Raw genomic sequence first — 72,089 nt, 5'->3', positions numbered from 1 at the left:
CAAATTCAAAAGCCCAGAGAGGGCATAAAATCAAGGCACTCTCAGCATCTCTTCCCGCCCCCCGCCCCCCAGAACCTCAAACCATGTGGTCCTGTCCACTATCAATAAAACTTCTTTCCAAGTAACTTCCATGAATCCAGTGTCTTTTTCCCCACTTAGAACTGAATCCAAATGGACATTTCTTGCAACACAACTTAAACTATTAACTGTACCCAAATCAGCAAACATGGAGTATCAGTGATGACTGAAGAAAGGACCACATGAGTTCATTGGGAAAATTACAAGTGACAGAGAGTTGCTAATTTTCTTGAATGAACTAATGAAGTTTCATATAGAGTTATTTTGGTTGTTAAAAGGAAAGCAATAATTAAGTCTACCCACCCGAGGGGGAAAAAACTCATTACAAATCATTTCTATTCTACTTTAGTTCCTAGTTAACAAGCAATAAATATTTTATCCATTTAAGAGTAGGGGAAAGAAAGTACTTAGCACTAAAAGAAAGTTATAAAGATCAGGGAGTTTTGCTGAATTGTAAGCATACAATAGGATACTTTTCAAAGACAGAGATTTTCAGTTTTTTATAACCAGTGAAAAGGTGCCACCTTTCTTTCTTCTTCTTCTAAACTTGGCTATTAAAAACATTCCACAGGAAAGGTATATGACAATGCAGAAATTGTCTAAAGTCTTTATTAGAAATGAGAAAGCTGTCTTCCTTTAGGAAGGCTTACTGATGGCCTGTGGGATAAAAAGATGGAAGTCCTCACCTTCTTGTTTTGGATGGTGTATTCCATGCACTGATTGCTCTTGAATGCACAATAAGTTGGATGTTGAACTCCTGTTGAGTCACAAATCTAAGAAGAATGAAATGAAACAGAAGTGGGAAACATGAGAGGAACAAACAACTAAGTGCTAAAAAATGTTCTTTCGTGAATGCCCACCTTGTTTGGGAAGTCTCTCCATGAAAGAAAGAATATTCTGACTGCAGCCAAAGAGCCACACGATAATCATCACAGCCATGAGCAGCAAGCGGCCACACCAGTACTCTGCCCGCATGCCACCGTAACTTTCAAATCCATAAAATTCTTGCAGGTTTGGTGAACTCTAATGATAAGAATGGGAAAATAGAGGATTGGCTACTTGGAAATATAGCTATAGTAAAAGAGGCAAGATTCTCCAATATCTTGTCAACCTAACCGTTAATTTACCTCGAGGCTCATAGCCCATGCTGAGCCAGAATCCCAGGGTTAATGTAGTTTGTGAAGATGCCTTCACTACAGTGGGTGCGTTTCAGATTAGAGGCCCCTTGACACTGCTCTGTTTTTAGAGAGCAGAATGCACATTCAGCACATAGATCTGCATGATGCCGGCCAAGGTTATCGCACACCTAGTAACCAGGGAACAAAATCAAAACAAAGCTCAAATTCTAGCAATAATCTTTAGGCCTTACTTCCCTAAATATGTGGCAAATCATTGTTGGGATGAATTAGTCGGGAAACTGTCCCCAAATACCTGTATATTCTAACAACATAAATGTTGTGGCATAAGGCTTATAGTGGACCCTGGAAATGTCTGCCAAGTGCTGAATTCTACTGGAGGGGAGATACCTTATGTAATCAGCAGCGAATCTTACCAAATCCTCAGAGCCAAAGGTTTTTCTTTCTATTTCTTTCCAGGCCCTGCTAATAGCTGAGGATATGCAAATGTCCTGAAGAACTGCATAGCAGAGAATCACCAGAGCTTCATCCTTGTCAATAGCTAAAAGACTGGTATAGCAAAAGAGAAAGAAGCAAGATAATGGAGGAATAATAGAAAGACTCTTTTAATTTTATTGCTCTCTCCCCACCTGCCATCCTACTGGGCAACTGTAATGCCTACTGTTTCAGAGAATAATGCCTGTTTGATGTGTGGCTAGGAGTAAAACTGGGTCTTAAGACAAAAGTGCATTCACTAAAGTGGCACCTTATTCTCCCATCCCCACTCTCACTTATCACTAAATTGTTCTTATTTGAGAAAGCTTGTAGGACTAACAAATCTGGGGTACAAACATCCAAGACTACCCATAGATGACACCAGAGAATGCTGCAGCCTGCTTCTAAAGTTGTTGAAATTCATTTTTTCTCATTAATCTACACTCAGTAACCCATAATGACAAAGTGAAAACAGAATTTTAGAAATGTCTGTAAATTAATTAAAAAGAAAAGCTGAAATACCACATTGGCCTAAGTATTCAGACCCTTTGCAACAACACCTGCAATTTAGCTCAGGTGCCTCCCATTTCTCTTGATCACTGCTGCCATGTTTCTACACCTTGACTGGAGATGACCTGTGATAAATTAAATTGATTGGACATGATTTGGAAAGGCACAGATCTCTCTACAGAAGGCCTCATAGCTGACAGTGCATACTGTAGCAGAGCAAAAGACATGAGGTCAAAGGAATTCCCTGTAGAGCCCAGAAACAGGCATCTGTGCAAGGCACAGATCTCGGGAAAGCTACAATAAAATTTCTGCTGAAGGATACTAAGAGCACAGCGGCCTCCATAATTCTCAAATGGAAGAGGTTTGACACAATCAGGACTCTTCCAAAAACTGGTTGCCTGGTCAAACTGAGCAATTGGGGGAGAAGCGTCTTAGTAAGAGAGAGGACAAGAACCCAATGGTCACTCTGACTGAGCTCCTGTGTGGAGATGGGACAGAATTCCAGAAGGACAACCATCACTGCAGCCCTCCACTGATTTGAGCTTTATGGCAGAGTGGCTAGATGTAAGCTTCTCCTCAGTGTAAAACACACGAAAGTCTGCTTGGAGTTTGCAAAAAAGTACCTGAAGGATTCTCAGGTGAGGAATAAGATTATCTGGTCTGATTAAACCAAGATTGAACTGTTTTGTCTCAGTACTAAACATTATGTCTGGAGGAAACCAGGCACCTCTCATCATCTGACCAATATCACCCCAACAGTGAAACGTGAAGCGAAGGTGGTGGTAGCATCATATTATGGGGGTGTTTTTCAGCAGCAGGGACACGGAGACTGGTCAGGATTGAGGGAAAGCTGAATAGAGCAAAGTACAGGAATACCCTTAATTAAAACCTGTCCCTCAGTGCTCAGGACCTCAGACTGAGCCCAAAGGTTCACTTCCCAACATGACAATGATCCTAAGCACACAGCCAAGACAACACAGGACTGGCTTAGGGACATCTCTGTGAATGTCCTAGAGTAGCTCAGCAAAGCTGTAACTGAACCCTATTGAACATCTCTGGAGGGACCTGAAAGTAGCTGTCCACCGATGGTTTGCCATCCAACCTGACTGAGCTTGAGAGGATTTGCAAGAAAGAATGGCAGAAAATCCTCCAATCTAGGTGTCCAAAGTTTGTCGCATCATACCCCAAAAGACTCGAGGCTGTAAATGCTGCCAAAGTTGCTTCAGCAAAGTATATTGAGTGAAGGGTCTGAATACTTATGCCAATGTGACATTTCAGTTTTTTTTAACTTTTTAATAAATTATAGACATTTTTAAATTCTGTTTTCACTTTGTCATTATGGGGCAATTGAGTGTAGATTAATGAGAAAAAAATGAATTTTACAACTGTAGAATCAGGCTGCAGCATAACAAATTGATAAAAGTGAAGAGGGCCTGAATACTTTCTGATTGCACGGTAAATAGTTACCCAAAAGGACTTCATCCAGTGTCCACCAGAACAATGGATTTTTTTTTTCTTTCCTCACCGCCATTGGTGCTCCCTTGTTTTCCCCGGTGGGTATCCAATCTTTAGAATAACTAGTGTGTGTGGAGGGGGATTGTAAAAATGGAATTATCTTTGTAATGCTGCTCAAATATAATCTAGAGAAACTCAATAACAAAGTCACAATTATCAATGGATCAATAATCATTTTTTTTTCATTTTCATTCACAGAAATGTAATAAATGAATATATATAAGTAAATAAATTTATTTCTGCTGCATTTCGGGCAAAGGTCTAAGAAGAAATGGTTATAGTGAATTCATGCTACATTGAAGCAAGGACAATAAGTTACATGATTTAGGTTATGCCTCTACCTCAAACTCAAAACATTTATCCAGATGTAAAGAAGACCTTATAGATACCATTGTCAAGATGCCATGATTTCTTGCTCTATGCCTTCACCAGCACTCCAGTGTTATTGATACTTCATGCATGGGATACAGTCAAATCCTATATGACAGAACACTGAGAGGGCCCTGATCATTGGCTAAAAGAGCCAAATGCCCATTCAAGTGTAAACATTGAAAAACATTGAGAAATTTATATAATTGTTTTTGTCAAACTACTAAATGTAGTCTTTGACTTAGACCCATTTGCTTAGAGACCATTCAAGTTACCATGGCACTGAAGAGAGTGACTTCCACTATTCCTCACACTTACGACCCCCATAGCATCCCCATGATCACATGATCAAAATTTAGGTGCTTGATAACCGGCATCTATTTACAATGGTTGCTGCATCCCTTGGTCATGTGATTGCCATTTGTTGACCTCCCAGCCAGTAACAGGAGTTTCTGTGGCTGAATACTTTCCTGGAGAATGCCTGCCCTCCTGGGTTCTTGCGCATCCCACATTTTAAATTCAGTGTTGTTTGTGGTATCAATATACTTTCATCCATGATGACAGGTTTGCCTTAACCAAGGGGTGTCAAACCGGCGGGCCGCGGGCCGGATGCATCACGCACAGGCCACGCCCCATCCCAGCTCTACGAAGGGGAAAAACATCATGAAACGTCAAAGTGAGGTGGTGAGTTTGACACCTGTGCCGTAACCTATTGCCCTTCTAAAGTTGGCTTGAGGTGTTATCATCAAGTTCATGGCAAGATCCAAATTAAATGCACTGTCTTGGCCATGCTTATATACTAGCATTTAATTTTTTTGGGAGGGATTAAATAAGAGTTGTAGTAGTATTGTAGAATTAAGAATGGAGTGAATTGGATGAATAAAATATGTAGCAGCATTATGGATATACCCAATAAACTGTGAACTGCATAGAACTCTTGACGGTTATGGTAGTTGCAACACTATTTGCTTTGCAATGTAGTTCTTCACACCTCATACACAGCAATGTCAAATCTTCATGACACTGCAACACCCACATTTCTTACTTATATTATCCTCCCTGTGTCTAGAAAGGCTTTGATATGTAGGTCAGTTCTCCTTCAGTATGTTGATTAACTCAAAGATAAGATAATGAATTCAGACTTTCCTACATCTAGAAAAAGGAAGAGTTGCATAGTTACAATAACTTGAAAAAGTAATTTACAGTCATCTGTGCCTTTGATAAGTTAATGCCCACGTGTTATGATTTCTCTTTCAACAAGAGAGGCCCTCCTGATTCCACAAGATAACCTTTGTTATTATTTTGATTATTTTGAGACATGAATGGTTCCTGGCTTTGCTTGCTATGACCCTGGGGTAGCATTGTACATTTTGTTATCTAATACAGGAACAGGCTTTGACCAACTGTTTTGGGTCAATTCTTTCAGGTGAGATTTTTCCCTACTATATCTTATGAAGAGGAGCTGTAAAAAGGACCCACTGGCAATGAGTGATAATGCTGGGTACACAGAACCTTTTTCCATTCCAAGGTCCTCTTCATACCACAGAAGTGATTTTCGGCACATTATGGCTGTCATTCCTTAATCCAAAGTTGACAAACCTTAGGTAGCCAGTGGTCACACTTAGTCTTTAGCTAGCACAACACGTGGACAGATCTAAAGTTACTCCATTCTTTCAAATCTGTCAAGTTTATTTTATGGCTTCAAATTATAGCTTTACCATAAAATTGCATAGTTGGGAGTCAGGGTTTTGAAGGTCATAAAAAGGCCATAAAAAGGTGCTTTGCGTGGACCTGGTGCATCAGGTCACTCTCCTCAAAACATACTTTTTTCAGAGTGAATAATAACTAAGCATTTCTTCTTTTTGTAACTACTCCTTACCTGTTTGTCTAGATCAGGGTCACTCTTCTAAAGTACTTCCCATAGCTTCCCATCATATTTGAATCAACACAAAATAATGCCAGAGTAAACTTTGCTGTTCAGATTGCTAATCTGTGTTCTGCCTGTAGGCATATGTTCTGTGAGTCAGTGTCACATGGTGTTTTCCTAATTTGCAACTGCCATTGTTATGGCCAAAGTGATGACCTTTCTCACTTGGATTTGCTGCTGTCCCCCTTGACAATTGGAGCATTGCAGTGGGAATAATGCCAGTCCGACTTTGGGTATATACCAGTGGTAGTTCCTACCGGTTCGGACCGGTTCGGTTGAACCAGTAGTGGTTTGGCAGCCTGGGTCACTGGAACCAGCAGCAACCCAGGCCTGCCACACCCCCAAACCGTGTGGTACAGTGCCACCATCTTGATTTTTGGTTCTGCGCATGCGCAGAACAATTTCATTGCACAAATTTAATTTGTTTTCATTTTTTATGTTCTGCGCATGTGCATACCTGTTTATGAGGAAATGCGCAGGTGCGCACGAGCAAAGCCAGTTCACCCGCGAAAAATATTTGAGCACACCAAACCAGCAATAATGCAGGGAACAACTCAACCTTGGTCTATGCCTAGACTTCACTAACATGGTCTGTCTCCCCATTCTCCCACATCCCATGTACCAAAATAGTGTTTTTTTAAAATTATATATATATATATATAGTAGATTTTCACAGGTGTAGGTATGCTGTCTTTTTGTATTCGGGTCTTTTCCCGTGTAAGATTGAGATTGTCTTGGCAACGTTTCGGCGAGGTCTCACTCGCCATCCTCAGGCTGGTCTTTTCGGCTTAAAGTATGGTCGAAGCTGCCGTCTTTCTATAAATCTTGGTGGGTGGGTGTGGAGTGCTGGCGTTGTTTCAGTAAGTGGATTGATTGGCTGCGTGTCCGTTGTTGTTTTGTGTTGTAACGGCCTGGGTGGCGCGTGGGACTCATTTGTTGACCAGGGCTGGCAGACATCTGGAAACCAGCCCTAGTCAACAAACGAGCCCCACCCACCACCCAGGCCATTACAACACAAACAACAACAGACACACAGCCAGCACCAATCAGCACCAATCTACTAATCATGATACAGCCACACAGCCAATCAATCCACTTACTGAAACAATGCCAGCACTCCACACCCACCACAAGATTTATAGAAGACGGCAGCTCCGACCACGCTTTAAGCCAAAAACACTAGCCTGAGGATGGTGAGTGAGACCTCGTCGAAACGTTGCCAAGACCATCTCAATCTTACATGGGAAAAGACCCGAATACAGCAAGACCAGCATATATACGAACTGACTAGCTCTTCTCTCACTTTGGAGAGAAGAGCAAATACAAGGAAACTGGCAATTAAGCAACCAAAGCTCAATTCCATATCTGATTATTCTTTCTATAAAGGCACTTTATAAAAATAGTGGAGCTATATCATATTAAGCCAAAGATACATTTCAGCATATTGATAAAGCAGATTAGCACAAGCTTGTCATTTCTCCTTCAAATGAAATAGCAGAGCTATATACATATATTTGTTTCCAAGCTGGATTTGGCCATTACCTTCCTGAGATGTCTTTTTCACTATTCAGACCTAGATTTTTGTCTGTCATCTCTTTCATACTCTTTTCCTTCAGGTTATTTTCCAATGACAATGCTTCACCAATCAGATGGTGGATGTCTTCAAAGAGATGTTGGTTTGTGGCCTCTTCTGTGACTTCAGCATTTTTGAGAAATAAGGTGAACGTCTCAGGAGGAAAGGTGCTCATGTCGGCATGTAAACCAGTTGACCATTCAGGTAGCTTTGGGGCTTCCGGATTACTGTGTGAAACATGGAATTTTTTCTTCAGCATGGGCTCTTGTCCTGAGACTGCAAAGGAGTATTTCAAGATGGAGTCAATATTGGAGCGGAGGCGGTCTTCAAGAGTTAGTGGAGAAACCTCAGTAGGGGCTAAGGCATGATTCTCACTTGGGGCTGTAGGGAGAAAGTCAGACTCTTCAAGGACTGGCAGCTTAGGACACAGGATCCGCTAACCAGGGAAAAAAAGGGTGGGGGAGAATTGGGGAAATGTAACTTTAGTATACAACAGAATCTCATTTACACTCCTTCCCAGGATACAGATGTCTCCACTCCTACAATATAGTCTAGTTTGATATTCTCTCCAATAAGGATGCCTAATTACATTATTTGTTGCTATTTCTCTTCACACACTATCATTGACCTAAAGGTCATTTCCCTTGTTGTTTCCAGCACCTGTCATTGGAAGTAGGCTTCCCACACCTCATTGGCCGAAAGGAAGGTGGCACACAAGGACAAAGGTACTGTATATAACTTTGTACTTTTCTACAAAGATCTAAGCATTCCCTTGTTATGTAAAGCAACCTATTCCTGTCATTAGGCTTCTTGAATTCCACATAGCCTTAAAGAATATGAACAGCATATCTGTTCTTTCCTTAGCACAGAGGTCTTCAAACTTGGCAACTTTAAGACTCAAGATCTGCTGGCTTGAGAATTCTGGGAGTTGAAGTTCACAAGTCTTAAAGTTGCCAAGTTTGGGACTCCTGCATTAGCAGATGAACAAAGCCAGAAGAATTAGGAATGGGAAAGAGCTCTGAACTACATTAAAAATAGAAGAAAGAATGAGGAAGAGCTGATCTCCATTTCCTTCAAAGAGATAAGCCAAAAATCTCTACTTGATTGATATACTCTCTCCATCATCTTCACTCACAATTCATCAAATGGAATGCAATTGAGAAATTGTTGTGATTTAAACCCACTTGAGGTTTTCAGAATTCAGGTGAATCCATATAGCTGGATTGTGCAACTTTAAGAGAATCAAAGCATGACTGTAGAATACCATGTGATTGAAAAGGGACCTAGGCAAGAAAAAGAGCTGAGTAGTAGTGGGGCAAATACAAAATTTCACGTAAAATTTAATTTAAGAATAAATAAATTGACATTAATTAATATAATGGGTTTAATAAGCCCATTGTTTTCAATAACTTTCTCCCTCTTAGTTAGAAGAGGTACATAGATATTTCCAATACAGGGACTTTGGTCTTGGTTAATAACATGATGCTTGACCATTTTCAGATATGCTTCTATTTCTTTCAATTAATCCTGTATTACTGGACGTAGCTATCTGCCCTGGAAAACAAACTCAATAAGAAGCCTCCTCATCTGTCTCTAGAGCTTGGCAACGTCTGTCTTTAAGATGAACCACATAAACTATGTCCTTCCTACAAATCTGGCTAGTGGCAAATGTGACACCTCAGATGTAATTCCTAACACTCCTAGTAATTATCTTTCTGCCAGGATGAATGGAGCAGAATGGGATAACCAGGGCTATACTAAACCAATAATCAATAAATACAAAAGCCTTTAAACCCCTTTTAAAGACCTCAGGGCTTCATAGTGAGAAAGACAGCTGGTTCTTGAAAGCCCAGAACTTGGAGATTGTCACCCTGCAGACATAGAGAGGCAGATATATCGTAATTGGAGGAACATAAGAGACAAATAAAATTGTAAAGAAAAGTAGTTAAATACTGGGAAATTGTGATCAGGGAGCTCTGAATATTAGTACTAATAGTTTTCATAATCCCAAGAAAGCTATTTTTACCATAGATGCCATGATTACAATGAAAGCATTGAAGCTATGCTGATACTTGAATCTATACTTCATCTTAGTGTCATTTTCAAGAACACAAGACACCTTTCCATTCCCCTAGATAGTTTTTGCTCTCTCAAACCCTTCACCTTCCGTTTCTTATCAGATTTGCAAATAATAAGACTAACGAAGTTTGAACCCCCAGTTTCTGAATATTCTTAGCTAACCACAAAGAGTCACAGAAGTTGGAAGAACACTGACTCATAACTGTCAAGAAATGTGTTCTTTTTCTTTTTCTCTTTTTTTTTCTTTTTCTTTTTCTTTTTTTTTCCTTCTCTTTTCTTTTTAGCGCAATTTTTAGTAACTGAATAGATTAATGAATAGAGAAATGCACCAAAGTGAGAAGTAGAGGAAAAGAAGAGGGAGAAGTAAGGAGGGAGGAAGAGGGGAATGTAAGGAGGATGAGAGGGGAAGGAGGGTGAGGAAGGCGAGAAAGGAAGATAGGAGGGGAAAGGGAAGTAGGAGGGGTGATTGTTGGAGGGAGAAAGGAAAGTTGGAGGGGTGAGAAGAAGGGGTGTATGAAAGCGACAGATTGGGTTTATGATGAGTTGTGTTTAGGTTGGGTTTTTTTTTATTATTATATTATTATTATTGCAAATATTCAGTATATAAGTGAATGTACAAAATTGAAAATGAAAATGAATAAAACATTTGAAATAATAAAAAAAAGAAATGTGGGAGGTGTGACTATTTAATTTGCCATGAGTTAAGACAGTTAGAAAAAATAAATAGGACATTCAAGGGGTTTGACTCCATACAGGATATGGGTAAAGAAACAAGTAGAAGGAGAAACTGTTGAGTGGAGAAGTGTAATCCACTCTAAGGGTTTTAAAAAGAGAGAAGACACTGCTAAGGGGACTGGAGAAGATCCACTTAGTTCATTTCCTGGTGCCTCTGATTTCCCTCCTGCCAACCTATTTCCTACTTCATTTAACTATCACTGAATAGATAAGTCATAGATGAGATGTTTATTTCCAATTGAACTAATTCAGAAAGAATTTAAGGGTCTTTCTTTTTGCTGTTTCCCATTCCATCTTCCTTTTCCATCCTTTTCCTTGTCTTTTCTCTTCTGTAGCTACATATGATAATCAATTGCTGAGCTTCAAGCAGAGACAGCAGTAGATATCTTTATGGAAATGAGTTGAATTTTTAATAGAGAAGCGAATGATTAATTCTGGTCTGGTTCTGAATATTTACAACAGCATAATCTGGATGTATGAGGGAGGCTATGGTTATGCTGAAAGAAAGCAGCGAGAGAGTGGAAGAATGAGAAATAGAATAAATAAAAGTCAGGGGTACCTTCAGGATTGATCTAATGGAAGTATCTCTGTGATATCTCTGGTTATATTTGGTAAGGGCTGCCTGGGGAGGGCAACTAATGGTCCCATGTTCCTAGTGTGGGAATTCTTCAAAAGGGAATTCTTAGATACTGAGTTAAACACTTAGAACCTCAAAGTATTGAGTATGTTTCCTTAAGGCAGAGGTCTTCAAACTTGGCAACTTTAAGACTTGTGGACTTCAACTCCCAGAATTCTCCAACAGCTCTGCCTTAAGGAGTATGGCTCCAGAAAGAGAGTTTAGGTGGTTCTCGAAGGAGGCAAGTGCTTTGACATTGACCCACCCCATAATGTCAGGTAGTATTGCAAAGTCCTGTGTTATCTCCAAAGTACAACACAGACCTACTAAACACTATGTGAGTGGACAATAAGTGGATATCCTAGATTGGGCATAGACTTTAAATTGGGCTCTGGCTGGATTACTGGGGAGAGCCCTGAGGTGTAATAAGACATGAGCATAGAGGGGGGAAATATCTGAATGGTACTATTCTAAACTTAGATTAGAAGATGGAGAGAGGAATCAAACACCTGCCAGGAGACAATTGCAATAATCCTATTGTGAAACAATGAAGGCATACACTAATCAAGCCACAATCTTTCCACCAGAAATGCCTAGATTCTACAAATACTCATCATATTAAATTTACTGCCTGATGTGAGTCAAAAGACTAGTATAAACTCAGCTATGAGGCAGTCCTCAAGGACTTTGTTTAAAAAGGAAGCAATGGGACAGAGCAGAACCTGGAGCACAAAGCGAGATCCAACAAGGATCTGAAGAACAAAAGACAAATATGGACTCTTGAACAAAAGAATTTGAAAGTCTACTTGTTGTTAAAGAAGAGTTCACCAGGCAGAGGGACAGAAAAGAGGCAAAATAATAAGATAAAGAAAGGAGGGAATGGGCAGTAATATTAAGATTGTTGAATCTCTTTCCCCAAACAGGGATATATTTTACATGCAAATGGAGACGTTTCAAAATCATAAATTCATTACTATATTACATACATGCACACATCTATTACCTATTAGTATTTAGTTTCTTTTGACAGCATAGCATGCCCTTGAGTCAGGATGTCCAAATATTTCAAGTTTGGCTGATGAAACTTCAAGATGTTATGTTCCTCATGCATATATTTTAACAACTTATTTGTTTGACAGCAATATTTATAAACAAGAATATAGTTCTTTTTTAAAAAAAAAACCCTGGTCTTTGCATTTGTTATTTATTGAATCCACCAATACAATCTACAAACAACTAACTAAACTAACTGCTAGTGGCCTAATGGATTCCCGCCCCTAGACTTAATCTACACTAACAATGATAAATCAAGCTTTCCGATGTTTTCTTATAAATATTTGAATTTCAACTCTGATTCTCAATTTCTCAGCAGTGGTCCTTCGAATTAGGTAATTACTGTATGTAAGTTGGTTCAAACTGGTAGGATATACCCAGTTTGGAAAGGCGATTTAAGACCTAAAATAGGCTTAAAAGATTTTAAATAAAATAAATAAATCCTAGATGGAGAATTCTGGCCTATCACTTTGTATGAATGCCTTATGTAAAATGGCCCTGTCTCCTCAAAACAGAAAGTTGCCCCCCCCAAAAAAACGTCATCATTGCTTCTTTTTTCAAGGTAAGAAACATCTTCTAGAGCAGGGGTAGTCAACCTTTTTATACCTACCGCCCACTTTTGTATCTCTGTTAGTAGTAAAAAGTTCTAACCGCCCACCAGTTCCACAGTAATGGTGATTTATAAAGTAGGGAAATCAATTACATTTTAAAAAGGAAAGTGCTTCAGTATCGGACAAAACCTGTACTGCCCACCATGAAAGTTGGAACGCCCACTAGTGGGCAGTAGGGACCAGGTTGACTACCACTGTTCTAGAGCATAGTTAGAGAGTCTTGGGCTTTTTGAAGAAGAGGAAGGAAGAGGAGGAGGAGGAGGAGAAATTATTGGTCTTAGCCTAGTTCCACACTGAAGGCTGTTTACGAAAAGCTTTGTGTAGCAACCCTTATGGATAAATTCTGCTAAGCACACTTTTCATCCCAGTTTGTTTTAGACATTTTTTTTGCTTGTCTTTGTGACTATTTGCCACTTGCATTTTAGTTGATGCCCTCTGAGTGCTTACTTATCTCAACTCTTCTTTTGGAACTGATTATACTTTTGGACGGATCATCAAGCAATAATGGTCCTTATGAGAAAGTAAGTTATGAGGTGATGTGATGGCAGGTGGGAATGCCCTTGGGAGCAGGGGGGAATGAATGGAAGCACTTCAGAAGGGATATTCCAGTGACTAAAAGAAGAGGAGAAATACTTTCAGTCTTGTAAGATTGATGTTAGTCCTTCATGTTACTCAGACATGAAGCACAACCAGGAGAATCGCCACTATTTTTATTGTAAGGTTACATTAAATAGAATCTTGCAAGACTGAAAATATTTCTCCTTTTCTTTCTTTTTATCACTGGAAAAACTGGGGAGAGACTCTTCTGATACACTTACCAACTTTTTCCCCATCTGCAAACTGAGCTGCTTCTTATCAGATGGTTGCCTAGGTTGCTGGTCTTTCTCTTGTCTCCCAAAGTCTTTCCAACATACCATCATGGGTGTCCTTGACGACACTTTCAAATCTCATCCCTGTACTCTCTTCATTTTAGCCAAGTCACTAGCTACAAAGGGACTGACCCCTATAAAATGGCTGTAAGATATGTTCTTGTTCTTACCTTGGTGTAGAACTTCTGGTTTAAGCATCGAAACTGTGCAAAAACACAAAAAGTCTCAAAACGTGGGGTTTGGGGAAGTTCAGCACAGATAGGACCTGGAAGCAGAAGGTGGAAGAGAACAGCTATGTTCGTTAACATCAATGGGCAGTGAAAGTTTAATCTATCCAATACGTTCTGAAGGAGAAAACTTCATAATTGGTTCCTTAACCCAATTAGAAGTGTCACAATATAAAATGTTCTAACATAGCATTACATTTTATTTCCAAATGCAAGGTACTAAGAATGCCAACGTGCATTACAGCATTGCAGGCAAACAGCAACCTGAATTCCAAAGTAGGAAATGAAAAGAAAAATCAACAGATACATTTCAAAAATTAGTTAGGGTGCCTAAGTAAAAGAATAAGCACAAGCTAATTTATACAACACTTTCCCAGATCATCTTCTTGGTAGCAGCTCCATAGCCCTTCTTTGTCCTATATGGCAATATTTTGGCTTTGAATGTGACATCAAGAAAGAATCACACTTCTGGAAGTGCTGTTGTTGTTGCTAGTATAAGTATGCAGAGATACATACATACACTGATTTCCAAGAACCCCCTCCCCCATGCATAAAAATCTCCAGCTTTTTTATAGCACCTTCGCCTCTCCTTAGGGCCATTATATCTCAGCTAGTGTTAGGGATTCAGTTGGGTCAATGTTTTTTAGGTTTTTAGGTTTCATTTTATTTATATGCCGCCCTATTCCCAGCGGGACTCAGGGCGGCGCACAAACCCAAAGGGGGAAAGGAAACACAAAACTACAAATACAGGGATATAAAAATGACCAACAGCCACACAGATCAAGCGGGGAAGGGAACTCATCAACCCCAGGCCTGCCGACACAGCCAGGTTTTAACGGCTTTTCGGAAGGCCTGGAGAGAGGTGAGGGTCCGAATCTCTGCGGGGAGTTCATTCCAGAGGGCTGGAGCTGCCACAGAGAAGGCCCTCCTCCGGGTAGTAGCCAGTTTGATCTAATGAAAGTAGTATCCACGGATAATATAAATTGATTACAAAGTCTATCTATTTTACATTTGAGAAAAGAGTTCTATATAGTTAGTCACAACGATCATCCTGACAACTACTAGGAATGAGCTCTATGGAAGAGCTTTATAGCTCCCGCTGCCTTAAGAAAGTTCAAAACATTCTTAAAGATCCATCTCATCTTGGGCATCCCCCTTTTTTAAAAACTATTACCATCTGGCAGACAGTACAGGATAATAAAAACAAGGATAAATAGGCTGAAAAACAGCTTCTATCCCAGGGCAGTAACCATATTAAATTCTACTGTATAGTGCAATATTAATGCAATATCAGAGTTTTCAATTTAATTGTATAGAATGTGTGCTTGTGTTTTTTTATAGTTATAATGTACACCGAAGATGACATTAAATTTCATTGTATGAGGTGCAATGACAATAAACTAAACTAAACTACACTAAACTAAACTAGTACAGAGGCTAATTTTCCTTTGTATTGAACCTTTATTCTTCCCTATAGAACTGCAATTCCTAAGTGCTCTATTGAAAAGAAATGAATGTAAATCCAATTATATGTAACCCACTGCCCGAAACCCCCCTCTAGTGGCTCATTTGAGAAGTAAAACTAATTTCATTTCTAATGTGGCGTTTCCTCAGCCCTTCTAGGCATCAAAGAAAACCGACTGTTTATTTCCTGATGCTGTTCGGCTGTCCATTTTTCATTGGAGAGCCTTCTTACTGCGCTTCCTGTTTCCAGCATTATTGCTCAGCTTTAGCATTTAATTTCTGTCTGAAACTACAGCAGATACAGCACCAGCAGTCAATCTTCAGTCTTTTCTTCCCCCAATTCCATAGAGGATTAGTGTTCACAAGGCTGTCTTCTCTGGCATTTATAACTGTCTTATTGTAGTTGATATTTGACTGTTACCACTCCATTTAGGGAAGCTATTGAATGAAGTTTAGTACTTGCACTGCCACCGTCACAATGATTCAGGATTTTGAACTTAAGTTTACTGCCCTCTTGTAACAGAGCAATCACATCTGGGGCCTTTGCACTCTTTTAGCAACTCATCTCTTCCCTTGCTATCATCTTCTACCTTTAAAGAGGGGTTTTGTCTATAGACATATAGATGCAAACAAATGCATGGTTAATGGGAAAAAGGGGGAGAGATACTGTTAAGTTATTTTCTTTTCATGGAAAGACTTCTGAATTCTTGTTGATTCACAGCCTGGTAGTGTCTTGGAAGGTGAAAAGTTCTAAGGTAAAGGTAAAGGTTCCCCTCGCACATATGTGCTAGTCATTCCCAACTCTAGTGGGTGGCGCACATCTCCGTTTCAAAGCTGAAGAGTCAGCGCTGTCCGAAGATGTCTCCATGGTCATGTGGCGGCATGACTAAATGCCGAAGGCACACGGAATACTGTTACCTTCTCACCTATTTTTCTACTTGTATTTTTACATGCTTTTGAACTGCTAGGTTGGCAGAAACTGGGACAAGTAACAGGAGCTCACTCTGTTACGCAGCACTAGGGATTCGAACCGCCAACCTTTCTGATCGACAAGCTCAGCGTCATAGACTGAGCCACCATGTTCCTTACTGAAGAGAGTTCTAGGCCTGCATAAAATGCAAGCCCACGGATCACACTAAATTAGCTGACACGTCACTATATAGTCTTTATATATACAAAGATATAGACTAGTCAATTATGGTAAAACTATGAATATCAGCCTAGATATCATAATGGTAAAGATAATCTCAATGCTTTAGGTTTTCATTTTAAAATGAAATTAAATAAATAAAAGGATTGGCATCTGTAAACTCTCAGTATGTCTTCAGTGTGGATACGTCACAACGAAGAGCAAAGAGGAAGGAATGTTGACCAAATCAAATTTGTGTCCCATGCTGTGCAGAACGGGATAAAAATGGATCCATGTTTTCAAAAAGTGGAAGATTATTACTACAGCAAACACATAGGGTTAAATTAAGAATTTTTTAACTGCAGGTTATGAAAAACTAGCTATGTATGGGAAATCAAGTGCTACCAGCAACTCTCACCACAAAAGTGTGCTGGAAGAAATCTGAAGTGTGTACCACGTACCCTCTGGGATCTGGCCATGATTCTCAAACTGATCCAGCTCTATTATTTTAGAATCATGGCAACCTTTGGTACGGCGGATCTGACACACCAGGCTTGCCTTCCATGTGGGACTCAAGGAAGAGAAAAAGACCTTATATTCATCATCCGTGAGCGGGCTGCCTGGGTTTGAGGACAAGGAACTTTGGATTGCTGGTGTCAAAAAGATTGGGAATCCTGAAGGAAAACAGCACAAGAAAGGAAAAATATTAATTAGGTGAAACAACAGGACAGAGCAATGCTACCTCAATTTTATTAATATCAATAAACTCTGAAGAGCATTGGCATCAACTTCCAATATTTCAACAAAACTGATGAGCAGAAAATAAACTGGTCTACTGATACAACAGTCTAACAAGCTTAGACTTCCAGTAACAAAAAATATTCTCCTCCCTCCAAACTATACCACTGAAATAAAAGTTTGGAGATTGAAATGGATTTATGACAAAACTTAGAATTTAAATAAATTCTGATACTCAAAAGGTAAATTACCAGTCTAAGAAATGTTTAATTTTGGGTTTATATATGCATCAGGCTCTCAGAAATTGATCTTGGGACTCTGGTGAGAAACAAAACTTCCTAGGAGCCTGACATTTCCTTTAGAAGCGATCTTTCTCAATTCTAAAAGGCCTTGTACAGTGGAAAAGGTTAAGAGTAAGACATGTAAATTGTCTTCTATGCTCATTTTTCTTGAAGAAAATGGGGTGTATGCTGAATAAATGTGCATGGAGTATTATTGTGCATTCACATGTTACAATACTTGAAATTCCAAAACAAATTAAATCTGGTATTTTGTAATGCAAATGGAATAGCATCACTTTTAGATTTCCTTGAAATAAAGAGATATCAGTTTCCCTAAGATATATTATTTTCTTCTCTTGAAGGTTTTTCTAGATTTAAATATAAGATGGTCTTTTGTTCAAATATGATTGTAAAATGTGTGGATATTTTAAAGTCATTTAAAAGAATTTCTTCCATTTGTTTAAGGAGCATGTATTCTGATTTGATTCTTTGAAATCCCAAAATAGACAGGATAAATTCAGTTAAAAGTGAAATATTTTTAAAAATCATTTCCCCCCCTCTAAATGCAATGTGAAGAAATAATGTTTCGCCATGTATAAAGCAAAAGCGAAGGGGGAAATTTTTTGCTAATATGCACATACAAGACTTTAAGAGCAAAAGGAAGCAATGCCAGTTCAGATTTTATCTTCCCATCCCACACACTTCCCAGCTTTAAAAACTTCTCAAAACACAGGGGGGGAAAAAACATTGTCAGCAATGTTAATACATGTCAAATTAAAGTGGAAAGCTTATTTTTCACCAAAATGTGAAAGTTCAGCTTCCAAGCTTTTGCAGCATCTTTGCTATTATTAAGGATTTCACATTTCTGGGCTTTGTGATGGCCCAATATATGAGAAGAAATAAATCAATATTCAAGAGTCTCTGGGACTTTTGTTTCATTCCATATTGGCAAGAACTGTTGGCTAGAGACCATGGGGTAAAGTATAGAGAAGACCGGCAGGTAAAATGGCAGTTATGGATTAAACCAAATTTGATAGAAAAGTAGTTTGAATAGTTTCTCATCATACAGGTAAGTCAGCCACTCACCCACCAGAAAGGCCCATGGTGAGGTCCTGAACCTCAGGACTGGCATTTTGCTTCTTTCATGTTAGACTTCTCCACTTCTCACCAATACACCCCATTTCAAAGGCTAACAAGACCAGACACTTTTAGAATGAGAACACAATGACCTCACAGTTGAAGCTATTGCAGGAGAAACAAGAATCTTCTAGGTAGGTTAAAAATGCTGGTAGGAAATGGACCCTAAGGCATATAGGGAATAAACAGCAGTCACCATATTGTAAAGCAAGAGATTTTTCTATGTTCCTGGCCTTTGGCTGCTGTTAAAAATCAGAATATGGTAGGCAGACAGACGGTAGATACAGCCTATTGAAAACTTTATTGTGAAATGAATGAAAATTCCACAAGATTCACTCTTGATTCATTTGAGAAAAACTTGTCTATTATGCTTCATGTTAATGCAAAGGATGCAATGCAATATTGATTTGTCAGATATTAAGTTTTCCTAAATCAGCAGAATGAGAAAGTTGAAGGCAGAAAGATCCAAAGGAATGTACTGTAGAAAACATAATCAATGTTTAAGACAATAGACTGAACCATTGTGAGTTTCATACTTTACTGTAAGATAATCCAGTTCTGGAAGATTGTCTTTTATTATATCTTGTTTACCTTTGGGAAGCACCTGGATTGAAATGGGAGACTGCATGTTCTAGTCCTACTACAGGGTCAAATCCTACTCAGTGACCATATGCCTATCACTCTCTTAGAAATAAGGACAAGCCACTCTGCAGGGACCTGTCCTAGGCAGTTGCCAGAAATCAAGATTGACTTCTCCCATCCCAAAAGGTATGCATTTAAGTAGGAAACTGATTAAACATCAGTCTAGTGCAGTGATTAGGGAATTTATGTATTGATTTAATGGATTTATAGGGCTGCTGAACTCAAATACTATGACCGCAAAGCAACGTTGGATCTATGAATGTGCAAGGAAAGTGTTATATATAAAACTATATAATTGGATACAAATTCAATCAGGATTTGTGGTAGGCTAGGATCAGAGTCCAAATTCAAGACACCTTCATCTATGGAAACAATTGCCAGGTTTTTGTGTTCCTCATAATATTATTGTGGAGATATCAGAAGAGGGCATTCTAGATAGTTGCATCACTTCAAGGTCCTATAATAAAACTCCATTTTCCTTTCGATCAATACCACTAACCACTGAATGTATTTTGATCGCCCACTTATCACCCAGTTCTGATACATTTTAGCTATCATTTGTCTTCTCTCAATTGCTCCTATCTTCAGAAGCATTGATGGCTATAGAATTATTTTTAACCAGTGATAGACCTCACAATTCTTTTCATTTTAATTTAGATACCCCCAAAACATTCTCCCACAATCCCCTTAGGAACTTTTTGTAATCCTGCTGTTTTATTTACTATTGTTGTATTTTTAGTAGAAATTGTAACTCAATAATATTGAGTTTCTGAAAATAAATGATGAAATGTAGATATCTGACTCATTGGTATGGATGGAGGCAAAATATATAATTTATTCAGGCAGTTCTTTCAAGTATAAAAGTCATTTAACTCAATCTTATGAAATACCCTACTTATTCATCCAGCTTACTACTTACTTTTTCCCTTCCACTAATTGCTCCTTCTTTTATTCTATCCCCTTTTCCATGTTGGGAGAAACAATTTAACAACCTGAAGTGCTTAAATGGCAAACTGATATTTTGAAGCAGAAGAATTAACAGCTGATAATCAGATCAATCACGCCACCATCGTCTCGAAAGTGAAAATCACTCAAGATATGTATTGAATTGGTTTTATTTAATGCATATTTTACAATATGGGGTTTCCCCCTAAAACAAGCACCATCAAGAAAAGACGAGCCTGATTGGCTTCCATTACAAAATCCATGAAATATTTCAGACAGGGGGAAAAAAATCTCACTTTTAATATTTTTCCCATGAAGAAAAATGGGTCACTTTCAGTTGCCTCTGTATGGCTCCCTCCCTTTATAAAAATGGAATGTTGTAGTAGTGAAGGAAGGGAGAATAAGAAGGCTGTCTTCTTAAATTACATACTGCATGAAGGGTTGACCTGAGGGCCCCTCCTCTGGAACACCAATTAGGAAGTCTGGAAAGAAAATTGCAGTTTCTTCAATCAGATATTCCTCCACCAAGAAACCTTTGTTCCTTTAAACTGATGCAGGTTTTAAAACCTATGTAGGGAAAAGGGCTGTAGGACAACGACTGACTTCATCTTCCTCTCAAGGACAAGCAGTGAGTGTTTCAGTACACACAGGAACCATCAAATGGATACAAGCCATTCACAAGTAGCTCTGCTCACTCAGATTGGGGACCCCTACCTAACGAAGCCCCAGGAACTGGGAGAAGAGTGCTGAACCCCAACTGCAGAGCTCGGAAACAGTATCTGGACCTTGGAAGATGATAAAATTTATTTTTTCTTCCTTTCCTGGGAGCAGCGAGGACAGAACCTGTATCAAGGAGAAAAGGTAAAGCAATAATTGGGGGAGCAACACTATCCAAGAAAAAAAGAAACACAGAATTGATTTAAGGAGCTGACAATTCTGCAAGCAAAAAAAGAAAATCTAATATTATGAAGTATTATTTTTACACTACCACTCTCAAATATTTTGTAACCAGTGTATGTATAGTCATACCACTAACCATATAGAATTCAAATTCTGAATAATACAGTTGGAAGTTTTTTCAACATGTGTTCGTGCAGGAGTTGCGTTCCAAATGCTCAATGGAGAAGATTCATTTCATTTACAAATAAATTGGAGGCTGAAATTGTGGCCTTGATACAGCAAATTGAATATCTTCAATGATTTTAACTTTTCCAAGAGATCTTTGTCACTTGGTGGAAGGTGCCAAAACAATTTTTTCTTCTTTTATAGGGCAAGATATAGGAGTCTGAGAAATCACTAATGGGACTAGTAGGAGAAATCTGGAGATGAACTGTGTATTCTAAAGCCCTGACAATCATATTGCATGGCCAAATGGGGAGATCATAATTAACATTTTAATTAAGTTTGAAATCCAGTAGTTTTTAATGCAATATTACTTCTGGCTTCCTGGTTTATTTCCATGTGCATGGGAATGGAATACATAAAACTTACTAAGTTGAGATTTTATTAATTGCCACAATATATTAAGCTCCTATAAATAGCTAACAGACTTTGATATAGGAATAAACATATGTATGAATAGGGGTAATTCTCCCTATTGTTGAGCCTCCTCAATCAGGAACCAAAATTTTATATCCCAACATTTCAGAAGTCCTACGAAGAAAACCAAGGATTAGAGAGTACAGTTACTTACCATTTCCCTCTTGGCTTTGTTGTCAAGCCGACACAAGCAAAATGGAACCATTCAATGGAGCACTAGTAAAGGATACAAATCACAGAGATGAATCAGTATTCTTCTGGCAACTGGTCATGATTTAACTCTATTTCCAATGGAATCAGAACATGGCTCTAATGCAAAACCTCTTTCCTGACCACTTATGTACAGTTTTGATACATTATTATAAGAGGATGGAACCAAGTGACCTGCAGCTATTTAGACAATGGTAAAAAGTTATTTATTTTATCCTGCCTTTATTATTTTTACAGATAACACAGTGCAGTGGACATATCCAATTCATTTTCTTACTCTTATTTTCCCCACAACAATCACCAAGTGAGGTGAATTGGGCTGAGAGTGACTGGCCCAAAGTCATCCATTTGACTTTCATGGGTATGGCCAGAACTGAACTCACGATCTCCCACTTTGTAGGCTGGTCCTTAACTACTAGAACGAGTGTGAGGGCATGGGGCAGACTGAATAAATGCTTCAGCATAAAAGCAAAATGCATTTGCTTTTCTACCAAATGCTGCACTTTGGTAGAAAAATGTAGGGCACAGATGATTGACTAAGTGCCCAGGATAGCATCTGGTCCTTGAAGCACTTTCCTGAATGCCCACCGACCATAAGTGCTAAAAACTGACAGTATGGTTTCTGCAGTTTAGATTGCACAAATATAAATTTAGACTCTTTGCCAGAAGCAGCTTAATACTTTTCTAAAAACTGATTGTGTTCTGCAATCTGGTCAATCAATCAGTAAGTCAAAAGTTTATTACAATCAAAGACCAGTACAATTAAAAACACTCAAGGAGTATCTTCCATAACCCATAAAATAATCCGAAAGAGAAAACAGTATCCTATCCACTGCATTTGTGATACAATCCTGCCTCCTTTCCAATATTGCCCATGCAATAGGTCTCTCCCTCAACCTTCAAAAGCAGGCCCAGCATTCTAAAGGAAAGGTTTATATACTGTGGGCACACATGTGCATAACTGTTTCACTAAGCACCACCTCCATCTATAACTTCTTTTATGAGAGGGGTGAGGAGGTGAAATATTGATTTAAGGGCTTTTGAAATATATACAGATATTTGGATGTAGTGAAATACATTCCAGGGATACTTTTAATGGCTTCAGATAGAATGAATTCAAGTGGAAGTATTTCTTAAAATAGTGCATTTGCCCAATACAGAACAGCAGAAAAGAAAAGTAACATTTTGGAGGTGCAAAAGGCTCAGGCTTGGCAAGGAAATAGACTGAAAGCAAAGGACTCTCTTTCTAAACAAAGCATCTAAACAATGATGATGATGATGATGATAATGATAATAATCATAATCCCCCTCCGAGGAGCTTTACCTTGTCATGGTGGAGGGGCTTACGCACTCTAATGATCCTAAGGGATATGCTGAACAAGTACAACCATATCAGACAAGTCTTAGGTGAAGGGCCAGACAAAATTTGCTCCACAACCCATACAAATATGGTGAATATGAAAAAAATGAAATTTATGCCGGCTGAACTGTCGCCCGGATTAACAAGGGTTCCGTTGGATGCTATGGCTCCTGGGCATTCTGCGCAAAATGAGCTACAGGGCTCAGCTCCCTCTGCTCGGCAACCAGGTCATGGAGCTGACAAGCTACTGGAAGAAAAAGTGAAAAAGCGAAAAATCTGGACTAGGGAAGAAAACATCTCTATTATCAAAGCTTACTATCAGTCTGAGCCAGCAAAACGTGGATTTCAAAAACGAATGTATCAGATTTGGAAGGTGAACCACACGGACTGTGATATCAGTGAAAAAAGGCTAATGGACCAGCGACGTGTAATTCTAAGCCACAAATTTTTCACTACAGCAGAATTAATAGGAATCGAAGAGAAAGCAACTAATGGTCTGAGTATACCAACAAAGAAGAGTAACATCAAGAATGATTTGCAGACTGAAAAGCAAAGTGAGGAAGAAAGGGAGGAAGAGGATGCTGAAATGGATGAAGATAAAGAACAAGGAAGCACTGAAGAACAAACACCAACAGATATTGCTCAATTAGCTGAGAAAATAAAGCATCAAATGGAAGATGCTGAAAGAACACATTTGCCAAACCTGAACCAAGTGAACTGGAAAGAATTGAGAAAGGTACTAAAAAAGGTCATGAGGCTGTGCAAACCATTCAAACCACTATATTAGCTGAAACCAACCAGCTGATGTATGCAGCAGCCTTCATAACCACCAAAGAATTGGGTTTGAAAATACAAAAGAACCAAAGAGGCAAGAAGAGGAAGCCTAAATGGAAAATTCGGTTGGAATTGAAGATCAAAAAATTTCATGGAGACTTGAGCAACTTGAAGAACCTAAGGCAAGATCAGCTAAAGAACAAGCAGGTCAAAAGAACCCTGGAAGCAAGATACGATTTGGAGAATAAACAGATTGCGATAGTAATTGAAGAGCTGAAGCAGAGGGATGTTGCCGTTGCTGAAAAGATTAAAAGATATGAACACCGAGTAACTCAATTCAAGGAAACTCACAGTTCAGAGCAAATCAGCACCAGTTTTATAAGAGCTTAGAAAGTGGAGATGGAGTAACAACGACTGAAAAGCCTGATAAAGAGAAAGCTCTGAAATTCTGGAAGAATTTGTGGGAAAACAACAAGAAGCACAACAGAAATGCAAAACAGATTGAGGATTCTATTAAAGTGCATAAAATGGAAGATGTGAAAATAACAAAAGAAATGGTGCAAAGACAGTCAAGAAAAATGGAGAACTGGAGTGCACCTGGACCAGATGAGTTACATGGCTTCTGGTTAAAGGCACTTACAAGTGTGCACAAAAGATTGGCAGCCCAAATGAACCAGATCTTAAAAACATCTGAAAATGATGAATGGATGACAACTGGAAGGACATTTTTGATCCAAAAAGAAAAAGGAAAGGATCCTGGAAACTATAGGCCAATCACCTGTTTGCCAACAACATACAAGCTCCTTACTGGTATCATTGCAAACCAAATTTATGGATATTTGGAAAGAAATAACTTGCTTCCTGTAGAACAGAAAGGATGCTGCAAAAATTCAAGAGGAACAAAGGACCAACTGCTGATTGACAAACTAATCCTAAAGAATTGAAAGAAAAGACGAACCAACCTGTTCATGGCTTGGATAGACTATAAGAAAGCATTTGATTCAGTTCCCTATAGCTGGATCAAGAAATGCCTGAAAATCTTTGGCCTCAGCAGCAACATACAAAAATTCATGGGAACTTCAATGAACCTCTGGAAAATGAAGTTTATAGCTAATGAAGAAGTATTGGGTGAAGTTGAAATTAAACGAGGCATTTTCTAGGGCGATTCCCTTTCACCCCTACTTTTTATACTCTCAATGCTACCACTGACAAACATTTTGAAGAAAATGAACTATGGATACGAACTTGCAAAGGAAGGACTGAAAATTTCGCACTTGGTGTACATGGATGATTTGAAGCTGTTTGGTAAAACAAAAGGTGAACTGAATTTATTAATTGAAAGCACAAAAGAATTTAGCCAAGACATTGGTATGCAGTTTGGAATTGACAAATGTGCAACAATGGCAACCAAAGCAGGCAAGGTCATAGAAGATGATGGAATAGAACTTGAGAATGAAGAAATGATAAAGGCAGTAAAACCAGAAGAAGGCTACAAGTACTTGGGGATTTTAGAGGCCTCTGACTTAATGCATAATAAAGTCAAGGAATTAACTTCAGCCAAGTACATTCAACGAATTCGCAAGATATTAAAGTCCAAATTGAGTGGAGGAAATATCATAAAAGCCATAAATACCTGGGCTATACCTGTGATTCGATACTCTGCAGGAATAATTGACTGGACCCAGATGGAGTTGGACAATTTGGAGAGAAAAACAAGGAAGCTTATGACAATGAATCATGCTTTGCACCCTAAAAGTGATGTTGACCGATTATATCTACCAAGAGCAGAGGATGGTCGAGCACTCCTACAAGTAAAACAGAATGTGGAAGAAAAACACAGCTTAAATGATTACATCCAGAAAAGTGAAGAACCAATGATTAAGGAAGTAAATAAAGGATGCCTTTTAAAGACAACTAAGTCAAAAGCTGAATATAAGAAAGAAGTAATTGAGAAGCGAGCTGAAAATTGGAAAAACAAAGCTATGCGTAGCTAATACTTGAAAAGTATTGAAGGCAAAGCTGACCAAAAGCTAACTTGGAACTGGTTAAGATCAGGAGCACTGAAAAAAGAAACAGAAGGCTTTATTTTGGCAGCTCAAGAACAAGCCTTAGCCACAAACTGCATGAAGGCAAAAATTCAACATGTTACCACCAACACTAAATGTTGCCTCTGTAATGAGAAAGACGAGACAGTAGACCACTTGATCAGTGGGTGCAGCAAAATTTCACAAACTGACTACCTACAACGCCATGACCGTATTGCTAAGATCATTCACTGGAAATTGTGCCAAAAGTTTGGATTTGAGTACAACAAAAACCACTGGGAACATCAGGTTCAGAAGGTTTTAGAGAATGAGAAAGTCAAGATCTTGTGGGACTTCAGAATCCAGACTGACAGGCACTTGGCCCACAACACACCTGACATAACAATAGTTGAAAATAAAAAAGTATGGTTCATTGACATTGCAATATCTGGAGATGCATGAATTAAAGATAAACAGCAAGAAAAAAACACAAAGTACCGGGACTTGCAAATTGGAGTTGAGCGACTATGGAAGAAGAAATTGTGTGTTGTCCCGATTGTAATTGGAGCCCTTGGAGCAATACCTAAAGGGCTACCTCGCTATTTGGAAATTCTAAATTTATCAGACTTGAACATTCTGATCTACCCTACTTGGAACCACCCTACTTGGAACAGCTTATATCATTCAACGTTACATTAACAGTTTCTAGGTCCTTGGTTAGGACTCGAGCTGTTGAGCTACCAACCGGCCCCAAAGGCTGTGAATCTCACCAAAGATTAACCACATAATAATAATCGGTTTTCCCTAGGGGTTAACTTTTTAAAATGAATACATCTGGAAAACAAGTGCAAGACTAATTAGCAATTTAAGAAGATCATATATGCAAATATGTCACCCTGCCAATTTGTTAAGATCCTAACAAAAAGTTCTATGTTGATGTCTCTAAAAAAGTATTAAGGCCATTTATGTTCTTCATTATGTCTTATTTGCTTAGCTCCCCTCATTTTCCACCCTCTATTAGCAAGATTCTCTCTTACGTCAGGATTATCACAACCAATCATCTCGCCATAGGAGACCTGGTGGCAGAGGCAGTACGTGGGCTCATTGGGATCCACAGGCATATCCAACACATCAGAAGGGTGGACATTTCCAAAAGTCACTGACGGCATCCCATATTCTGTGCTGCTTTAAATGGAAAAAGTTGAGTTAGCGAGAGTTTTTCAATGTCCCTAGGAGAATCCCCTCCAATCTATATCACCTAAACTACTTATTATTATAAATGATTGGTTTCAGGGTTAGCACCTGAGTGCTAATAACAGATGACTGCAAAGAATATAAATCCTTCTATTCCCCACCAGTCAGAACTGAAGAGGTTTCGTAAATGAGAAGGGAAATGTTTTCAAACAAAAAACCAAGAAAGTCCAATGGCCTTTTGGAAAAAGCACCTTTGGGACACCTTTTACAACTTGCCTCGTAGGAACGTTATCTTCTCAAATTTAGAGAAAGCATGAGCAGAACAATTGGGCTGGAAATGGAGTACACTGATCTAGGGAAGATCAAGCAGCACCTTCTAGTACACAAACTAGTGACCTAAGTCTGCTGCTTCTTCCCACCCACTCACGTGCGCACTAATTTCAGCTTCTTCTGGGCTGTTTTTGGTGCTTCTTCATCAGAGTTTTTCCCCTTGGAACGAGCACGAGCAGCTTTCTTTTCCTTTTGGGCACGACCTTCTGTACAGATAACATAAAAAGAAAAATTCAAGTAAAATATCTCTGTATAGACTGAAATGTTTCAGCTAATCAGCCAATTAATTACACAACTTCCGGTATTCCATCTTTTCTTATGTTCTACCTCTGATCCAGTTCCATGTTGATTAAGTTCATTCAAGAATTTGGACAATAATTATGTAAAAATAAGTAAATAATAATTAAAAAATCATAATATCAATTACTATATATGTTTATATGTGCTAGTGGTTCCCAGCACTAGGGGGTGGTGCTCATCTCCGTTTCAAAGCTGAAGAGCCAGCGCTGTCCGAAGACGTCTCCATGGTCATATGGGCAGCATGACTAAACGCCGAAGGCACACGGAATGCTGTTACTTTCCCACCAAAGTGGTTCCTATTTTTTCCACTTGCATGTGCTTTCAAACTGCTAGGTTGGCAGAAGCTAGGACAAGTAACGGGAGCTCACTCCATTATGCAGTGCTAGGGATTTGAACTGCCGACCTTTTCTTATTGACAATCTCAGCATCCTAGCCACCGCGTTTATGTTAAAAATATTTTAATATGTATATTCGATCAAGATGCTGCAATTTTAATTTGTAAACTAGTCCTGGTTTATTGTTATTAACTACATATGCCCAGCTGCTGCCCAAGATCTTCAAAAATAAACATAAGGCATGTACTTCTAATGCAGCATCTTTCTCAGTTAAGGTACACTTGCAGGATGGAGGCATTAGGAAAAAAATAGAAACTGTAGTACAAAACTTATGCAATTAATCTAAACAGTATAGCTTTGGAATGAGCAATTCATATTCTCCATGGATATGAAAATGGACTATTGTCCATTTTCTTTGCCTGCATATTTCCACTAAGAACTAAGAAATTATTTTATGGCTTTCAACTACATTACAATTATACACAAATATAATTTTTTGGTATATAATAAACAGAAAAAGGCTTGTTTATTATGCTAATCTTGTCTCTAAAACTGCATTCCAAAATTAATTCATTACTGGATAATCCCCAAATATTCCAAAATAATGTGTATCCAACCTAACACTTTTTCTAATACAAAGAAGTAAGAAAAAGATGTAACTTAGTATTTAAGAAACCAAATAACTATAAATAAATTTCAATTAATTTTTCTCTTATGGTTATGCGTATTAATTTCAAGTGGCTTTCAAAGTCAAATTTATTCCCATTGTCTGATTTCTGTAACAAGCTAACAACTCTTATAAATCAAGGTTAACTCCTTGTAACTGCCTTCTCCCTAGGACGTTTTCCAACAATCCAGTCTAAGCAACATTCCTAGAACTTTAAGTGGTTCCACATCAAAATAGTAATTAGGTCCAACCCTGCCTATTTATTGAGCCACATTTTGTACTGCCTATCCTTGTAACTTGTAGCTTACAATATACAAAATTACAGCATGTATAAAAACTAAATAAAAAGCAACTAGTAAATAAAACAATAAGGTATTGTTCGTAAGAGCTACCGCTACCTTAAGAAGATTTTCAAGACTTAAAGAGAACTATCTTAACCACTTTGCTAAAAGCCATAAGGGGAGGGGCACATCTGACCTCCAGGGGCATGCTGTTCCAGAGGGAGGGGCTGCTCCTGAGAATGTGCTTCTCTGAGTCCCTGATCTCATTCGGGGTGGGCACCTGAAGCATTCTCTCCCTGCTAGACTGCGTAGAGTGGACAGATTCTACCTGGAAAAGACAGTCCCAACAGTAATGAGGCCAAGCCATATAGGGTTTTATAGGTAATCACCAACATCTTAAATTGGCCCAGAGGCCAAAATGCAACCAACGCAATTCCTACAACATGTGGTTTATTCTGTTGAACCAACTAACACTAATGGGCAAGCGGGCGACCACATTATTTATGAGCTAAGGCTTCAGAGTCATCTAGGATAGTCCCTATAAAGCGAATTGCTGTAGTCTGACTGAGAGATGAATTGCTATCTTCTGCATCTCCTGATCCAGGAAAGAGGGCCACTAGTATATCTGCCAAAGCTGGAAGAAGGGTCTCCTGACCATAGCTTTCAGCTATCATTCCAGTAGGAATTACTTATATTCCAAGGTCAAGGCTGTTACCCTATTTCAATCTTATTTTCATAGTGATCTCTAAATATTTTCTCAAAATTAGTTCATATTTAAACCAACAATATTGCTTAAGGATATAGCTATCAAATATCAAGACTGGCACCAGGGAGACTCATGTTCAAGTCCATTCTCAGCCACAGAAGCTCACTAAACGTTAGCCCAGAGACTGGTCCAGGCAAGACATAGTTTGAAATCTAATTGGAACTGCACTGCAAAGACTATAGGAATAGAATCTTGAAAACCTATAATGTTTTCCCTTCCTCCCTCTTGTACCAAAGAGAGGAATTTGGCAGCATCTTTTCTGAGCAACAAATTTTATTAACAGAAGCAAGCCTTTGTGAGCTGCAGCTTATTTTATCAGGTGGGGTCAGGTTAAATTTCTAATATTCTCCTCATTCATCTTTTACAGTATTTCCCCCATAAACATTCAAATCCAATTGTGATAGGTACTTGATTTCTCATAATTCTCCTTATTCTCCCCCACCCCCCCAAATCTCTGCGAACTCACTCTTTTTGCCTTTGCTAGATGAGCTGTCATAATCACTTGATTCAATCTGTTTCTCTTTTAGGTCAGCTTCAAACCGGGCAAGATCTGTATCCAACCTTCGGATGTGCTTATCTACCTGTAAACATAATAGGAGTGCAAGAATATTATTTGAGTCAATAATAATTTGAGTCAGCATGACAGAGATTCAAAGAAGCTGGCTACACTAATAACTGAAAATGAATGAATGAATGAATGAAATCCAATGAATGAATGAAACTTTATAACATTGTCTTCTTGCTGTATCTCATACCATTTCATATGTCTGCATAGCCAATTGTACTTTGTCATCACCAAACTCCTTGCACTTCCCATAGGCCTCCTGGATTTGTTTGAGAAGACCCACTTTCTCTTCTGAAGACAGAGTCCGTGCATTGCTGATATATTCTGTAGCCAATTTATCAATCTCTGATTTAAGATCTAGAAGAAGCAGAAAGTAGTCTGATGAAGACTATTTTACATAAATTCCACTGTAACAGAAATGGACATTAAAATTAACTTTTTTTAAAAAAAAAGTGTGACACACAATTACTCCAAATTAATTGCTGTCTTCACTCATTCTATCTCTTATTCACCTTCTGTTCGTTGGTCCAGATCTCGCATAAGCTGAAAGTTTCTCTGCAATTCAAAAGGCAAATTCTCAATGCCTAAAAAGGAGGAACCCAAAAACAGGAAAAATGATCAGCGAAGGGGAACAATAACATTGTGCTATTTTCTTTAACACATTAACATATGAGCACCCATACTAATGGGTGTTCATATGTTAACAGAATATGAATTGTCAGATATTTAATTTTATATTCAAATATCAGCATGAAAAAACACAGGAATGATTATCTGCATCTTAAATGACATGAGACCCAAATTTCTCACTAAACATACTGCACAAATACTAAACATACTCACTAAACATATTGCGGCCAATCCTAGCTGTGAATATTATGTATTTGCTTATATGTATACTAATACTGGCTCAATTAGGTTTTCTGCTATTCATCACAGGGGGTTGCAAAAATAAAAATGTTTACAGCAAAGTGTCTTTTAGGCTACATTTGATTCACTGATGCAGGAATATCTGTTTTACTCCCCAAACTGTCTGCATCTCTTAAAATGTGCTTTCTTCTGACTTATCCTTTAGGTACTTCATTCCTTAAAGGTTTCTTTCTTTCTTTTTAATTCCTTCAAAGTACATTTATTTAAGGTACAACAACTATCACTGCTTGGAGTCCACTGGAGTTGGGCAGCTAATAAAGTCAAATAAACGAATTATAGATCTACTCTGCACAGGTGCACCCATATAGACTGAATGTTGCTTTTAAAATGAAGGAGGCATGCAATTCCATCCCTTAAAACCGGATTGCATTACAATATATCATAAAAGTTGAGCCAAACTGAACAAAGCGATTGAATAACTGCCTGCAAATCTTTCGGCTGCTCTTGGAAAGCTCCAGTTCAGCATCTAAGCTGGATCAGAGACAATCTCAAGTGTGTCCCGACTACCCTCTTCCCTCACCCCACCTTTCCCAGGAATAACGCCCCCGACTAAAAGAGCGCGACACCGCCTTTCCCCTTAGAGCCGCGGGTAACCACGGGAGGCGGGAAGACACTCATCAGGGGTTTCCAGATCATGCTTCACCCACCGGGCAACCACGATGAGCCGAAGCGCCCTCCTGAACAGGTTCTCTCCGCTGCTGAACCTATGAATCGCCCGAACATGCAAAGAAGCGTCCCCTTGACGTCATGCGCCCACCCAGCGACACGAAACCGAGGCGTCTGCCGGCATTTCGCGGGCTCCCTCCCGGCCGAATCCCACGCCCGGTCTTACTATCAAGGTAGTGCTCCAGGTACATCCCAGCCGCCATTTTGGGTTCCAGCCAACCGCCCAGGCGCTTCTCTTGGCCCCGCCCAATCCCGGCATTATTTCCGCCCTGACTGAAAGCGACTTCCGTTCTGCGGCAGACTCGCTTCCGCCTGCGTGCCCGGTGGTTGCTGCTTTTTAATCCTGCTTGTAGAGGCGGTTGCCCTGTCAGTTTTAGCGATGGCACAAAGGGGAAGAGATAGTCCTGGCCATCTTTCTTCCCACCCTTTTTTAAACCTACAGCAAACACATGTACCTTTTTTTAACCTTAAACGAGCATATTTTTTAAACTAAAACAAGTACATTTTCAGACGGGACGCTCTGAATAACAGAGTTGGAAGGGACCTTGGAGATCATCTAGTCCAACCCCCTGCTCAAGCTGGAGATCCCATACCACTCCAGAGGAATGGCTGCCAGTCTCTTAAAGGCCTCCAATGATGGAGTGCCCATGAGTTCTGAAGACAAGCTGTTCCACTGGTTGATTGTTCTGTTCAGATTGTTGTTATTTTTAGGTTGCTTCTCTCCTTGATTAGTTTCCATACATTGCTTCTTGGCCTGCTTTCAGATGCTTTGGAGAATAGGTTGAGCTTTTCTTTATGGCAACCCCTTAGATATTGGAATACTACTATCATGTTATCTCTAGTCCTCCTCACTAGATATACCCAATTCCTGTGACTGTTTTTCATAGGTGTTAGCCTCCAGCTCCCTAATAATCTTTGTTGCTCTTCACAGCACTCTTTCCAAAGTCTCAACATCTTTTTTTATAATATGGTGAACAAAACTGGATTTTCAGGTGTGGTCTTACTAAGGCTTTATAAAGTGGTACTAATATGTCATGTAATCTTGATTCTATGTTAATGTTAATTTAGGATTGCATTGCATTGGCTTTTTTGGCTGCCGCTGCAATGTTGGCTCATAGTGATTATACACTAGGACTCCAAGATCCCTCTTGCAGTTACTGCTATTAAGTCAGGTTTCACTTAATCTGCACCTGTACATTTGTTTTTTCTTACCTAAGTGTAAAACCTTACTTTTCTCTACACTGAATTTCTTTTTGTTAAAGAAATTGGTTGTTTGGTATTCAAATCTGTTGAGATCCATCTGGAGTGTTGGCTATTTCTGCCAGTTTAGTGTTTGAAAATTTGATGAGTTTCCTTTCTATTCTGTCATCCAAAGTGCTCTTTTCTTACCCTTGATTCTTTTTAGAAAGAAGACATATTTCACAGAAGCTCAGAGGTACTCACTTTGAAGTTTCTCCATTTTTCAAAATGAAGGAGAATTTGGGAATTTCACAACCAATTTCATTATGCATGGAAGGGGAACGGCGACAGTGAATAATGTCTCTATAGTATCATTCTAGACTGAGTTGTGCCTTCATCCAGTTACTACCTGTTTACTCACAGAATTTTGGGAATTTTAGTGAAATTGTTTTTTTTAAAAAAAATCACATGCAAAGAAGCAAATGCACAAAAGCATAAAGTGTTACAACATCAAAAAAGCTGACCCTACAGTTAAATTCATATTTATTCTCAGCCCTTTAAGATAATAATCCCCTAGAGGTATTGTACAATGGTGTAGTCTAGAAATAGAAATGCAATAAAAATTATTTGAAAAGAATCACATTGCTAGGATTTTTCCCACAGGGCAACATTTCCATAAGCAAGAAGGAAAAAAAAGAAAATTAAGTTGTACATAGTTCAAATATATTTTGATTAAACAAATACAAAAATGTAAATTGAATTTGACAAAAGCAAAGGCAGCTGAAAATGAAAATAAAAATGATGTATGGATATAGAATCGTAAGTGACCTTGAAAGAATTGTAAACATGCTTATACAGTATTTCTTTCCATAGTGATAACTATACAAAGGCAAAATAATTGGCAACAGATCTTGAAATTGCAGAATTTTTCAGAGATCCTAATTGTATTTATTTTTCTGTTACAGCAATTTGCCACTTAAGTTTATGTTTCATACTTCTTAACAATGTATTTCAGATTTCTGGTCCTTGCCATAAAAAAACCTGGTGGCTAGTAGAAATTAACTAAATTTCTTTATTTGTTTATTCTTTCATTTGTTTGTTTTAGGAAAAATTAACAAAAATTACATGTATTTGATTTAATGCAGGTGTGTCCAACCTGTGGCCCGCAGGCTGCATGCGACACTGACAACTACAATGCGGTCCCACAAGATCATATAAATTTTTTTTAAGGAAGTTTGTTATTTATTACATTAACTATATTATATATTTTATATGTGGCACAAGACAATTCCTCTTCACTCAATGGAGCCCAGCCAAGCCAAAGTGTTGGATACCCATGTTTTAATGTTTTATCTTGTTTTTATTACCACAGAGTCACCTCTAGGTGAGATGGGTGAAAAGGTGAAAAATAATCCGAAATGTCTAAATGGACTTTGCTGTCAAAATGGATATCTATAACTTTAGAATGTTGTCAAACCTATCTACAAAATTTATAGCTTTTATGTGGAGTAGAGTGCCACCTGTTGATTAACTTCAGAAGCAAATCTAGATGACTCCATGAAATAAATTTAAAAACTGTTTTAAACTACAGAGCACCGCACTGGGAATCTCTAAATTTATATCCCAAATAATTTATATAGGACTTTCAGAAAAATCTGTTGTGCTGTTAAAGAGTTTTAAAAACCTATAAAATTCCCATTCCTAAATGAAGGCCATTTGGTAATCTTATCAATGAACTTAATGGAGAAGATTGATTTATGTAAATAGTTTACGAAAGAATGATTGAGCTTTGTTTGAGTTACAGTTGGAACTTATGGCTTGTATAAAATATTCAGCAGTAATAGGATTACTGGAGCCCATTAATTTACCATTGTTTTATTGTGGGCATGTACATGTATTTTGTACTAAAATATGTCCTTATGCTTAAAAAGAGGATGAGGAAGGAAAGTTCAGGACTTTAAAATTGTTTCTATTTTTTCCAGCCTTCTAAGTATTCAGTACAGATTTGAAGTAATAAACATTAAATTTCTGCCATGTTAATTCAATTGGTACCCATGGAACATTAGTTGATTTCCTAATTAAATGATATTTTTAGTTTAAATGTGTCAAATAGTTTCAAGTTGGGTACATCTCAAGTGCCATTATGCTTTGTTTGTATTGTATAATTTGTTTATTCCCATGCTTTTTATAGTTATTCATAATTAGTTGCAGAATATGAAATCAGGCAATGGAGACGTGTGTTTGAAAGACAGATTTAAGGAAGCTGAATCTGTAATAAACTGATGCCAAAGTGACAACATGCATCATAACATCATCATGCAAACCAATCAACCTAGAACTTGCATGATGACATCTGATACAAGTATGTAAGTTGTATCATTTGCATCATGTTATAACCCATGTTGTCAATGCTTCTCCCATACCTTTTCCTGAAGATTTCCCCATTTCACCACAAAACAATTATAATAAGCCAGTTCAAACTTAGACACAATGCTGAGGAAATAGAGCCTCACACTTGCTATTCCCCTCAATCTTTTGCTTGTCCAAATATTGGTATTTGCTTACTTGAGACAGGAATAAAAGCTTGAAAGACAGGAACAGAAAAGGAAAATTGTCGTTAAAGACCTCCATCCTCTAGCACTAAAAGAAAACACATCAGAAGTCCCAATGGAGAAATCTGACATATGAATCTTTATAGAATGGACAAGAGGGGACCAAAAATGTAATGTAAATCAACAGGTTTCTTCTGATCCAGTAAGCTTCCTTAAATTCATATTGATGATAACATGTTCCAAGCTATCTATTTCTGGAGCAAAACACACTGGCATTAAATATTATTGGCTGGTGAAAGGCAAAATTTCCCTTTTCCACGTAGTGAGTAAAACGAAGTTCCACTTTTCAGTAGTGTTGCAAACAGACGAATAGAAGAGATCAAGACTACCTATTGATCCCATGAAAATAAGAAAGCCACAATATGTGATCACAACATGCAGCTACCTGACAATTTTAGACTTGTTCCAACATAAAATTTGAATAATGGATTGGTCTGAAAGCCATTTGCCATATCATGTGGTAATCTTACATGCTGAATTCACACTTTGCAACAGATGAATATATATTTTCCCTGGCTTTGACTTTAGGCTGTCATGTAAACATAGCTACTGATTTATAAACCATGGCTTTTGTACTGTATAAACATACAGTATATAATTTTGCTTTATTTTAAAAAGCTATGGTTATAACAAACCCAGGCTTAGTGCAGGTATCTTCAGAATTGTTTTTGCTATTGCAGCAAATGCTATAGTCATGAGTGTCCAAATTTTAACCAGTTGAGGAAAGGCAGTTTTGACTATATCAGAAGTAAGAGCAAAACCAATTTCTCAGGAGTATTAGAATTCAATTTGATTGTTTAGGGTTAGGGTTATACCAAGAGCACTGAAAGAGAGTAGTGAATTCCAGTCCTCTGAAAGGCTACATTTGCAGTTTATTAATACAAGCCGTAAAGTGGTTTGGGTGATTGTAATTGAATATGTGACTCTAGCCATTGTGATTTGGAAACTATGATCTCTAATCTTAACAAATCATGATTAAAACAGCTTGGTGCTGCAGACTATGCACAATTTAGAGAGGATTCACAGAGGCTGTGTGTATTTTTTTAAAATAAGCTTTTGCAAATCAGTATCAAAATTTGTGGGGTTTGCATCTTGTTTTGTTTGTGCAAACTGAAAGGAGCAGTTGTGGTCCTTCAAAGTTTGAAAAACCTGTGACATATAAATTAAATTTTAATTATTAAAAGTAAGAAGTATTTTGATTTATTGCCCCAGCCTAACCCGAGAGAAAAAAAAAACATTTCTTTTTAAATAATTCCATTGTCATGGGGTATCACACATATACATTTAGCATTTTGGGAGATGCTATATCACAAAAAAATTGAGAACCTGTTTTAGTACAATATTTCAACTGAGACATTATTAGCCAAACATAGTCAGAAGGAAAAGGCAGTCACTGGACAAATTTCTGTCTTCTAGCTTCATAACAAGAACCACCTATTAGCGCTCGTCACCTAGAAAGAGAGATAAAAAATTAAGAGAAACATACAAATATTTCCTTGGTAATCCCAGTGTCAGGATGAATACTGCATTTCTTTGGAAGTTTCTAAACAAGGATGTGGAACCTTGTATCAGCCGATAAAGCTAAAAGGAAACATATCTATGCTAATTGAAATGAAATTAATTTCTTTCACTGCAATTGTTGTCTGAATGCTGGGAAGCTAATATGCACATACAAAGTAGTATATACTTTGTGTCCTGCTCCCTATCAGGCTTTCAGTGAGAGGATTTTGACACGGACAGTGTAGAAATGTGATGAATACTCTGTTTAACTTATACATTGTATAAAACTTAACAGTAATCCCACTGAATATATAGGAACTACCTTCCTAATATACCTATGTTGGACTGCATTCTTATATACTCCAGTTCACAGAATTTTAGATCTTGGGAGATTCCTGGAGAAAGGAAATGTAGTTAAAATCAGTTCCTGACTAAAATGTTTAATATACATTAGGAATTGATGGTGGATGTCCTGTCCTCTTCTCAGATGTTATTGTAGTGATAGAGAAGCAGAGATTATCTTCAGCTGATCAGAAAGTAAGCAATGATTTCTTTCTTTTATCTCCATTAATTGTTTTATGATCTATATGTGAATAATACCTGCATCAATAAAGGAATTAAAGGGGAAGCTGTTAGTCCTGCTGAACAAGAACAAGGGGGTAGCTAACCAGATTGATCCAAAATAGTTTAGCCTCAAAGTCAGTAAACTTAAATTACTAATTACTATAGTGGAAAAATTTCCATAGAAGGGGACCAGTTATGCAATGTGTTACTCTTGTTCCTTTCGCATTTCTCCAATTTTTCAATAGGACACCTCCAACAGTATGCTTGTTGCCCATCCCTTTTTTCTCTAGGCTCATATTTTTTACTCAGGAATATTTTCTAATTAACGTATTTTTTGCCCCTTAATTTATAGGGCCTTTTCAACAGCACTTTCCCATGATCTAGAAATCTTATCTCAAACAGATCCCTCTAACAGTGATAACCAATGACCCAGCATTTGCAGGATCCTTTAATGTGTTTTTGAAAGAAGGTAAGGAAGTGGCTACCTTGTGTTCTACTAGGCACTAGGGAAGATACCCGTCCCACAAACTCCCACCCTCCCTTGGCTATTTTAACATTGGCTTATTTAGGAATGGGAATAAAGCTGGATGAATAAGGGGGAGGGAAGGAAGGACATTGGGATGATGAGAAAGAAAGAATAATTGCATTTGTACCTAAGATGAGAAGCAAGTTTTCAAATTACAACACAATAGTTGGAACAAAATAGTGAATTTTCTGCTCAGCTTTGTAAAGTTGCCAGAGTAATGTAAGATTGCCCAAGTCCTAAGCTGATTTTTTGTGTGAAATGAATAGAGATCAGGAAAAGGCTTAGTGCTAGATATAAATTAGAATTTATATAGAGTATGAGTCTAAAGTAGAATCCTTTGGAGATCAACGCTCAAGATGGCTACAACTGTTTAGTCAAAGCTCTAGTGTTTTTATATGTGTGTTGTGCAATGAGGAACTGTCTCTTGCCAGTTATATCTACCCATCCATCCATCAGACGTATGGTCTGGATCCTGCCTGAGAAGGCGTTCCATTGGTCAGGACCCTGACGATGCACCTTTCCTGCTTTAACTCCATTCCCAGGAACATCATTCTCCCTGAGGTGAAGTTAGCCCCATCTCTTGATCAAGCCTTGATCAATAAAGGAGAATATTTATAGCTCACAGTTGAAATGAAGGGGTCTTGGTATTCTCTTGAGCTTTCTTGCTTTCCTGCAGACATTTCATTACCCAAACTAGATAACATCATCGGTGCTGATGATGTTACTTAGTTTGGGTAAAGAAACATTGTAAGAAAGCAACCAAGCACAGAGAGCACCAAGAAAATGTTGAAAATGTTATTCCACCAATCCTAGGAATCCCATGGCGAGTCTGTGAAATGGTTGAATGAGACTAAAGGGCAATTGTCCTCCCGCAATCTTGGGGTTCTTTATTCCTGTAAGCTTTTTTTCTTATTTATGTCTGATTTGTAAAATATTGCGATGCAGTTTATTTTTTAAGATGCCAACAGGCACTTTTTATGAGATGGGCAGCTATAGAAATTTTCTAAATAAAGCAATATAAGAAAAGGGCTGGGCCTTCAATAATATGGTTATAGCACAATTCTACTTTTTTTAAAGACTTCTCTAAACAGCCTGAGAAAAACTTTTTTTCATAGTAAATGATTGCCATATGCATTTAAATTTATTGTAATTCACAATGGTGAATTCAAAGTGGTGTGGATTACTATTTGAATCCAACCTCTAACCACTCTAGTGTACCCAGTCATATATTCTAGTTTCCTCTTTTTTCTAATGGATGACCAAGGTCTCAACCAAAGTGCCCACCAGATCCAAAAAAACATGAAAACCCACTGGATTCTTAAGCACCTAAGATGTTCCCCATTGCAAAATCCACGGCAATCAGAAAGCAGTATGTCCACAACAGAGTGACTTTGATGCCCACCAATTTTCAGGTCACATTATGGCTGCCCTGTTACAAAACCCAGACAAAGCATGGAACTCTCATGTGTCTTGGGCCCTCAGTAACTAGTTCAGGTACAGGGGTGTCATGGTGGCCAGAATGCCTGGGCCACTTCAAGCCCTTGGACAGGGAAGGCTGGTTGAAAATATCCTGTACAACCAGTTTGGGAAACTTTACTGTCACCTCAACAATTAGGCAAAGCAGCCCTGGGAGGTGAGCTGTCTATGCAGCAGGGTAAAGCAGCTGATTCAACTACTATCCCCTTTGGGTCTAACTACATAATCAAGGCCCCAAATTTGGTTATCTGAAGAGTAGGGCCCTTTGATCCTAGTAATTTCATAAGTGACAGTAGCTATTCCCTTTCCCACCATACACTGGGGCTATAGGTGGTGCCTAACTGAATTTCAGCAGGCTATGTCTCTGAGAGAGACAGCTTGTCCATCCAGGTTTTGGTAATGCATATCAGGCCTGCCCTGACACCCATAATTAAATGGCAGATAATATTTGTAGATAGATAGACCTTGCAATTTATAGCAGCTGCCAAAAACTCAGGGTTTTGTTGGATGAATCTGTTATGGCCTAAAGACATAAATTAGCAGGTAAAAGAGAGTAGCCTATTAAGAATATCCTTTACTTGTCCTGCAAGGTAATTTAATATCCATTGGTGAGGACAATTAGTTCTGTCCCCTTGAAATACAGTTACAATGCTAATTTAAAAAAAAAACTTTTGTTTGCACCCGATTGTGATGGCTTTGGCCAGACACTGCTTTGAGAGTGGGGATTGGACTAGAAGACCTATATGGTCCCTTCAACTCTATTAATCTGTTAAACTGTTAGATATATCATTTGAGATAAATTCACTTCAGTGGATATTTACTATAGGGCAGGATACACTCATGCATAAGATTGAAGCAGATCAATAGTCAATCTGACTTATTTTTTAAGATGCCAACAGGGCTTCTTAAACATGGCTTCAATCCCAAATTAGCTTTAATTGTTCTAAAACAATTAGCATGACCCATCTTAATTTAGCTGGATTTCTCGGCAGCTTTCAGTATTATTGATTGCAACATTCAATCTGATTATTGTGGTTAAAACACAGAAGGATATCACCTTGAAATATTAATTGGAGGTTTTTTAAAAAAAAAATTAAAATGTCAAGATTCATTGTTTCAATATCAATTATAAATGATTTAGTCTTAGTTTGTGCTTAGTATGCAAATGGGTTTTCTGTATTCAATAATATTTGTTTCTCACATGCAAGTTCACTTCCTATACTTAGTTTGAGCAGTCTAATTTACTATAACTGTGTCAAAAATATTACCAGAACAATTGCAAATAATTCAAATCAACCTGTTACACTTTCAATTCACTTTGGTCCTAAGATTCACATGCATACCCTAAGCTATTGAGTCTTTAATGACAATTTGGGCTAAGCAACTTCATGCAAAATGAAGCAGCTTTCCAAGCTGAAGCAGCCCTTGGACCTGGTTTTTGTCAACCTTAGCAACTTTAATATATATGGACTTCAACTCCCAGCATTCCACAACTTGCTCCAGACCATGGGTGTCAAACTTACAGTATCATGGTGCCATCACATGACATTTTGCAATGTTTTTCCTTCGCGGATCTGGGGTGGCCATGGCCCGCAGGCTGCCAGTTTGACACCCCTGCCCTAGACAAAGTTTATCTGTTACTTTATAAGATTCCAATAAGACTTCTGAAAAATATTGTCAGTGGATTCGCTTTTGGAGATAGGGCAAGAATGTCAGTTGGTTCAAATAAGAGGTTGGTGAGGATCAGTGTTAACATAAATACATTGCTCTTGATCAGTATGCTTTTTAGATATCTAAATGACTTTATAATATACCATGTCTCATAAACTTGCTTGCCTACTGTGATTCTCACAGAAAACTCTGTAGTTTGCTTATCTTCCAAGGCTAGGTAAAATGTCATACTACATTTTTATGATGCTTAGCACAAGTTGATATTTGCTGGACACTTGGTCTTAAAAAAAATCTAGATGTTTTTATCGCCCCAAGCTTTAAAAAATAGGATTTGAATGGATTATTTCCATTGCTATTTTTGCTAGTTAATTTCACCTAAATTAGTACAGTAATTTCAACTGTTACATTAGTTGATTTAATCTATTTGGTGAACCATCCTTGATGTAGAAATACTAAAAGCCAACATACATAATTCTGAAGTTTACAACACATGGGCTGAATTCTGGCTATCCAGAGCGTTTCCAAGCTCTGGCCATCCAGGCCCCTAATCTTAATTATCATGAAATTCATACAAACCTGGGAGTTTCTCAGGAAATAGCAAAACACTCATAAATCCATGCTTCTCTAGTGGCTGAGCAAAAGATAAGTTCAAGAGGGAAAAAAAAAACAACAAGAGGAGAGAATTAAGAGTCTTGATCCAGATGAGATCAGAGAACAGAGCATCCATATACACAATAAAGAGTAGTATCAATCTGATAAAAAGTCACTCCTACTTTAGAAGTAGTGCAAAGGGAGAAAGGAAACGTGTTCAAAGACCTGGCCATGCATTCTTCAGGAAATATGTGGGCCTTAACAGCATATATTGTAATAATTTCTAGTAGGCTTTGAACCACTTATAACCATCTCCTTGATGAACCACAAACACAAACACAGTTTCATTAACATTAAGAGGGCTTTTGGAATTTATTCTTTAAAAAAGGTAATGAAATTAAATACAAAAGTTCTAATGCAATATTAAGGTTGGAAATTTAAAATACCCCCCTTCCTCTGGGAAATGCAATATGAAAGATTCTTAAGAACAGCTGAAAATTACCCACACTGAACTAATGCGGCAATTTGAAAAGGTAAGAGCAAACAAATTTGTCTCCTTAACATTCAGTAACCAGTCTTCAGTGAAGATGGAAAATTATTGAGGAAAACACAAATGTTGCCAAATGCGTCAACATTTGTCATTTCTCTATTGGTTACCATTAACACTGCATCTCTGGAAAAGTGCTTTGTTTATCACCATAAGGAAAACTGTGGAATTCTCACCCAAGCTTCATTTTTCTACAATGTCCTCTCTCTCTGGAGTAGCTTTAGAAGTCAGAATACTGATTCAAAAACTTCATGTAAGACATGGGCAAAAGGTAAAGTCTCTTCATACATAGGCAAACTACCTTTATATTCTCCACCCACTCAGCCTCTTCGTATTCTTATTTTAATTTCCATCATTGTTGCAGCAATTTCCCCCAGGCTTTTTCTTAAAAGTAGATGATGGTCATATATCCCAATTCCAATGGCCCGAAGAGGACAATATTCTCAGCCCCTCACAATCTGCACAGTGAAGGATAAACATGACAGGTGGAAAAAGCAGCATGCTCCCAGTTCCAACATGAACCTTAGAGCAGGCAAGAATTGAGGACCTAGAATATTCTCATTCTGTTCTTGAGGTGAAATGCCTGAGGATGGCTAAGTATTAGCAGTACTCACACTTCAGATACATAAAGAGTTATTGCCTGCCCACAATCTTAGTTCTTCCACTGCCCTGTCAGGAAAAGAACTCTTCCTGTTGCACTCTATGTGGCCCTTCAAGCCATTAATCTAGTTACAAGGAAGCTTCTGGAAAAAAAAATCATCAATATCTCTCATGAATGTGAGCATCTTCTGCCAAGCATACACAAGGTAGAAAAATTAATACATAAGTAGTTACAGCCCTGAATCAAGGTCTGCTCACTCTCATCATCCCCTCAGCCATGTGCTCAGAAAACAAGGGAGATAGCTCTTGTAGCTCTTACAATGCTTGTAACAATCATGGACATTTTACGTGGTCCAGAAAATTAATACCCTGAGGGAAAGGAAGTGCAGGATTTTATCGGACGTGCATGTACACTTAAAAGTGTAGGGACACATGCACACAAAATTCATACCCATGCCCAACATAGAAACAGAACACACAAACGCACACACACTCAAGTTCACCATAATCCCTGCAGCCAAAGCACAATCTTGAAATGTTTATGCACCGTTTAGATTTCAGTAGGACTCTGTGTGCCCAACAAGTGGGAGGCAGAAGGGAGGAACATCCATCAGTGGGACCATCAAATCATTCACAGGTTTGTCCTTACACAATGCTGCTTTTAGCAGACAGAAAAGCAGTGCAAATTGCACAGAAAACAGTCTGCCCTGGACAATCTCTGACGTGACTGAGGGAAGAACAAGCAAACCTCATATCCTTGCCTTAGGTATCCATCTACTGCCACCATTGGGCAGAATCTTTGCTTGTCTAGAAAGGCACCTGAACTGATTTGTTTTTATGCACCAATATTTGAAAGTAAGTTCTCCCACTCTTTAATCTACAGCATTTGCAGGCTTACTAGAGACAATTTTTTTCCACAAATCCCCATTAGCTTTTGGAAACCTCTTTGTGCCTCTGTGGCCCAAGGAATAACCAGAATATTGAAATGAAGGAACAAGAAATTACAAGATTAAAGCAAAGGGGAAATACTTTGAAGATGAAGGCAGCAACTGAGTATGAAGGATAAAAGTCAAGAATTGAAAATAAAAGTGTGCAAGGGTAATGTGGTTTTATAAACACGGATAGAAACAGTTACAGCAAGGACAGGGGCAGGCTGGATGGGATTGAAGTTTGAATAGATATATCTATCCAACTATTTGTATATAGATTTATATATATATATATATATTTATATATAAATTCAAGTGGGGAGAAGGCCCGAGTCTGTTGCTTGGGAAATTTTCCCTTCTAATTGGTCTCTCTGTGCAGTGCAAGAATGATTGTTTCCACCATTTCCTCTTCTCCACTGTTCACTCCCTGGAAGATTCCTCTGATTCTTGCTCTCCAAACATCACCGCACTAGAACCATCTTATATCCAGCCTGGCCTGGCAGTAAGGACAGTGAAGGAGGCATCTGGACTGCACATAGAGAGAAGTAGCCCAACAGTTCCCTTCCCCAGGGGCTTTCCCAAAGACTTCATTTGAGCCTTGGGTTCCAGACTGCACTTATTGCAGAAAGGGGGAAAGAGGGGAGTGAAGACAGAAAAACAACCCTCAGTCTCTTTGGGGCAGGGGGGCGTCATTTTGGCACTCTTACCACTAGGCATTTTTTTTGGTTTAGACTTGATGCCTGCAGGAAGCTTAACATTATGGTGGAAGTTAAACCATATAAGTTTCTAAGTTGTAGTACCCACCTTCCCATCCCTAATTCTTCCTGACGTTGGCTGGGAAAAGATTAGGCACTCCCCCATTCCATAGCCCCCTCAAGAATTGGATTGTGCAGACTCAGCTGTCAGTCACCAGCAACATCCCATTATCTTCAAGGTTTTGTAAGCCAAACAACATTTGATGCCTAGAACAGGAGCAGCCATTCTTCCTTCCTCCAGCTCACAGGAAAGAGGGGGTGAAGGAAGGGAGTGACATAACGAGTGAACGTTCTCCAGTCTACACCCCAAGGGAATCTTTGGAAGACTCCCAGTCACCTCATTTACTTGCAATCAGTCATTGCCGAAGCTCCTTTCGTCCACTGGTACCCCCTCATTTCTTATCTCTGCTGGATACCTTATCAAGTGAGAGAGAAAGTGGGGTTCCCTTAATGAACAAGAAGGCCTGGTGTAAGGGAGGAGCCCTCTTCTTGCACAAAGAGAGTTCGATCCCCTGCTTACGGGGGGAAGGTTGTGCCTCTGGAGGCACTAATGGTAACGCCAAGGAGCGGCCACTAAATAGATAGAATACCCATTTCCCTCCCCCTAAGGGAAGCCGTCACAAGCTGCTGCATGAGGAGAGGCCATCACAAAAGAACTGCCCATGGGCACAAGATGATGCAGGAGAAGTTTTCCACTCCCCTCTTCGGCCATGGTCTCTAAGAACTGGAAAGGTGTTCCACTTGGATGGTGCTGGTGCTAACCGTGAGGCAGATGTCTTTGTGATGCTCCGAAGTTTTATAAGGGGTAAGGTCAAAAGAACACTGTGGGGGAGGATTGGACGGGTTCTCTCCAGATGGACCCCCTGCTGTTCCACTGCCCTGTGCTTGGAAGTGCTGCTGCTGTGATGCCTGTGATTGAGCCTGGACTTGGGCTTGGACCACAGCCACCTGCTGCTGGGGGTCAGGGATGTTGTGTTTCCGCATGTGTTTCATCAAATATGTTTCCTGAAGTGGAAAAGAGGCACAAAATACATTCAGAACCATGGATACAAGTGGAGTGACCAACTCTTTCATTCCACTAAGAGGATGGTGCATACCCATGGGAAACAGCAGAAACCTGTTTCCAGAGCTCTCCACTGAGGGCAGCGGCCAAATGGTCCTCCCGTTGTCTCCCTCTTTCAATTAAGTTGTGCTTACCGAGGTATACGCCCGATTGCACATGGAGCAGTTGTAAATCTTGGCATGCTTCACTGTGTGAGTGGCTAGATGAACCTCCAACGAGGTGGCATCTGTGTATGCTCGGTGGCAATTGTGGCACTTGAAGGGTTTGTCTTTGTTGTGCTGCCTTCTGTGGGACTAGAGTGGTAGGGAGCGAGAAAAAGGGCAATGAGTTGAAACCTTGTACTGTCTTATTCTGTTCGGAGGTCTATTAATGTTACTCAAGGAACTGTGTCAGCCGTATGGGACAGGCCAGTCCCATTGTGCTGGCAAATGAGGTATGCTGCAGATCTCCTCAGTCAAGGAATTCTTGCTGGCAGAGTCCAGGAGAAGAGTCTTCTCTGCTGCAGCCCTGATCTTTTGGAACATCTTGCTCCCTGGGGTGAGCTTAGGTCTCACCCTCCTGACCTTCCACAAGAGCCTAAAGACCTGGCTCTGCCAGTTGGCTTGGGGCTGTGCTGGGGGAGCACCATGCTGGACCTGGTTGATCAACTAATAGCAGCCTTCACTTCCCTCCCCTGTACGTTCTGTTCTTTTCCTCCCCATCTTTTAGTTTTAGTTATGATTTTATCATTTGTGTGTTTGTGTGCGCGCGCATGCACACATACACACACACACACACAAAATAAATAAAATTAAAAATAATAAATAATGCCATTTCTTAAATAAAACTCAGGCATGTGTATGCGAACACAGGCATGGATACTATCGAAGTATCTTCTAAGCTGGCAATTCACATAATATTTATGTAGCCAGATCCCCTATCATTTGTTTTGGTTTTAACTTGCCCAAATTCCTCCAAAATACCAAATTACATTGTGTTTACCTTCCCAAAGAACTAAATTGTACATCATGCTATTTCAAATGCTATTTACTGTATATAAATTTCAACTTAATATAAAAACAAAGGCAAAGCTACAGCAGTGAGTTTATTGTTGCTAAGCAAATAAGCAAGTAATCAAGTAAACATGTTAGTATTATTAAAATCTATTAAAGCTCAGCAGTCTAGATTTGGTTGCCACACATGCTTCTTCTTGGCAACAAATCTGGGAACTGAAGGTAGCAAGCAAGACCTAAAACAATATAAATTAAGATCTGTGCTGTTAATTACAGTTAATTTTTGAATTTAGCAAAGTTGGATTCTTTATCTGTGACATTTGATAAAGTAGTTAGTTTGAAACACCAGCCTCCTCTTACTCAATAAAAATCAGATTATTAGGATCACTTTTTATTTTCCTTCAAAACTATTTAGGTTTGTCACAGTTCGCAATCAGGCTAGTGGTCAAATTATGTTAGATTTTCCTAGCAGAACTGTTGATACAAGCCATACCTTTGCAAAAGTGTAAAAAAATAAATAAAAAATGACACATTGTAACAAAGAAATGAAACCTTTCCTCCATCTATTTAAACGTCCACTTTCTCTTGCTTACTTTGATTCAAAGTTACCCACTGATTGGAATCGTGTTTAATCAGCATACAACGTCTAGTGAACAATTTTATTTTTAATAACAACTATGGATTGGATGCGGATTACTAGCAATTCAGCAATGATCCCAATGAAATAAAAAAGAGTTAAGTGCAACATCCTTAACATATGCTGATTTCCCCATCTCCCAGTTTATGGAATAAGTACATAGATGTTCAGCCTGGATAAAAAAACCCACAATGCTGGCAGAGAAGGTACGGAGGACTCCCTCCTTTCTAAAACAACCACTGAGCACATATGTTCTTTCGATTCACCTGCCTAGTGCCTCAGGCAATGCTTAAACAAAAGGCTACTGCCACCCCTCAATGCTTTCCAACCACAACCCCAAGTTGCTGGATATTTGGATCACTTCCTTTAGAGACTTACCTAGAAGAAACAGAAAGCCTTACCTGCAAGTTTGAAAGTTGTGTGAAAGCCTTTTCACAGCCAGGGTGAGCACATTTGTAGGGTCGATCTCCAGTATGAATTCTATTATGAAAAGGATAGAAAGAAAAGATCAGCAGAAGAAAAGTCAGCAAAGAAACCCACTCCCAGATGTTCTGAAGATGCCCTCCAGCTGAACTAGGCAAGCAAGAGATGCACCGCCCTTCACCAACTTACTTCCTTGTTTCTTTGATCAAGCCACATGCCACCTCCTTCCCAGTCCAGCTTAGCTAGCTAAGCTCAGAAGGAAAGCCCGCAAGAGCATGCAGAAACAAAAGGAGAGGGACAAGCAGCTCACAGGCAAGAGGCAAACTCTCAGTTACTTCAGCCACCTGTGGCAGTGCCAGGGCAAAGGACTGGAGAACAAGATCTCAGTCCAAACGGAAGTTGCTTCTTTTAATTCTGCCCTTCACCATGCCAAAGAATGTGCTTGCTCACGCACATTTGCAATGCCTGCCAAAATAACTAAGGAAATCATACATTCATCCTTTAAAGTATCAAGGAACATTGCCATTCATTCCACTTGTACAGTGCCACTTTATTCCCTGTAGCTTCATGCCCCTCTAGTCCATGCCTGCCTCAGTCTCTCTCTCTCTCTTTCTCTCTCTGGGACCCCCTGGAGGGGAAGTGAAAAAGGGCCACATCTTCCCCGGGCTATACTCCCTGCCCTGGCATGGTCAGTGTCTCCTCTGCAGCCCCCACTCTTTCCTCTCTGGCAGGCCACATCTTTCCAATTGACAGGACTGGCTTCATCCCCCACCCTCTCCATGCATGCTTGCCGTGTGTGCTCCAAAATAGTGCATGCTGTCGGCACGGGGGGCCAGGCTGGGCCCCCAGCCTCCTTGGCCCTTACCGTGTGTGCTGCTGTAGGTGGGAGAGCTGGCGGAACGCCTTCTGGCAGTAACGGCACGTGTAGGGTTTGACCCCCGAATGGATGCGGAGGTGCTGGGCCAGGTAGGACGTGTTGGCGAAGCTCTTGGAGCAGTGAGGGCACTTGTGTGGCTTGACAACCGCCGTGTGGAGCTTGGAGTGGATCCTGCCGAAGAGGAGGAGCAGGGGCAGCAGTTGGACATGACCGCCAGCAAGCTAGCAATGACAACATGAGGAATGGTACCATGCTGTCTCTCGCTACAGTGGAGGAAAACCAAGTGGGATACTTGCCTTGAACTCCATAAAAGAGAGTTCAAGACCAGGAGGCCAGAGAGAGGAGTCGGAAGTTGTGGGAGTATGTATATGAGAAATCCTGGGCTGGGGAAGCAAGGGGACGGAGCTGCTCAGCAAGTGTTTTTGTGATGTGAAGTGGGGAGGCCGTCAATCCTGCACCTACAGATTCAGTCTCCCAGACATTGTAGGAACTCCTGTCTCTGACGACCCAATAGCTTCTCCATTTTCTCACAGACTGTTCTGTGGCAAAGGAGCAGATTGCATACATTAAGAGGCCCCTCTGCTCTTTGCACAAAGTAAGCATGGACCAACTGGCAGGAAATGGCTGAGATGCTCTGAGCAGTCTCCCCATGGGCACTTGCCTCATGCTACGATGTTGGCAGCATGCATCATGGATGTCTCCCCAGTCTCATCGGACCTTACCGTGTGTGCTGTTGTAGATGTGAGAGTTGGCGGAAGGCTTTCTGGCAGTAGCTGCAGGTGTAGGGCTTAGCCCCTGAATGGATGCGTATATGTTGGGCCAGGTAGGAGCTGTTCGCAAAACTCTTGGAGCAGTGAGGGCACTTGTGTGGCTTTGCCTCGGTGTGGGACTTGGAGTGGATCTGCATTTCTGACTTGGAGTAAAAGGTCAGGGAACACATCCGGCACCTGAGACCAGGTTGAGGGGAAAAGAGACAAAGTCACTCAAGGGCAAGCCAATATCTATGTTCCTAGGATCATCCACAACTGACCAGAAAGATCCTATCACGTGAAAGAAGAGCTGCCCACGTCCAGTCCTGACCAATTCTGTTAAGAGGCAAAGGAATAAAACTGATTTGGATTCGGCTCTTTCAGAAAGGCCTTTCCTTAGTTTAGACTGCCTTGGAATATGAACAGTATGGTAGGCTCAGCACATCTGGAGAATATCAAGCAGGGATTAGTTGATCTTCCTTTAAACTAAAGAAACTACAAGTACCAGGGAAGACATAGCCAGTTAAAAGTATTTTTGTGCTATATTCTTAATCACTATGGAATGATATTTAGGGACTCTTGCTTGAACAGGAGGTTGGACTAGAAGAACTCCGAGGTCCCTTCCAACTCTGATATTTTGTTATTCTGACTGAATTCATATCATATTGATATTAAATTACTAGATGAAAAATGATTATATTGATTTTAATTAGGCTTTTAAACCTTCCTATTATGTTCAATTCTTTTCAGTCATTATAGTATATACAGACCAGAAAAAGAGCCCAAATGGTAAGATGGTTAAAACTCCTGAAACTGTGCACAGGATCACAGAATAATAAATAAATATAAATCATAAAGACTTTGAAGGAGTCCTCCTCTATCATCCTGGACAAACGGTTGTCCAATCTTTTCTTGAAAACTTCCAGCAATGGAACACCAACAACTCCGGGAGGTAAGCTGTTCCATTGGTTAATTGTTCTCTGTGTCAGGAAATTTCTGTTTCAGGTAGGATGTCTCTTTAACAAGCTTCTACTCATTGCTTCTTGTCCTACTCTCAGGTCCTAATAAACATATAATAATAATAAAAATATGATCCTTATATTTTTAACCAAAACACCATGAAAAATGTGTAACTTGTGGATAAGCCATCCTTCAAAATTTTCTGTATGTTTTAATTTTCATAGCTTATCTGATGGTGCCACATTTTCATGGTATTTTTAAAAATCTAAGGAATGCCTTATCTATCAGTATATATTTATTTGTTTATTGATATGTGGATACTTTGTTATGGATAGTCATAAGCTCATTTGCAGATAAATTGAACACAATTTGGTATGTGGGGGGTTAGTTTTGAACCAAAAATCCATGATTTATGTGCAAATATATATATGGTAATAGTAACAGAATATTATATAGACGAATACAATGCAACAACTTAAAACTTTCTGATAAACCTCAGCTTCTGCAGCAGTGGAACTATCTTTCACAAATGCATCCTAATCTTCCTTCTAACATATATAAAATAAGAACAAACATTCCTAACAAAGCAAAAATCCTCAACAGAGGTGCAATTTTACCTGAATACCCTGATTTCTAAACTAAAGATTGGCATAGTAGAATGTCTCCACTAACCAGTTGTGCTCTTGTTAATCTCATCTTGCTATGGTGCTCAAGCATCTAGTAAAAATATTCTGAACAAAAAACGTCAATGTCATAATTACACAAATTAAAAAGACCCAATTGCAGGGAAATGTCTTGATTCCTTTACTAAAAATGGTCAGAGTAATGATAAATGCAATCCCTTGCATTCCATAAGCCAAGGAAGGGTGGAGAAACAGGTGCCTGAAATCTAGGAGAGACTCCTGTGTCAACTTTAGTACAGATTTATGTTGAGATAAGTAGTTACCTGCTTAGAGCTTTAAAAATAGTAACTATCTTGAATTTAGCGGAAAACACAATTGGCAACCAGAACAGAGATTTCAACCCAGGCAAAGACATATCATCATTTATCCAGTGGGTGCTACCTTTTGCTCTGCCTGAAGCACTACATAAAACATGCTGCATGTTTACGAGTATAATCACGATGTAACAAAGGTATGGGTAATCACTGGCAGATCTGATTGGATTAAGAACAGACATATCTGGCATACTTTTGGTTATAAAAACAAACTAGCTGTCATTTCTACTTCCTCAAAGATGGCAGGGAGCCAAGGAACCCTCCAGCCATTCTTGGCAGTCATTCTTTCAGGAGTAAATTTTACTTTACATAGGCTAAATATCAGCCTAGACTTACTGAAGGTTCATCAGCATATTTGAAGGAACCTCATTCCAAAGTTATGGACAGCCTCCCATATATAAATACTTATATAAACTATACTTATATAAATTAATAAGTAGCAAAAATTAATATAATAGAACCAGGGGTGGGTTACAGTAGGCAGTACTGCTGGTTAGCTCATATGTGTGCTGTGTGCATGCTTGATGTGCGCTGTGCGTGCATGTGCAGTGCAATTAAAATTGTTCTGTGCATGCGCAGAACTGAAAAACAAGATGGCGGTGCCATAGGTGCCACCCGGAGAACCAGTTTGGGAGCCAGGCCACCAAACCACTACCAGTACAACTGAAGCGGTCCAAACTGGTAGGAACCCACCACTGAATAGAACCCTGTCTAACACTATAGACCAAGAAGTCCAACTCAAAGCCTATTAGCATACAAATCCATAAAAGACAGGGCTAAAAATGTGGCAACCCCCATTTTTTTGGTGATATCAGGGACTTTTTTTTAAAAGTAAAAATGGATGCCTAAAACATCAAATTCACTCTTTAAATACTCAAAACCCATCCCACAAATTACCTACACCAAGCCTCACTGTGACTGATTTGTCTACATACAATAGGCTTTAGGTCTTATTTTCAAGATGTTTTGTCCACGTTTTAGCTTTACATAAGCTAAAAGGAATCTAATATAACAGGGACCAATGATTTCAAGTGATTTTACCATGTCTAATATGAAAACAAGAGCCCAGGTTTAACCAGTTGAGTCGTTAAATTTAATTTATCTAAAAAATAATGGTCTCAATAGAAGGAAATTGACACTAATAACCCCAGAGATCCTAGACATGTATGGTTGGAACCAAAAATTGTCTCTTTATCTTCTCCATCGAATGCAAAGCTTGTATAGAAAACAGCAATATACTAGAAAATATGAGAGGTGGCGAAAAGGAGCTGACAGCATTATAACTAAGACATGTGGAATTGTTTCCTGTGTGGACCATTTCAAGAGTTTCAATGAATTCCCAGTCAATGACTTAACCTAAATTGAGTCATTCTTTGGGTTCATTGATTATTACTCCTGAAAACTCTATAGGAATTTTGTGATCATATTGAACGTTAGCTTTGATAGCTAGTCTTGCACATCATACTGCAATCTAAACAAGTAAAGCCACTGGCTCCTTGTTGTTTACACTTCCTTTGGATATGATGCACCCTTCTGAATGGCATAGAAGTGTTGCAGCCAATGAAGGGAGAAAAAACAAAACACACTTGACAACTATATTGGTTATTTAAACTGCCAGCATATTCTGCCAGCAGAAGATATAGTTAAAGAAAAACGTGAGGGGACTTTGTTGTTGTTTTAATTGGGAAGGACTTTACTTAATATAAAAATATTCTGGAAAAGAACTATTTTACTCACATTTTACTCTAGAGAAAATTTATTCCTGTCCCTTACAGTTTCCATAGAGCAGTTGAACAAAAATATTATTATGGTACATATGAAAACTGACAAAGCACTTATATACAGTTTTTAAAATACATAGCCTTATTGGGAGTCTAGTCATCCTATTCCCCTGTAGGTTTGTAACACTTCATATTTGTCTTTTTGGGGGTACTGCATGCCTACATTTTCTCATAAATGCCTTTCTTTGACCAATAACCATTTTCTTGGGTTTCTCCTTTGCAGATTATGAGTCTCTAATGATACTTCTGATCTGCTCTTCCACACAGGGTATGGTACTTACAAGACATTTCTCTCCTTTTTATCCATATTTTGGGATGCCATTTAATATTATATTCCTTAAATATTTTTTCACAGAATTACATTAACATATAAATTTGAAACAACAAGGCTGTAACAAGACCCAAACGTATGAGTTAAAGAACATTCACATTTCTTACCCTGCGCCTCTATAAAAAAAAACACCAATGTCTATCCCTTTTAAAAAAGACTTTAAGGAGTGAAAAATACAAGAAGTAATATTTTCTGATGAACTAGTTTCATTTTTTAAATATATATGATGTATATGTCACATTTTTAAAGCCTGGACTCATTGATTTTTAAAAACTGAATATTCCAATTCCAAATATAGAGGAAATGCTAACTTTTATTTTACTTTTAATGGATTGTAAAACTGAATTAGTTGTTTCAAGCACAGTATTTTTTTAAAGTGCAATAATTGCAGTCACCTCAGATAGCTAATGCATCTGGGCTATACTGTTTATTTAATATATGTTTCAGTTGTATGTACAAGCAGTCCTGGACTTACGACCACAATTGGGACCGGAACCTCCATTGTTAAGCGAGGTGTTATTAAGGGAGTTGTGCTCAATTTTATGACCTGTTTTGCCATGTTTGTGAAACGAATCACTGCAGACATTAAGTGAATCATGCGGTCATTAAGCAACTCTAGTTTCCCCCTTGACTTTGTTTGTTGGAAGTTGGCTGGGAGGTTGCAAATTGTAACTACAGGACGCTGCAACCATTTAGCTATGTAAAGTATTATTCCCCTTTTAGCCCAAATATTCCAATAGAACTTCATTCCTGCTATTTTCAGATCTGAGTTATACCACAGTCAGCTTTTCATATTATTCAGAATCAAACTGCTTGCCTGTTATTAAGCAAATATGACTAGCGGCTTTCAAACTAAGAAAGACAACTCTTGGTTTAATATGTCTAGATCTTAACATCTGCCATGATTTGAATGGCATTCCATATTTGCTTTCTCAATGACCCCCGAGAAGAAAATAATCCTAATATCTCTCATTCCTGAAAAATACAGACATTAAGCCAAATGATATTGTTAAAACTGTGGAAGAATCCTGTAATTTCTTGATGGCCTCTCATCCAATTATTAGCCAAATCCATCCCTGCTTAGTTCTTACAACATCAGCTTATATTCATTAGATGCTGCCATCTGACATGAGATAAAATTCATATACACAGTATTTCCAGTATTCTGCTAGATGGTGAAAAAAAGATACACCAACTTATAATTGTGCAAATCAAGAGATGAATTTTCCATATGATCACCAACACTAATTCTATACTCAAAGTGCATTTCTCATGAATAAGGATCGTACAAGTACAAATGTTGCTTTAAAAGCAATTGTAAGAGAATCAGGGCAAGGCAAATTAATATATTTAGAAACACCCAGTATCACAAGTGCAAGATTCCCACACTGACAAATAAATAAGTTTCCTCCAAAAAGACATTAATTTCAAATAAAGCCTATTGTGCTACTTGCTAAAAATAGGGGTTTTGGTTTGTGGGACCAATCCATTCAGCAATAACCATAGTCCAAAGCTCAGTCCTCAATTTTTATCTTGGAGATATATTCTTCAGAGGAATATTATTGCATTCATATAAGCAATCCAACTATGCTATTACATTAAAATACTTTATCAATCCCAAAACAAGGATAGCATGATCATCCAGTGTACTACAGTTCTGTCAGGCAGAATTAGACATAATATGACCATAGCTTGATAATTTTAATTAGCTCCTCAAGAGTTTAATGTATTCACTAGCAATACCAGAATAAGACATAAGTATTTTTTTCAGTACTTTAGGTGAAAAAGAGTGGATAAATCATGAAATAAACCTTGACTGCTATATAGTCAAATAGCAGTCAAAGTTTACCACTGCCAGAAAGACTAAAACTGTAACTCACATAATGGAGACATGAGGGACAGACTAAATTCACACAGGTAGTTCCGGCATGCAGTTGCATGTACCAACCATTACATTAATTTAGAGAGCAACTTACAACTGGGTCAACTGGGTAAAAGCCAGCTAGTGAAAAGTTATTGTTCAGTATAACCTGCTAGGTTCTATTGCATACTTCCCTCTTACCTAAATCATAAGTAAACCAGAAGCGCAATGAACTAGAATGCCACATCATGGAAGAAGACAGTTCCCCTGTAATTCAAATGAAATACTACTTGTTCATATGCACTCTTGTGAAATCTGCCCAGAGCGAGTTGGGTAGGCTATAAAACTGTCAAATAAATAAAATGCAGGGTTTCTAATCCCCATAATCTCACCGGTATGTCTTGCCATCTTTGTGCTGGTCTTCTTCATCTTCATTGGGTAACACAAAAGGATCACTCATGTCCGGCAGGCCCGTTTCCTGCAGCCGCTTCTTTTTTCTTCCCCTGGGAGCTTTAGGGGTGATACTGCCAGCAGCACTCACTGCCCCACCCTCTGCAAGGATGCCCTTCTTAGAAAGGTCAGGTATTACTTGGAGAGCTGCCTGGGAACCAGGAGGAAGAGCTGAGACAATCATGGGTGCAGAAATGGGAAACGTTTGCACAGAAGAGGCTGTGGTCACCAGGGATCCAGAGGGAGAAGTTATTACCAGACCAGGTCCTGTATGAGAAAACAGAAGGATTGTCTCAAACCGTACATGTCCTAATCCACCTGTTAGCATGTCAAAGGAAGAAAATCATACTAATATAATTATGTATAACTGCTACTAGACTAGGCCCGCAGGGCTCAAATTTAAATGTTCATGCACAAGCTTCATCCTAAAACTCTAGGCCTACCTGAGTTGCTGCAATAATAAAAAAAGGTATAAGTTTTAATAAAACCACACACCCCATACTACTTTCTAGACTAGATCAGCTATTATCTAGATCAGACGTGTCAAACTGGCGGCCCATGGGCCGGATATGGCCTGCACAGGCCATGCCCACCCCGTCTCCACAAAGTAAAAAACATCCCAACATGTCATGATACGGCCTGCGATGCAATCAGGTTTGACACCCCTGATCTAGATGGGAATATATTTTATGATACAGTAATATTTAGGTCACACTACACATTTAATCAGAATGCTCCCTTTCCAATATCTAAGCAAAACTTAACTACATTCTTTTATCAAGAACAATCTAAAACGTTGAGTTAGCAACTGGACCATCCAAATTACCTCACCTGTTGTCATGAGCCCAGTAGACTGCACTGGTACCACTGTGATGTTCTGTGTTACTGACGTCTGGCTGGTTGGGGTAAGGTGTTCTGGCTTGGTGTCAGAATCCATAGAAATGTTGGTGGGAAGGGCCACAGAAGTGGGGACAGTCAGTAAAGTAGGATAGTGAGGGGGAGCCAGACCACAGCTCTTTTCTGAGGGCAACAACTGCTCCTTCATTTTGTTAATGAACATACTGTTGTCAATCTAAAGAGAAAATGGAAGAGTTTTAGAATAATCACGAGCCAAACTTCATAAAAAGCAATTTACATTTCAGATATTCCTTACCTGTCCCGAGACTGTGGGCACTCCTGGCCAGAAATACGGGGAGGAGTTGAAGTGAGATTCTTCCATTCTAGCTGGAAGACATAAAGATACAAAGCTAGTTGTCAAACTATGTAATGTCTATATGGTACCGAGAATCATCTTGATTCCTCCACAATACCTGTTCTGATCCTTTCTCAGGTCATTGTAAACATTACTAGCATGTTCTGATGTTCCAAACATTAAAATAGCTCTCAAATGTTCTAAACATCATCAAAAGGAAATCTTGCTTCATATAGTTACAATCTTCATGAAAAGACATGAAAGACATTTCTCAGTATCTTTCAAAAATATTGACAAGCAAAACATAGCAGCAAGATGTTTGGAATCACTAAAAATGATTGACCCCCCTTCCCATTTTCACACAAAGAATTGGCAAAGGACCCTGCATCTCAATGTTGTAAACCTACTAATGATGACTAAATCTGGGTATTTGCAAAAACTGGTTTTGTTTAGTTCTCTGGCATACAATGAGGGACACAAATTATTTGCTGAAAACTGGGGTGAAATCCAACACTGTGCATTCCCAGGTGATTTTCTAATCCTTCAGAAGACATTTTACCAATTATGTAGGAGAGCTGGAATTATCTTTATAATTCTGTTGAGGAAGTTGCACTACTGGATTTCATACTCAATCAGACACAAATAACCATATCCTAATTCTGGATACTCTCTACTGAATAAAGTGTTAAAAACACTATCTCCAGTTGTTAGAATTGTATAGAATTCCATACATAGCTTCTAAAATTATGATGAGCACATAGTCCCTATTCTTTCACTTTGAAAAATCTCAGAATGCAATATTTTTAATCCATCAAATTAAAAGAAACTCTCAGTGCTACATGTGGTTAAATAGTCTTTGATCTAAAAACTTGATAGCAGAAAAGCAAGATCCATGGCTTGAAAACTCTTGATCATATAGCTTTTACAAAGTTTATATAGCATGACACAGACATACCAAGAACATGCCACTTAAATTACTTATTCAAATTTCAGTAGCCTCCAACTTCTGATAGAGCTCACAATGGATTTAGTTTCTGTTGTGCTGAAGGATAACTAAGGAGCAATTAAAAAACAAATATTCTTGGTTTCATTGAAATGGCCAAAATTTAATAAACATGTTTCAGGGTGAACTTTGAAATATTCACGGCATGTATGTATGTATGTTATCTAACACTTATATTAGCAGATCACAGGTAGTTAGCAACCCATTCCCTACACTCTCAAGCACCCCAAAGGAAAACTCCGCTGTTCTTTAAAAGCAGTTTTCAGCCTAAAAACGCTAAAGTTGCAGATGAAACATACCAAAAGCCTGCTATAATTATGCAAAAATGAACAATCCTGGAATTCTACAATTGCAGTGCTAGACTATCTCTTTCCTGGAAATCTGCATTCCATCTCCATCTTTCTCCCAATCTCATCTTGTGGGCCTGCACCTGTTTTGGAAAAAACTAGACTTCAAAGAGAAATGTCAAACAAGATTATTGAAGCATCCCAAGCGCAGGCTTACAAGTCTACCACATTCCAAAATCGAGTATAATTAAATGTGTGCGTACATAAAGGGGAAGAAACTAAAGAAACCACGTATAGAAAACACAGCTGAGGAAATTAGATCTATTCTGAAATACGTTGTGTTAGATCAAGCCATGAGTTTAACAAAGCCCAACCCCCTCGCTCCAGGGAAGTTCAGGAGCAATTTAGGGAGCCAGCAAGCTTCCCTTTTTCTCTGGCAACAACATTCAGAGGGATGCAGGCTTTGAACCCCAGGGATTTATATACATTAAAATGGTCAACAGCCAATGATAGGCTTTGTCTGTAAAGGGTGCACGTTACGAAGACCAACTTTCCTCTAGTCGGTCCCAAGTCGGGATCAATTTCCCTCCCGCTTTAGAGGCGCCAGAAATCCAGGCACTCCGCTCCTCCCCCCAGGACCCCTCGCCCCCATTCGCACCCCCGGCTCCCTTTCGCTGGCACTGACCCCGCCCGCGGCCCCTCGCTCTCCGACCCGCCCGGGCTGAAGCGGGGAACAGTGGTCGAGATGACGCAGAGTCCAGCGGCGCTCGGGCCACCAGTTGAGACGGGGCAGCCCCGGAACCTCCACCGCCGCCACCCGCCGCCGCCGCCGTTCCCGCGGAGAGCCAGGCGGACAGCAGACAGCCCTTGTCTTCCGCTTCCGGATGATTTAACCCCGGAAGTCCTCCTTGTCGAGGAAAGCCACTCATATTCTCCCGCCCGCTGCCCATTCATCTGCCCCTCCCGGCCCCCGGAGACACAGCCCCCCAGCTCTGGCCCAAGTGGCGGCAACGGCAACCTCCTCCTCACCGGAAAAGGGAGCAAAAAATCACTTCCGAGTTGAGGAGGCGGCGTTTGAGCTAAAACTTCCGGGGCATGGTCCGCGGAGGGCTGAATCGCGACTTGCCGGAAGTGACGTGATTCCTGGCCGCGTTTGAGGAAGAGTGGGCTTCTCCCTTTCCTGCATTGGATGTTCAGTCTGAATATAAAATCGGATCGACTTATGTAGGGGAGGTCTACCTGCTAAAGATCCGTACAGCTTCGTCAAGGCCGTAGGAGAAAGAAGGCCGACATAGACACTGAAAAGTCAACCGGCGTTGGCGGAGCTCCTTCCAATCCGAAGTCTCGTTTAGAGAGTGATCGTGTATATATTTCAGTTAGCACCTGAAATGCAAACACCTGAGCCAAGGCACAAGGTTGATCCCAAAGTCCTCGAAGCAGCATTGAAGATGTGTCTGCTAAAAACCTTAGTGCCAGGAAGAAATCAACCTTCCTCTCCACCTAACAAAGGCAAGGGGAGAAAAAGGAAGGCCATTGTGGAGTCGGTCGACCCACATTTCTCCGTCCAAAACTTTACGAACTACCCAGGACTCTCAGAAGGAGACCCTAGACATGTCTGACCCAGAGCAAAACCAAAAGACAGGCAAGCTTGTCTTCAGACAGGCACCAAAGGAAATATAGAACTGCCTGCAGGGTTGGCAGATGGATGTATCTGAGGATCATCCCCTCAGCATAGACCCAAGAGCTTTCTTGCAGGGTGTGCGCTCCCAGATCTGCCAGACGCTCATAGAAGAAATTTGGGCTTGGAGAGGAATCAAATTCCAGCTGGTGCTAAAGGTTGATCTCTGGAAAGGCACTTGCACAGAGGCTATGCTTCCTCTCAAACAGGAAGGCATCTTGCAGGACAAAGAGATCGACAGGGCAGTAGAGAAGGCATTCACCACTATTCAGGAGGCTCTTGAGAATTGGAGCCAGAGAGGCTCCGCTTGGATGGTTGAAAGAGTGCAAACACTCTGGCTGAATATTGTTTAATGTTTAATAAATTTATAGGCTGCCCAATCCCGAAGGACTTGCCCGGTATCGATCCTTGCGGGTATCGATCCTTGCTCCTACATCTCACAACTGTCTGTGGTGAGAAACACAAAAGCAGTCATAAGTGTGAAAAACAAAGATGATCACAGTCTGAGGTGGGGACTCTGCTTAGCCATGTTCCCTGCAAAAGACCACGTGGATAGACCCTCCAAGTACCCCACACAGGACGGCCTTGATTTCAAAGAGATCCCAGCCCCCACACCCATCTCCAAAATCCAGAGGCTAGAAAAACGGAACAATCTAGCCATCAATGTCTTTGGCTTGGATAAGGGTGTCATCGTCCACCGTCTCAGCCAGCAGCCAGGAGACATAGCCAGGATCAACCTCATGCTGACCGAGGAGGCTGGTATGTTCTACTATGCCTGGGTGAAAGATCTCAACAGATTTCTGCATCATCAAACTAAGCATCGAGAGCGCAAACATTTCTGTGAGCGCTGCCTCCACTGCTACACCAGGGAAGCCCTGCTAGAAGCCCACAAGCCTAATTGCCGTGGGATTGAACAGACGGCGGTGATAGAGGTGATGCCAGAAGAAGGTAAAAACAAGCTTTTCTTCCAGAACCATCACAAGCAGCTCCCATTCCCATATATCATATACGCTTACACTGAGGCCCTCACCACAAAGGTCAAGGGCTCCAAGCCCAACACTACAAAGAGTAACATTCAGAAAACAGAACAGCAGGAGGCCTGTGGCTATGGTTATATAGTTGTGCGCTCTGATGGTCAGACAGAGTGACCAGTTATAATCAGAGGGCCAAATGCAGCAAAGGAGTTTCTAAACCGTCTCCTAGAAGAAGTAAATAAAATCAAGTTGGAGCTGGCTAAACCCCAGCCCATACATATGACCCGAGACAACCAGAAAGCCCACAAGACAGCCACTATCTGCCACATGTGTTAGAAGCCACTTGATGGAAAGATTGTCCGTGATCATTGCCACGTCACAGGACAATACCGAGGTGCCGCCCACAATGACTGTAACCTTAAGCTGAGGCAGCACTCCAAAAACCCAGTCAGTCCAGTTGTCTTCCACAACCTGAGGTTCTATGACTCCCACCTCCTGATGCAGGCTATCTTAAAGGTAGCGCTTCCGATCACCTGCATTCCGAACAACACAGAGAAATACATCTCCTTCTCTCTAGGGCTACTCCGGTTCCTTGACAGTGCCCAATTTCTGCTGGCCTCTCTTGACAAACTTGTTTCAGCTAACCAGTCTGAAGGCTTTCAGATTATGGCTCAGTGGGAGCCCAGCAGAGAAAGACGAGAACTTCTGCTACGTAAGGGCGTCTACCTGTATGAATACATGGACTCTTGGGAACGGTTCACTGAGTCACAGCTCCCACCAAAGGAAGCATTCTACAGCAAACTCACAGATGAACACATATCGGAGGCTGACTACATCCATGCCCAAAAGGTCTGGGATGCCTTTGGGTGCCAAACACTAGGGGACTACCATGACATCTACTTTTGTACAGACGTACTTCTCCTAGCAGACATCTTTCAGACCTTCTGGAAGACTTGCATGCAGCAACATGGTCTAGAACCCTGCCCACTATTATTCGAGCTCAGGCCTTTCTTGGGATACACTGCTAAAAAAGACTGACATGGAGCTGGAGCTGCTTACAGACCATGACCAGCACCTCTTCACTGAGAAAGGGAAACGGGATAGTATCTCCATGGTCTCAAGGCGCTATGCAGAAGTCAACAACCCACTAATAGAGAGCTATGGCCGTTCTAAGCCAAATATTTACATCATGTACCTGGATGCAAATAACCTATACGGATGGGCCATGAGTCAGCCTCTTCCTACAGGTGGCTTCAAGTGGGAAAAGGATTTACATTGTTTGGGGAAAACCATTGTGAACCATCCAGCAGACAGCCCAGAGGGTTACATCCTTGAGGTGGACCTGGAATACCCTATAGAGCTCTATGATATGCACAATGCCTACCCACTGGTCCCGGAGCGCATAGTGGTTCAGAAAGAGTGGATGTCAAAGTACCAGCACAAACTCATTGGCAAAGGCATGGCATCTACCAAAGTTGAAAAACTGGTCCCCAACCTCCATAAGAAGGAATGCTATGTGCTACATTACTGCAACCTTCAGCTTTATCTGTCTCTTGGCATGCACCTGAAGAAGATTCACCGGGCCTTGAAATTCAAGCAGAGCCCTTGGATGGAACCCTACATTAGGATAAACACAGACCTCCACAAAAAAGGGAGCAGTGACTTTGAGAAAGACCTGTACAAGCTAATGAACAACAGCGTCTTTGGGAAAACCATCGAGAATCTCTGCAAGCGAGTCAGTGTTCAACTAGTACGCTCAAACGAGGAAGAGAAACTGCAGCATCTGATAGCCAGCCCGGCATTTGCATAGGCAAACATATTTGATGATGACTTGGTAGCTGTCCAGGTTAACAAGAGGCGCCTAGTCCTCAATCGGCCTATATATGTCGGTATGAGCATCCTTGACCTCTCAAAATATTTCATGTACAACATCTACTATAACAAGACGAAGGCTCAATATAGCGAGCGCTGCCAACTCCTTTACACAGATACCGATTCCCTTCTTCTTGAGATCCAGACAGGATGTATATAAGGACATGATCACACAGGCAGACCTCTATGACACATCCGACTATCCAAAAGATCACTTCCTCCACAGCATAACAAACAAGAAGGTCTTGGGGAAGATGAGGGATGAGTGGGCTGGATTGCCCATTGCTGAGTATGTTGGCCTGCGCCCCAAGATGTATTCGATCCTGGAGGCTGGTGGCATGGGGGCCCAGAATATCAAGAAGGCCCAGGGCATGAAAAAGAACGTCGTGAAAAAGCATACCCACCATGAAGACTGTAAAGAAGCCCTCTTCAGCGAGAAGACCTTCTACCATTGTATGTATGTGTTGCAGTCTAAGGGTCACCACATCTATGGACAGCGCTTGAACAAGGTAACGCTGTGCTCCTATGACAGCAAGCACTGGATTGCAGAAAATGGGTTGGACACCCTAGCCTATGGCCACAAGGATGCCATAGGACTGCAGCAGCTGGCTAGGAGTGAATGATGCTACTTTGTAATGTGATGCCAGCTGGGTATCAGGCACCAGGAAGAACTCCTTCCAGACAGTTGTATGAGTTTCTCATTGTGGAATGTAGAATATTAAACCAAAATCCATGTAGCTTAAAATATTCCACTCTTGATTCATTTATCAACATTCCTCCAGGAAGCTGAAGCCTGTCTTATTCCCTCGTCCCCTTAAGGGGGAGGGAGCATTAATGAGCAAGATTTTTGGCTTACTCCTGTCTCATGAATTTCTTTTTTACTCCATCATTTTTGATGTTGCACTTATGATTGATGATTTTAACCAAGACAAGAAAGGCTGATATACGTCTGAATGACTTCATGGACAATTGTTTACAGTGTTCTTGTTATTTTAAGTAGATGGCCAATCTTGGGAAAAGTCATTATTATTCCAAATTACTTCCATTTCAGCATTAAGTGTCTGATTGGATTTGTGGAACCACAAAGCTTTAGAAATTGTTTTGTAACCTTTTACAACCAATAGGCATATGTGACATTTTACAGAAGTCTTCAGCAATTTCTTTTGAAAAGGGACATTTTACTATCTGGCGGACATGTAAAAAATCTAAAAAGTTTTGGATTCAAATACTTAATTCAGAAGATCTTGCAGATTAATATACAATTTCAACCAGTGGGTTTTCTTTTGGGATTTATGGACAAAATTTGTAGAAAAAATGTTTTTATATATCATAAGTATGAGATTAATATATACATATAGTTAGAAAGATTCAATATTACCCATGAAGAATGATTGGCTGGTGAAGATGATGGAACCTATATAGCAGTGTTTCTCAACCTTGGCGACTTTAAGTCCTGTGGACTTCAACTCCCAGAATCCCCCAGCGCTGGCTGGGGGATTCTGGGAGTTGGAAGTCCACAGGACTTAAAGTCGCCAAGGTTGAGAAACACTGCTATATAGAGACTAAATTGACTCCCTGGATTGGAGAAAAGACAATATTTATATTATTGATTCGAAACTCCTTACAAACTTTTCGTGTGAAATAGAAAAAGAAATGAAGATATAATTTATGATTTTGATGATTAGAAAAATATAGATGAAAATAAAGTTTTTTGAACCATTACAGTAAGAAATAATTTTATATTTGCACTTATAACTGCTGTAAAGAAAACCAGAAACTACTTTGTACTATTTCTTTTCATTCTTTTGTACTTTTGGCTCTATTATGTTTCTTTTCTCTACTTTATATTCTTGTTACTTTTTATCTCTTTTTAAAAAATGTTTAATAAAAATATTACCCACACAGGCACAGGTAATAATCCTTGACTTATAAACCACATGACCAGACCCATTTTTGTGATGTTTTCTTTGGTGGTTAAATGAATGCTGCTGCTGCTGTTAAGTGAAAGTTATGGTTGTTAAGTGAACCCATTATTTGCTTGGGCTGCCATGTTTTTTTTCTTTTGCTAGAAACTGGAAGTTAATCTGCAAAAAAAAAATAGTAAATTGCAGTCGCTTAACTGTGGAGTGCTGCAAATGACTAAATGCAGACTGGTTGCTGAGCACCGAAAGTGCAGATGTGGCTGCAGAGGGGGAACTCCCAAATCGAGTTCTAAGTCCCTTTTGGAAGCTGCACTGTTAATTCAAATGCTCGCTGCTGCTGGGATATTTTGAAGCCGTTCTTCAGTTTAGTGGTCACAGCCCTGACAGCTTCTACATCCACTGGGGCTGCTTTGATCTTTACTTTCCACATCCTGAGTCTCTAGCTCATATTCTATACTTGGGGGTCCCCAGCCCCTCAGCTGTGGCTACTGCTAGGCCGTAGCATGTTTACAACACCAACACAAGCACATGCACGCAGCTTGACTCACAAGCGGTGGGCTGGTGCACATGCACTCACAGCTCAACTTGTGTGAGTGGTGGAATGGCGCATGCAAACACATGTATGCACAGCTGAAATAGTCAACCTGTGTGTGCATGTGTGTGTGTGCTGGCCCGTTGCTCATGCAAGAAGAGGTGTGTGTGCGTGTGCCAGACCACCACTCGCACGGCCCGGTTCTCCTCTTCCCTCCCCTCCCCCCCTTGCCTGGCCACCAAGGAACAAAGGTTAGGGACTGCTGTTCTATGCTGATGTTCCTGTATACAAATTTAGCTATTTCAGTATTGATCAGTGTATGCTGTTCCTGCCTGCATTTTACACCCTGCCACTATGTGTTGGACTGTCTCTGAGGTCTCTGGACTTAGTCTGCATTTTGGGTTCCATCTAATATGGTAGACCCCTGCTTCTATGAATCTGGTGCTTAGTGTCTTTATATGCTGCAACAATCAGTACTTCAGGGCTGTCTTTTAATCCAACCCTGTCCAATCTCTGGAAGGATTTCCCAATGTCTGTTGATGATACATTCCATGCAGAATTTTATCTTGCCATGGCACTTCCTGTTAGTTGTTTCTCCCATGTCTGCTGCTGCCTCAGATATTCTTTCAGCTTTCATTTTTTGCGTTCTATCTGGGTTTTATCCAGGACAGTGGCTCTGATGCTCATCAAACCCTGTCCACCTTTCCGGGTAGTGTACAGTTTCTCTCTACATTGTAAGGAACCTCCAGGTCCTCATATTGGCATCTTCCATACCATGCTTTGTCCAGCTCTCTATACCGGCAGGTGTCTGATGACTGGAAGAGCATGTTGATGGTTTACATCTTTTCCTCATTGAGCTGGCTCTTCAGGGCCTGTCTTATCCTTTAGTAGTACTTGGATGTTGCTGTCTTCCTTGCCTCCTCTTCACGGTTCCCATGTGCTGTTCTTCTAACTGGTCTCTTTATCTGTTGTGTGGCTTGCTGGTATTTCCACCCCATTAGTTTTAACTATTTTTCCTCTCTTGACTACCATCTATTCATATTTAGTTTTAACTATTTTTCCCTCTCTTGACTATCATCTATTCATATTTCTCCAACCTAAATGATATCCTAATGTCCTCACTGTAGATCTTTGGGGGCTCCATTACAGGAGGTTTTCAAGAAAAGATTGGACAACCATTTGAGATAGTGAGAGGACTCTTGCCTTGGGCAGGAAGTTGGATTAGAAGACCTCCAAGATCTCTTCCAGTCCTATGATTCTATTATCTGTGTCAGGTGGATCAGTGAGTCAATGTCTTCTTCACTCTTAGCATACATCTTGATGTCACCTATGTAGAGGAGGTGGCTGATGGTTGTTCCATTCTTCTATCCATATCCAGTCCTTATGGTTATCTGACAGAGGGGGTCAAACCTTTGCAGAACAGTAATGGATACAGTGCCTCACCTTAGTACATGCCACACTTGATGGTCACATGTTTAAACTATCTTGAGTTGGTTTCTAGAATTGCCTTCTTAAGTTTTTGAGGAAGTTCCTTATTGTCTTGTTAACTTTGTAATGTCAGGCATTCATTGATTCATGTGTGAAGCATTGAGGGGTAGGTTTTTCTTTAGTCAATCCAAGTTGTGTTTAGATTTTCTGTCCAACTAGTTGTCTCTAAACTGGGCAACTTCAAGACTTGTGGACTTCGACTCCCCAAATTCCTCAGCCAGCTGTGTCTAGACTTGAGTTGTGGGTGATTGTTCTGTCTATGAACAGCTGGTATATTGAACCTCAGGTGTTGTTCCCATGCCTGATACCTGATAGGACGTTCCATGATGTGAGGAGACAGGTTATTGAGTAGTTGTTGGTGCCTTCCCTTGCAGGAATATTTCATGATCAACACTGTCCTTTTTGTTAGGGAGTCTAGTTGCTGCTTGCTAGCCATCTGTGCTGCTGTAGGTTTTATTTAGCCAGTAGGTATGGGTCTTGACCAGGCCAGGTGCTCTCCAGCTCTTAGTGCTCTTGACCCACTGTTGGGTGTTTGCCACTGTGATGGTGACTGGTTCCTGTTCTGGGAGATTGTTGTGGTCTGCAACCATTTTGCGTTAGTGTTATGTATTTTCTTTTTCTCCCAAATTATCAGATTCACCAGCTTTGGCTTGGTGCCCTGCTGGCGTTCTGCCATCAATTGGGAAGGAAGCGGGGGAAACAAATACCAATAAAACTGTATATGTTTATGATGGGAAATTGGGAGGGAGGAATTGACAATTGAGAAAAAATAGAGCATTTTGGTATCCAGTTCGTGCTGGCACACTGACATCTTCAAGGCTGTTTGCCCTGAGAGTGGAATTTCATCAGCATTTCCCCAAACATGTCAGTGGTGCCAGATTGGCTACACATGGACTGACTATGAGGGGAAGGGCTAGGGGAAACCAGGGGTTTAGTTCTGTATTGGCACATGGGAATTTTAGATTCCGCATGATTTTACTGCAATCAGCATCTCTTCGTAAAAGTGCCTTTTCCCTTCAAGCAAATGGAGTTTGGAGTTTTGCTTCCCTAAGAGATCAGACTTGGGCAGGCTCTTCCAGTACTGTTCAATTTCTGCTGTTGGTGCTTCTGCTGTTACTGTGTTGTTGCACAATAGTGGTCCTGAACGATATTAGTAATCCTTATATTCATTTCTAAATTAAAGGAGGAGGGGCAGTGGCTCAGTAAGTACTAACATTTTGGCTCTGATTAGTGCAATAAACAATAACAATAGAAATTACCCATTGCAGCCACTAGGTGGTGACATTTATACAATTTATACAATTTAATCCTTAAATACTGTAACTATCAAAGGCCTGTTTGACAAAGTAATGAGAAGATGCTTGCCTCTACTCCAATGGCAGTTTGTTTCATAACAAGCCATGCTAGTAAAAAAGCAGATTTGTTGATGCTTAACGAAGTGTGGATTTCATTAGAGATAAGTATAAAAGTACAGGATAAATTATGTGTAAATAAGCAGTACTATTTATTACCTTGATCCTAAGGCATATTAGATTTTCAACTGAGTTTTTAAATTGTATTTTGAAAGTAAATAGTAACCAATGGATCTGCTTCACCACGGAAACTATGAAGGATCTTGAAAAGGTCCCCCACACACACATTAGCTGCAGAACAGTTTTGTGGGCTAATTTCAATTTCTGTTCTACCTTAAACTATTCTGCATGCAATCATCACTAGTGTTTATAACCCTCACATGAAGAATGATAATTCCCTAATTCTATATGCTGGAATCAATGAAAATGCTGTTTTCTCCAGTTTTAGTTTCTTCTCCCAAGAGCAACCCTTTAGTATTCAGAGATTGAGCTTCATGAAAAATCCAACCATGAGTATTTTGGATATTCAGACATATCCCATCCTTACTGGATATAAATGAATATTCCATATTTTATTGGAATACAACATATTTTATAGTCTTGATCAGCAAATAATATTTTCTAATGATCATGATGGGAAAAGATCTTAATGACTGTACAGTAAATACTCAGTCTAATTAATGAGGAACATTACATATAGTTCATCTGTATGCAGAAGATATACGGAAAGGCAGCAGGATGATTAAACTCTGCTATGATCCAGGCAGATAGCAAAGCATGACTGATGGATAAAATTACCAAGAATCAGCATATATGAACTTCCATAGTCAAGAATGGCCCAAGAATAGCTAGATCCCTTTTTAAATTGTCTTCTAAAATAGGATAGAATGGAAATATTATTGATTTAATCATTTGGCTGTATCAAAAGTACAAAACTGATACAAGTATACAAATAAACACAGATAAAACAGCAGGAAAATTGTTTTTTTTAAAGTAACAATATTTCATGACAAGATTGATGATAGTTGGTCAGAGTCCAACAATAATAATGCAGCTCTGTGTAAGCTGAGAGAACTGTGCGAAGTGTGTAAGGACTAGGGTGTATTCCACTTTGGGCATATTGGTTATCTGAATCCTAGCACTAGAATAGAAAAGTCAAGAAAGTGTAAAGCTGTACATATGGTGCATAAGAGTTTTGTTCTTTTATAGCTAGTCATTTCATTTGCAGCTTTTCCCCCCTGTTACTTCTATTGATGTTGTTTCTATTTTGGGAATCAAGGATCTACAACTATCTGATTACTCAGTTATGATAGCAATGAGTGGACCACTGGGAGGCTTTCACCCATTATTAGGTTAGGAATAGATCATCATGGGTCCTCCTGGATTCATTATTAATTGAAGAAGGTCTGTTATGGTGTTAGCCAGGTGTGTTTTAAATACCTTAAGATTATAGTTAATATACGGAGATCTTGTTTTGGTGTCCTATTGATATAGTATTTTATTTAGATTCTACTGTATAATGCTCTGTAGGTGGGTGAGCTTTCTGGGAGCAGAAATGTTAGTTCATGCAGATAGTCAGGCTATGTGACCTCATAGTTAGATGACCAATTCCAGAAGATGCTACACACAGATTATTGTTCTGTAATATTTCCAAGAGTCTTTGGGTAGTATTCAATAGTTTAAAAATATAACAAATAGATAAATACTGCATTAGCTGTTCTGATTTCCCTTGTGGTGTCAATCCAGTTTAGAGTGCTGGTTTTAATTTTATAATTTAAAATAGTTCGAGACCAAATTATTTGAGAGATATGTTGACCAATATGACCCCTCCTGCCTTCTGAGATTATCTTTGAAAAACAGCTTGATAGGTGGGCCCAAATGAGAAGGCTTTATATTTTCCCCATATTTTTAATTAAATATTTTGAAGGAGATGAATAATAATAAAAAAAGAAACATAAAAAGATAAAAGAATAAGAGAAAAATGAATAAATGGATACTTTACATTTACATAACTCACTAAAACAGTCCCATCCTTATATATTCTTCCATTTATTCTTGATAGCTCTCTCCCAAGGGTTTTATTGAGTTGTTAGTAGAATGTTTTTAATTTTAGTTTTTGTTTAATCTTAATGGTAATTTTTTTTGCAGGATTTAATTTTATTGGTGATTCTTAATAATGTTTCTGATACTGATATTTTATAAATTGCTTTGAGTGGGATTTTTTGTACAGATAGCCTGTACATATTGTAAATAGAGAAATAAGCTGGACATTCTATAACATCCAGAATGCTTGACAAGGGGCAAGGAGACAGAAGCTGTAAACACAGTTCAACATATGGATCTGGGAAAGATGAGTCTTGAATTTCAGTACCATGGACAGTTGTTTGTAGCAGGGTGGGAAAAAACGTTATGTTTCGGAATCATGGAACAAAATTCAATTAGATGTGTATATACCATGGGAAAGTTTTTATAGTCATGCTGGAATCTTGATACAAGCCAGCAGCTTGTGCAAGACTTTTGAACAGAAAGTATTCTTTCTAAGCTCCCCGAGAGATATGATATCATCTTTGTAATGTGATTGGAAAAAAACCATTAAAATTTGAATTTGCAATGTTGCAATCCTAAAAGATTTCAGTCTTGGGGACAGGAAAGGAGGCATTTTGCAAGAGATCTTGTAGAGAATTCATGGGAAAGGGTATTTGTCTCTGGAAGTAAACTAATTGATGAACTGATTATTTAAACTAATGAGCCATGGTGGCACAGTGGTTTGAATGCAGTATTGCACTGCAGGTTACTTCTGTTGATTGCCTGCTGCCAGCAGTTTGGCAATTCGATCCTCACTGGCTCAAAGTTGACTCAGCCTTCCATCCTTCTGAGGTCAGTAAAAGAGGACTTAGATTGTTGGGGGCAATATGGCGACTCTGTAAACCGCTTAGAGGGCTGCAATACCCTATGAAGCAGCGTATGTCTCAGTGCTAGTGCTATTGCTTTTTTATCATAACAAGCTTGGCATTAAGTATGGTCAGAAAGCCACCAATTTGTGTTTAGATTCCAAGACAATATACTGGTTAGAAAAAACACAGACTGTTCTGGCACTTTAGACATTTTGTCATTATGACAAAAACGTTTATATGGTGGCATGTGGTGATGACCATGGGAGATGTGAGGGGTGTGTGTGTTGTCTAGGAAAGTATCAGATAAGAGGAGGTGTAGTCAAAGAAACCAAGAAAGAACTTCCCTAATTTATCAGACGCTAAAAGAGATGGCAGGAGTTTTGTACTTTAAGACTTGCAAGATTTTGTTAATGTAAGGTAACGGTAAAGGTTCCCCTCGCACATATGTGCTAGTCGTTCCTGACTCTAGGGGGCAGTGCTCATCTCCGTTTCAAAGCCGAAGAGCCAGTGTTGTCTGAAGAAATCTCCATTGTCATGTGGCCAGCATGACTAAATGCCAAAGGTGCTCGGAACGCTGTTACCTTCTTACCAAAAGTGGTTCTTATCTTTCTACTTGCATTTTTTTACATGCTCTCGAACTGCTAGGTTGGCAGAAGCTGGAACAAGGAACAGGAGCTCACTCCATTACGCAGCGCTAGGGATTTGAACTGCCAACCTTCCTGATCGACAAACTCAGCATCTTAGGCACTGAGTTAATGTAGCCTTACAATAAAGT

The 72,089-nt window shown here is 39.6% G+C and overlaps 3 protein-coding genes across 13 annotated transcripts in view; all 3 read right to left on the bottom strand.

Moving 5' to 3' along the window:
- ACRBP (acrosin binding protein) overlaps positions 1-18,487 on the bottom strand; it is a 21,603-nt gene extending 3,116 nt beyond the window's left edge. The window contains 10 exon segments of the mRNA XM_032213113.1: positions 765-851; positions 939-958; positions 961-1,026; positions 1,029-1,099; positions 1,206-1,384; positions 1,631-1,763; positions 7,552-8,018; positions 13,716-13,810; positions 16,827-17,039; positions 18,475-18,487. Of these exon segments, the coding sequence (XP_032069004.1) occupies positions 765-851; positions 939-958; positions 961-1,026; positions 1,029-1,099; positions 1,206-1,384; positions 1,631-1,763; positions 7,552-8,018; positions 13,716-13,810; positions 16,827-17,039; positions 18,475-18,487 (1,344 nt within the window).
- Positions 18,488-20,262: 1,775 nt separating this feature from the next.
- On the bottom strand, positions 20,263-32,299 carry ING4 (inhibitor of growth family member 4). Of its 4 annotated transcripts, XR_004255055.1 has the most exons (9): positions 32,031-32,209; positions 30,966-31,037; positions 30,644-30,810; positions 30,355-30,469; positions 27,637-27,745; positions 27,053-27,200; positions 21,802-21,863; positions 20,823-20,951; positions 20,263-20,590 (listed from the first exon to the last, which is right to left on the bottom strand). XR_004255055.1 is itself a non-coding variant. In XM_032214466.1 (8 exons), exons 1-8 carry the CDS (start codon positions 32,250-32,252, stop codon positions 20,912-20,914), a joined length of 750 nt encoding a protein of 249 aa, XP_032070357.1. In that variant the 5' UTR covers positions 32,253-32,299; the 3' UTR covers positions 20,263-20,911. The 4 variants fall into 4 exon arrangements, 3 of the variants coding, with proteins under 3 accessions (XP_032070357.1, XP_032070355.1, XP_032070356.1); XM_032214466.1 differs by lacking the exon at positions 32,031-32,209 and adding an exon at positions 32,216-32,299 and having other exon boundaries at positions 20,263-20,951; XM_032214464.1 differs by having other exon boundaries at positions 20,263-20,951.
- Positions 32,300-34,194: 1,895 nt separating this feature from the next.
- Positions 34,195-59,642, bottom strand: ZNF384 (zinc finger protein 384). 8 transcript variants are annotated; one of them, XM_032212518.1, is made up of 11 exons: positions 59,288-59,642; positions 57,274-57,344; positions 56,952-57,192; positions 56,063-56,387; positions 49,714-49,938; positions 48,980-49,162; positions 48,093-48,171; positions 46,197-46,355; positions 45,762-46,004; positions 42,154-42,208; positions 34,195-37,291 (listed from the first exon to the last, which is right to left on the bottom strand). In XM_032212518.1, the coding sequence occupies exons 1-11, from the start codon at positions 59,550-59,552 to the stop codon at positions 37,278-37,280; spliced, it is 1,860 nt and encodes a 619-aa protein (XP_032068409.1). In that variant the 5' UTR covers positions 59,553-59,642; the 3' UTR covers positions 34,195-37,277. The 8 variants fall into 8 exon arrangements, with proteins under 8 accessions (XP_032068409.1, XP_032068411.1, XP_032068414.1 ...); XM_032212523.1 differs by lacking the exon at positions 34,195-37,291 and adding an exon at positions 58,268-58,365 and having other exon boundaries at positions 38,130-42,208; positions 59,288-59,376; XM_032212525.1 differs by lacking the exon at positions 34,195-37,291 and adding an exon at positions 58,615-58,745 and having other exon boundaries at positions 38,130-42,208; positions 59,288-59,365.
- Positions 59,643-72,089: the final 12,447 nt, after the last annotated feature.

Source organism: Thamnophis elegans, chromosome 3, assembly GCF_009769535.1.
Source record: "Thamnophis elegans isolate rThaEle1 chromosome 3, rThaEle1.pri, whole genome shotgun sequence".
Lineage (NCBI taxonomy): Eukaryota > Metazoa > Chordata > Lepidosauria > Squamata > Colubridae > Thamnophis > Thamnophis elegans.
This window is presented reverse-complemented; position numbering and strand designations above follow the sequence as displayed.

What these genes read in the sequence shown, in the direction of transcription:
- ING4 (XM_032214464.1), bottom strand. Translation starts at nt 32,106, where the DNA reads ATGTTCGGGCGATTCATAGGTTCAGCAGCGGAGAGAACCTGTTCAGGA. An exon ending in CGGCTCATCGTGGTTGCCCG is followed by an intron (nt 31,038 to 32,030) that starts GTGGGTGAAGCA and finishes CCTCCTTTTTAG; the next exon opens with GCATTGAGAATTTGCCTTTT. An exon ending in TCTGGACCAACGAACAGAAG is followed by an intron (nt 30,811 to 30,965) that starts GTGAATAAGAGA and finishes TGCTTCTTCTAG; the next exon opens with ATCTTAAATCAGAGATTGAT.
- ZNF384 (XM_032212517.1), bottom strand. Translation starts at nt 59,552, where the DNA reads ATGGGCAGCGGGCGGGAGAATATGAGTGGCTTTCCTCGACAAGGAGGA. An exon ending in CATCTACAACAGCACACACG is followed by an intron (nt 49,163 to 49,713) that starts GTAAGGTCCGAT and finishes CCTCTTCGGCAG; the next exon opens with GATCCACTCCAAGCTCCACA. An exon ending in ACAAAGACATCTGCCTCACG is followed by an intron (nt 42,209 to 45,761) that starts GTTAGCACCAGC and finishes TCTTTTGCTCAG; the next exon opens with CCACTAGAGAAGCATGGATT.